The sequence below is a fragment of the Megalobrama amblycephala genome, linkage group LG14 (assembly GCF_018812025.1).
Source record: "Megalobrama amblycephala isolate DHTTF-2021 linkage group LG14, ASM1881202v1, whole genome shotgun sequence".
In the NCBI taxonomy this organism is placed as follows: domain Eukaryota; kingdom Metazoa; phylum Chordata; class Actinopteri; order Cypriniformes; family Xenocyprididae; genus Megalobrama; species Megalobrama amblycephala.
Window position 1 is genome coordinate 4,088,085 of NC_063057.1, and position 72,089 is coordinate 4,160,173.

Sequence of the window (72,089 nt, forward strand, 5' to 3'; positions counted from 1 at the left end):
GATATTTGCATACCTTGGCATCTGATGCAAATGTGCCCTTCTCTTTCTAATGTATCTTCATTCTGTCTTGGAATCCTCGCTTATATGGAATGTTTAGGAAAAGAATACTAGCATACTACTCTTACTGTTTTTTGTACTTTCTGCATGGAATACCTGGCTGAAACTGAAATGTTGCATACCACAATACAGAGACCTTCTGTTTCACGTTTGACAAATGAATCAGGAGAAAAAATCATTAGTGATCCTTTATGCACTATTTATTTGGATTGATTTTGACACAAACAGTAAATAAAAGTAGGCATAATAACTTTTTTGATAACTGGATGCAAAATTGAAACATAAGTCATGTCATGTTGCATCAGTGTAGCTCTTTAAAAAGTGATTGTTGCATACTAATTTTTTCCCCCCTAAAAATAGGGAATATACATATACAATGATGAGCCAAAACATTATGACCAGTCACAGGTAAAGCAAATATCACTGATCATCTCCTAACAAGGCCTTATATTAAGATCTGGGTAGATTAGATGATAAGCAAACAATCAGTTCTCATAATCATGTTGGATGGTAGGCATAAAGATCTGAGCGACTTTGACAAGGGCCAAACTGTTATGGCAAGACTACTGGGGCAGAGTATCTCTGAAATGGCAAGGCTTGTGTGTTGCTCCCAGTCAGCAGTGGTGAGAGATCAGTGGTTCGAAGAGGGACAAACCACAAACCGGCGACAGGATGTTGGGTGCCCAAGGCTTGATACACAAGGGAAACAAAGAGGCTATCCCATCTGGTCCAAGCCAACAGAAGGTCTACCATGGCATAAGTCAAAGAAAACACACAGTTCATCACACTCTGCTGCGTATGGGGTTGCATAGCCACAGACCAATCGTATAGAGTGCCTATGATGACTCCTGTCCACCATCGAAAGCACCTACAATGGGTACACAAGCATCTGGACTGGACTGGTCACCTGGTCCGATGAGTCCCACTTTCTTTGGCATCACATGGACGGCCGTGTACGTGTGTGCCGTTTACCTGGTGAAGTGATGGCACCAGGGTGCACTATTGGACAACTAGAAGCCGGTGGAGGGAGTTTGATGCTCTGGGTAAATTTGAAACGTGCCACCTACCTAAATATTGTTGCAGACCAGGTATACCCCTTCATGACAATGGTGTTCCCTGGTGGACGTGGCCTCTTTCAGCAGTATAATGCACCCTGCTACACTGCACACATTGTTCAGGAATGGTTTGAGGAACTTGATGAAGAGTTCAAGGTGTTGCCCTGGCCTCCAAATTCCCTAGATCTCAATCTAATTGAGCATCTGTGGGATGTCCTGGACTAGCAAGTTGGATCCATGGCGGCTCCACCTCACAACCTACAGGACTGGAAAGATCTGCTGCTAACGTACACTGTAAAAAATGACCGTGATTTTAACAGTAAAAGACTGTAAAAATGCTGCGGTGAAAAACTGTCAATTGGTTTACAGAAAGTTTCCGTACTATATACGGTGAATAACTGTAATAGATCTAACGGTACATTTAATGTAATTTTACGGTAAAATACCGTTAAATTCACAGTTTTTGGAAGTGAAAAATAACAATTCATTGTAAAATTTACAGTGAAAAACCATAAATTGACATTCCCACAATTCCCTGCGTGACACTTCACATTTGATATATTTTCGTTGAAATAACTCTGTTTCTTCTTAGTTTTTCTCATTTTTTTCTAATCAGTTATGTACATTAGGGTTTTATGTTACATCTAATGTTGTTAAATTAATGTTTATTGCATTTTTAAAATTTAATGCATGTTACCATGATGGTGTTTAGTGTGTGTGTGAATGACACTGTGTGCACCTTCTATATGTTAGTATTGTGCTTCTCAGCTTGTGGAAAAGCTGCTTGTGATGAACTTTGATTCATCATGTGACTCTCATCACCACTGTGTTTGGTGACTATCAGTGTATTATAAAGGTATAAAATAGATATTAGTACTTCATTAGGTTGGTAAATTAACATTATATCAGTTAATGAAATAAGTTATTTTACCGTAAATTTTACTGGGATTTTTTTTTACAGTATGTAACAATGATGTTAATATTACTGAAATCCAATGTTAAATATACATATTTAAAATGTAAAATTCACATGTAACTCCGTAAGTATGTTTACGGTTTGATGTCATTTTTACAGTATTGTTCTGGTAACCACAGCTGCCGGTATTTTTCCGTAGAAACAACGGGATTTTTTTTACAGTGTATTGGTGCCAGATACCACAGGACACTTTCCGGGGTCTTGTAGAGTTCATGCCTTGGTAGGTCGGTGCTGCTTTGGCAGCATGCAGAGGACCAACAGCATATTAGGCAGGTGGTCATGATATTTTGGCTCATCCACGAATGCACTATACCTCTCAGTAGTATGCTAGCTTTCAATTTGTTCACTGTGATTGCCTGAACGATGTGTTTTCTGAAAAAAAGAACTTTCAAGATTAGACAATCTCACTGTCTTCTGTTTGTGAACTCTGTCCATGTATTTCAACTCTAAAGCCTGAGGGTTGACCATCAGGGAAATGTGTTGTGCCAGGCCTGCCCACCCCTGCAGGCAGCGTTGGCTAATTAAGCATCAGATTATCAAGTCAACATGCGTAGGTAACACCAATCTAAGTGCAGGTTTGGTTTTGTGTCTGTTAATGCTGGCCAGCTCTTTTCAAAATGCAAAAACCTTGTGCACATTAGTTGCTTGCGGCTCTAATCGCAGGTGTTCCCTAATGAGGCTGTTTTATTCACCAGCCTGACCCCGAGCACAAAACCAGCTGCCATGCCAGAGTAATGCCCAGAAATAAGGGTAATTTATGTCTGCAAACTGGCCCGATAACACAAGCAAACAAGTCGCCATGCTATTAATTGATTGATGGTTCTACACAGCTGGAAAACATTAGGGAGACATTATCAAAAGTGGTGAAGAGATTTGACATTGATAATGGAAGATAGAGGCTGCATTCAAAATCGCATACTTCTCTACTATTTAGTAGGCGAAAAACAGTATGTGACAAAAACATTATGTCCGAATTCACAGTATTCATTAAAGAGTAGGCAAAAGGTAATCAGATCACCTACTTCTTCTGCGAGATTCTGAAGTGTGTACACGATGGTCACTTTACTGTCTCATGAGGCCACGGGAGAGGATTTGTGAATGGCAGTGAAGCGACGTAACTGACCCTGGTGGGTCACATGATAAGGGTTAATGTAGTATGTCCAGATTACATTCATACTCTCCATATTCATACTATATAGAACATACTTTTTTAGCGGTCATGGAGTAATTACTTATTCAAAATAAGTACCTACTCAAGAGATGCGATTTCGGACACAAGTTTGAAACTTTAGCCAGCCAAACAACAAATAATAATTAATAATTGAATCATTTAAAGTAATTAAAGGGTTAGTTCACCCAAAAATGAAAATTCTGTCATTAACCCTCATGTCGTTCCACACTTGTAAGACCTTCGTTCATCTTCGCAACACAAATTAAGATATATGTGATAAAATCCAATGGCTCAGTGAGGCTTCCATTGCCAGCAAGATAATTAAGACTTTCAAATGCCCAGAAAGCTACTAAAGACATATATAAAACAGTTCATGTGACTACAGAGGTTCAACCTTAATGTTATGAAGTGATGAGAATACTTTTTGTGCACCAAAAAAACCCAAAATAACGACTTTATTCAACAATATTTAGTGATGGCAATTTCAAAACACTGCTTCATGAAGCTTCGAAGCTTTACGAATCTTTTGTTTCAAATCAGTAGTTCGGAACTGCCAAAGTTACGTGATTTCAGTAAACGAGGCTTCGTTACGTCATGAGTGTTTTGAAATTTCAATGGTTCACCAATGGGGGGGGCGTGTCTTTGGCAGTTTGATACACGCTCCGAACCACTGATTCAAAACAAAAGATATGTAAAGCTTTGATGCTTCATGAAGCAGTGTTTTAATATCGCCCATCACTAAATATTGTTGAAAAAAGTCTTATTATCTTGGTGGCAATGGAGGCCTCACTGAGCCATCAGAAATAATAAAAAAAATCATAATTTGTGTTCCGAAGATGAACGAAGGTCGTACAGGTGTAGAACGACATGAGGGTGAGTTTTGAACCGTTTTGGATGTACTTGTAAGTATAGTGTTACATACATTGTGATGATTAATTTAGATTATTAGTCACTGGAATACTCGATTATGATTTGTCAGTTACAACATTGAGCTGTCAAATACTTTTGTGCATTGACCACTCAAATATTTCACTGGTTTCAATGGCAACATACTCCACTACTTTCATGTTTCTTATATTACGTTGCTGTCTTTACTGTAGATGGTAGTATCTTAAAGGGCACCTATTATGCAAAATTCACTTTTACATGGTGTTTGACCATAAATGTGTGTTGGCAGTGTGTGAGCAAAACCACCCTAGAATGAGAAAAATCCACCCAGTGGTTTTTTTACAATCTCAATAATTCATAAGCACTGTCTCAGAACGCCCTGTTCTAAGATTGCTCTCACTGTGACGTAGAATTGCGCTAAGCCCCACCCACGTGGTTTGATTGACAATCTGGTTTTGGCATAGACCCCGCCCTCGGTGATCTGTCAACCATCCTCCATTGTTTCAACGACAGCCGGTAATGTCTCCTAAGAAACATAAGTGTTCTGTTGTGGGATGTAATAATGAACATAGTAGTTTTCACTTACTTCCAACATCAGAGCCACTGAAAACGCAGTGGATGGATTTTATTTATGAAGGAAAGGCGCCACTCAAAATTCCAAAATACGTTTATGTTTGCGCGAATAATTTTTTGACTGACTGTTTTGAGAACGAGGGTCAATTCAAAGCAGGTCTTGCTTCAAAGTTAATCCTCAAGTGTGGATCGTTGCCTACTGTTCGCGATCCAACGTCACCTCCAGAAGAAGTAAGTGTATTTAATGTTTTTTGAGCAAATAGTCATTTCAGTCGATGTCAGCCAATTCAATAGCAAATGCGTCTAAAGTTGTTGTCATCGTCGTAGAATGTCTGTGTTATATAATTTAAACCTTGTTTGTATAGTGTGTATCCACACATATATATATATTTTTTAAAGATATTGTATTAAAAACTGTGTATGTTTACTTAGCAAACGTTATCACAGTGTGTGTGTGTGTGTTGCACATCCATAATTGCAAAGCGGACGCGATTAAAACTCTATAAGTACATAAATGTATCAAATAACCATTCAGAGACGTCCGGCTCCATTCTCAATTGTGTTTCTTCTGCCGGAGTCTCTTCATCATCTGGGTCTGATTCCGGTTCAAACATGTACGGCTGAATGCCATTCAAAACAGCGGGTCTCTCACTCTCAGCCATTCTGCTTCTACCGACTGTTTATTGCCATAGGTATGCAAGTTACGCCCTCATCCAAAGGCAGGGCGGGGATATGCAGCTCATTTATATTTAAGGTGGTACACACCAAAACAGCTCTTTTTAAAACAGGCCCCAAAAATGACATTTTCAAATGGTTATAATAAATTAACTGTGGGGTATTTTGTGCTGAAGCTTCACAAATACATTCTGAGGACACCCAAGACCAATATTACATCTTGTAAAAAGGGGCATAATAGGTGCCCTTTAAGAAAAATAATGGAATGATTTCTGCATTGTAATGGACTTTTTTCTTAGCAGAACATGATGCCGATGAATCAGTGTGTTGTTATTTTGAACTGGTTCATTGAAATTAATCAACCAAATGAACTGATTGACTAAAATGAATCATATTTACTACTACACTTTATGAGAGCACAGTGATCTCTCTACACTGCTGCTTGTTTACTACAGGATTATTTGTAAAACAGCTGAGCTACTTTCACGACACTTAAAAATGTAGTTCAGTAAGCACCACCTTCTAGTTATTCCCAGAACGGTGCAGATGGAGTGTGTAAGCGAGCATGTTTACTTGATCAGACTGTAACCGAACGCTCGATAGCTGCCGTTTCTCGTAACGCTGCCAGTGTTCAGCAGCGAGAGAAAGCAATCAGAGCAATTGAGCTAATAATGCTTTGTGACATGAGCATTGTTTGTCCATCTATACAAAATCACATCTGATTGGCTAGAGACCGTGGGCCTGGGCTTGTCTTGTCCTGTGATTTTTAGATTGTAAGAGGTGAATAAAGGACATTGAATTCAACGCCTCTCAGCTGTGCTCCTGATTGCGTTATTGATGCGTTTAAAGTAACCCGGTGCAAATAATGAATAGACTTTGATTGTGAGATGGTGCTGAAACATTGCAAAATTGGTGTATAAGCTAATAATGGAGTGCTAGAAAACTTGCTAAAGTTTCATCTGAAGGCTTGTTTGAGCAATAGTGGATCCACAGCACGTTTTTATTATCGTAGCATCATCCATACTAGATTTATATTCCATGTTTTTATTTTCTATCGATATAATTTCCTTTTTTTATTGATCATAGTGCATGCTGCACATACAGAGACGTGTGTCCGTGCTAAATTGAATCAGATAGCCTGCATGCGCGGCTCCTCTGTGAAGTGCTCTGGGGTTGAATGTTGACATCTTCACTTATGTGGGGTCTATACAAATAATCATGTTGCAAATCAACATTTGTTTGGCCTGAAAACTTTTTATTGCACATTGTTCTGCAGGGCTGCAGATTTAGAAGTGTTAAAAGGAGATGAACATCATGTGATTTTTAATGACTTGCGATGCAACATTGATTTTTATTAGAATTGTCTAATTAATTTTACAGATTTAGCCAATCATTATGAAGTACAGCGGGCTTGTAGCAATAAACACTTGAAGGCTAATTAACTGATTCAAGTGGGGTTTTTTTATTGCTAATTACACAAAAACAAATCTGTTGCTTCAAGGCCTGCAACTAATTTTTTCCTTTCTTTTCTTTTTTTTTTTTTTTTTTGGGGTGTATTTTAGTTTAATTAAAATGTATTTATTATTTATTATTATATGTCTTTTGGGACATTAAAGTGTCTTTAGAATGGATAATAAAATTAATAAAAAAAATAAATAAAAAAAAACCCCTCATCCACAAAGACTAACACATTTCATTGACTAATCTTCAGTGGTGAGCTCTGACCTTTGATTTTGTCAGATCAGTTTATCCATTGGTCAACGCTTGTTTTAGCAGATGTTGGATCAGTGTTTGCCAGGTCTTGGAATGTTTGAGAAATGACATACTGTATAGTGCCTTAAAGTGTAATGGGTGGTGAATAATGGAAACAAAAAACTGTTAATTAGATTCCAAACCTAATTAATTGAATCTGAATCAGATTATTCTATAATGTACTAAAACTGTTTGTTTGTTTCAAACAGAGATAACGATTCTCCCACAATTCTGAATGGATGACTAAACAAAATAGCATGTAATTTACTAGAGATTCTGACAAAATATTACTGCAGTCTTTTTAAAATGTTTAATTAACTTGAATGAATTCTTATTTATTTATTTTTTAAATGGATTGAATGAATGGATGAATCTGTTTTTGAATGAATCTTTTCAATGAATGATTCAATTACAATGTAATCAATGCAATTGTTATTTGAAGCACCACGTTACTCTATTTTGATCTCTACCATAGACATCAGTGTTTATATCCCAAATATAAACTTTTATCTCAGTACCTGTGTGATTATTTGAATATTTGTAACGCAGAAATAGCGATACGTGACTCCCTCACACATCTTCGTCATCTGTGTTCTTTAGTTCATTTTAACTGTTTTATCCATCTCTGACTGGAGGTGGCAGCTTAGTTGATCTTATAGGTGATGTGAAATGGAGCTCTGTCCATGCTGTCTTCTCAGTTAATGTTACCCATCAAACCTGTCGTGTGGGTTTTGTTCATGCTGGCTTTTGCTCAGAACAAATCAGCTGCCTTTAATGTTTTCAGTCTCAGTGGTAACATCGATTGTAAAAAGAGGACAGTTCGTTGTCTCTCCTCGAGCTTCTCTCATGACACTCATCTCACATGACGTTTCAAACCGTTTTTGATTTGTGGAATGAAGCCTCTTTTTATTTCTCCTCCGTGGCCTGTTTAAATGAAGAATTCACACCGTCTTCATTGCATGTGCGGTGAAGAGTGGAGACGCTACAGGAAGCTGGAGCTTTTTCAAATTTAGCCCAGCTCAGGAGAGGTTTTTCTCCATTTGATATCCTGGTGTGTTTTAATGAAGCCTGGCACACTTTTTTTCTTCTCCTGCTTTGACATTCCCTGTGCTCATGAATAGGCTCTCAGATCGAGGAAGTTGAAAATTGCCTGTAGCATCTCAGCAGATAATGCTTTCATTGAAAACACAGTCGTCCAAATGACAGTGTGGAGTCGAGCTGGATTTGGCTAATTGTGAGGTTGCTAGTGAGGCCTAGGAGAAGATAAAGGTCACGGCACTGTATGTAACAACATCTTTTCTTTTCTTTTTTTTACCATAATACTGTGATAACCACTAAAAACAAAGCCCTTTTTAAAGCCACAACATTTTTTTCCAGGTTGAAATAATCACTTGGACTTTTTTTGTTTGTTAGTTGTTTATATTCTTAATTTTTTTTGGTGGAATATTCCTTTAAAATCTCTAGACTAGAAATAGAAACATACTATGAAGCATTTGATGATTCAGAAAGGGCACCATATGGGTTCGTCTAGTTTTCTTTGCCGCTGTGGGTGCTCTTTTGGAAGTTATGCAGAGTATGCTAATTTATTTTCGCTTGTTATCAGTCAGGTCTTCCCTCAAAGCTATTTAGAGTTGTCTTTTGTAGTGGAGAGCGGCATGGAGCGAAGCTGCCGTTTCTGCTGTCATAAGCATGCGTTTACGTGGGAGCCTTCGGCACTGGCTCTGACCCACGACCGCAGCGCATCAGCCGATTGATTGGCTGGATTCACTGTCGTTATCAGATGTTTTTGAAGCCTATTCAGTGTCTCCTCAGGACCTTCCAATGATGCCCTTGTGTGTTGTGCCGAGAATGCAATCTGTGGCAAACAGCCCTACGCTCCCAGGGAGGATTAGCAAAGCCTATTTTCTCACGCAGCTTTCTGTTTTAACCGCAATCTTCAGAACAGAGAAGGCGGAAGATGTATATTTCCTTCATTGCATGAGATATTGTGTGTATTAGGCGGCCTGTTTATTTTCCCTCAAATGGATTCATCTAAAGATATATGACCATTGGTTGTTGCAGTAATATGATTGGGACCCCAAATCTGAATCTCAGTGCAATTTTCCCTATAAATCTATTTAGCCTCCGTTCCTGGCAGCGCAGATCTCTTTTAGCCCTGTGATCTGAGCGGCTTTCTTTTACCCTTCAACCTCCCGGGGGGGCAAAACAAGCATCTTTTCTCAAACACTTCCTGTGGGCTCCAAGGACACACGGTCAACCTTTACAATGGCAATGACAGCTTTATAGTCAGAGTTATCACCTTTATACCACCCTCCCCTTTCTAGTGTTCTTTGCATTAACACTGTAATTAACACACCTTCCCACACACCGCCATGTTCACGTTAGCACGTTTGATTTAAAGAGAAAGGTTTCAGAGGTCATGCATCTCGCTTGCGCTCGGAATCATCCTCCAAGGACTGTTCGTGGGATAGAGGTGAAGCTTTATGTTGAAAATCTTATTTGAAGCCTCGCCAAGCGCGCAAATCTTCGGATACCTGAGGCTGATTCCTCCCCACGGGATATGCGTATACCTGCGAGATATGATTTATTCAGAATTGCCAATTTTCCCACCTGCCCCGCAGTTATTACAGTTTGCAAAAGCAGATCTCTGACCTATTTTCTTAAACAGGATTTGATACATTTTATCATAACAGTGCTTTAAGAGCTTTAAAATCCTATCAGGAAGGAGAACTAGGCCTAACTGTTACATCTCAGCCGCGTATGGTCAGCCGACACGAGATCTTTCCATCCGTGAGCGGACTCTACCTCCACCTCGCTGCCTCTGTGGAGTCCGGAAATAGAAACTCGCTCTCCCAGCTTGTTCTCCGCGTGCTGATTTAGATTTTCAAGTCTGCGGGAGTTTGGTGGAGAACGCGGGAGTGTGAAAACGCTCTGGGATTCCACTTCTTCATTTTCATGCTATTTTGAGCGCGTATTTGTAATATTGTAATGCATGTAATATTCTCTGATCATTTGAGTAACCTCTCAACTCTGTAAGTGGGGGAATATCTCTCTCCTTGAGTGGAGGAGGTGTGGCCTCTATTGATTTCTCCTATGGACATCTGTAGGGATACTGGCTGATATGTACACCTCCCGGCCAAAAAAAAAAAATTGTGGTGGAGTGTGTAGATTTTTATTTCTTAAACAATCATTTCAGAAGATGTATCATAGCCATATTCCAGGATGATAAAGCCAAGATTCATCAGGGTCAAATTGTGAAAGAATGGTTAGGAGGGAGCATGAAGAATTATTTTCACACATGAATTGGCACCTCTGAGTCCAGATCTTAACCTCATTGAAAGTCTTTGGGATGTGCTGGAGTAGACTTTACAGAGTGCTCACCTCTTGCATTGTCAATACAAGATCTTGACCAAAAACTGATGCACCTCTTGATGGAAATAAATGTTGTGATGTTATTTCCATCAAGAAATGCATCCATTTTTGGTCAAGTATTGACAATGCAAGAGGTGAGTGAGCACTCTGTAAAGTCTCCTCCAGCACATCCTGAGGACTTTCAATGAAATTAAGGTCTGGACTCAGAGGTGCCAATTCATGTGTGAAAATAATAATTTTCACACACAAACTGGAAAACACAAACTGGAGATGCCAGTTTGTGTGTGAAAATGATTATTCATGCTCCCTCCCAAACATTTTTTTTTCACAATTTGAGCCTGATGAATCTTGACATTGTCATCCTGGAATATGGCCATGATACGACTTCCTACATGGTTAATTAAAAAATAAAAATCTACACACCTTTTAGGGTTAAACGAATCGTTGCCAAACATATAGCATGCTAGAAACATAATAATTACTCTAATAATGATCAATTCATTGACTCCTAAGTGCTTGCCTGGCAGTGTTTATTGCATATAGATTTCAGAATAGTTGGAAATATAAAGATGAACGGTTTCATTTAAAATGAATGATTAATGGTTGTCAAACAAGTTTCAGACACTATAGACCCAACCCAAACCCAACTCATTGGTTGAAGCAATGTTAAAATTGTGCCATTAATGGGGAGACATTATTCACTTTTAAGTTTCTGTTTTAATGTTTCTGTGCAGAATGTGACTGGTGTAGTCTGGCTTTGGAGTTTTAGTCTCATACTAAATGAAGGTTGGCAGTTTTACAAGTGCAGGGCAGAAGAAGGTCAAATGCTTTTACAAATGCACTGGAGCACAGGGTCCTGACTAGTTCAGTGGTAGCTGCTTTCTCTGGACTGGACTAGGCCTGGGGGGATTTGTTTCTGCAACTTTCATATGACAGTTGCCACGAAACATTGTGGATGCAGGTTACAAGGTCAATCCCCATGGACATGTGTGCTGAAGGGCAGATTGGTAGTAGTTTATGGAGTTTAAACATGCAATACTTTAGTTACTAGTCCAGATACATATACTGCTGTTCAGTTTGGCATCCATCCATCCATCCATCCCATAATGAAATACTATAGTATTTCAGGGCTTTTTCTTGGTCAAAAATGGTCTTCGGTGGTGGCGGATGAACACATCCACACATCAGGACCGATCATAAAACAAATGTGCTTAGAACAATTTTATTAAAAATCTGACTGATTTGTAAAGTGAACAACAAAGTAACATTTCAGAGACACAAATGGCAGATCTATTATTTTGCATTTACACTCTAAGACTTAATGCACAGGTCATTTGACATACAATGTCAGATTGTTTTGTTCCATCCATTGCGATGGTTAACTTATCACTGTCAATCGGATTCAGTCACACATTTATATGGTTGTCAATCCAGAAACTTTGCAATGTGTTAGCAGCATGAAAAATATATGTTATATACAGAAAGGAGAAAGCAAGTAAAGATCACTGCCATTATAATCACTGAAGCTATCAACTACAATTCAAGTTACACAAAGCTGCACTCTTGCGAAAACTTCCGTTATAATCAGTGAAGCTGTACAATGAATCTCTTATTGGTGTTGTGTTTATACTTTGTTGGTTATAATGAAAGGATTTGTGAGCATGCAGAACCAAAACTCCACCATTCTGAGAGGTGTTGAGTGGATTCTAAATAACTGAAACACATCTGATTGGCCATTTGTTCACGTGCTCAACAGATATGTCTGTGATTGGCTTCAAAGCTCAATGCTGCAAAAACATGTTGTAAAGAAACCTTTGATGCTCTTCACAGAGCGCTTACACAAACACTCACGGGAACATTTTAAAGCGCTTTAAAGGTGCCCTAGAATTAAAAATTGAATTTATCTTGGCATAGTCAAATAACAAGAGTTCAGTACATGGAAATGACATACAGTGAGTTTCAAACTCCATTGTTTCCTTCTTCTTATATAAATCTCATTAGTTTAAAAGACCTCTGAAGAACAGGCGAATCTCAATATAACACCGACTGTTACGTAACAGTCGGGATCATTAATATGTACGCCCCCAATATTTGCATATGCCAGCCCATGTTCAAGGCATTAGACAAGGGCAGCCAGTATTAACGTCTGGATCTGTGCACAGCTGAATCATCAGACAAGGTAAGCAAGGAAAACAGTGAAAAATGGCAGATGGAGTGATAACTGACATGATCCATGATATCATGATATTTTTAGTGATATTTGTAAAGTCTTTCTAAATGTTTCGTTAGCATGTTGCTAATGTACTGTTAAATGTGGTTAAAGTTACCATTGTTTCTTACTGTATTCACGGAGACAAGAGCCGTCGCTATTTTCATTATTAAACACTTGCAGTCTGTATAATGCATAAACACAACTTCACTCTTTATAAATCTCTCCAACAGTGTAGCATTAGCCGTTAGCCACAGATCACAGCCTCAAATTCATTCAGAATCAAATGTAAACAATATAACAGTATACAATACTGACATAATCCTACGCATGCATGCATGACAAACACTTTGTAAAGATCCATTTTGAGGGTTATATTAGCTGTGTAAACTTTGTTTATGCACTATTTAAGGCAAGCGCGAGTTCCGGGGGCGGGGAGCGTGCGATTTAAAGGGACCGCAACCTGAATCGCGCATTTCTAATTATGCCCCAAAATAGGCAGTTAAAAAAATTAATTAAAAAAAATCTATGGGGTATTTTGAGCTGAAACTTCACAGACACATTCAGGGGACACCTTAGACTTATATTACATCTTGTAAAAAAAACATTCGATGGCACCTTTAAAGAAGCTGACTATCAGCAAGTACTGGTACTGAAGAATGGCAGGTATCGTTATTCATCACATGAAATGATCAAATAAATTTTTAGCGGGACAAAAATTATTTTGGCGGCTGCCAAAAAAAATTGAATGCAGGAAAAACCGTGTAGTTATTATAAATGATTTATTCATGCATATAATTTTTTTTCTTTTAAATGCATGTACCTCTGTAATCTTTTATCAAAATAACTTCCCCTCCTTCTTGCAGCAACATCTCTTCTCTAATGACGTGTTTACTGGTGTGAGCGTACTGAAATAAGAATTCAACAATAGCAAATAACAATGAGCCAAGGATTCAATCAATTCCCGATGCACAAAATCAAGTCCCGCCCTATGTTTTTTTTTTTTTTTCTAGTTCGAGAAGAAATTCACTCGAATATGCATCACAATAGAGAAGAAAAGATCAAAACTTCAGTTTCATGCTAACTTGAAGTTTTATTTTAAGTTGATTTATCAATAACTGGCATATTTGCCTGTATTTTATGTTGTCATTTGACTTGAAAAGATAACATTCAGATGAGAGATGTCTGTTCTGTTCTGTACTGAACATTATCAGTTCTGAGAGGGTCTGCCACTTACTAGAGAGTAGGATAATACTTCATGTAACAAATGTTATATTATCATCATTAACGCTGTTTAATGGCCGGTAACGTCAGGATTGGGTGCAAAATAATCTCTTTAGATAATGCTCTTGCTATTGTTTTCAGCAAATGTGAAGTCAGCACATAATCACAGGGACTGACATTAAAGACAGAGGGGTTAAAACCCTCCTAAATAGCCTCCATCCATCCATGGCTCATCAAGCACACCATGAGGCGTAAAGGATGTCCACTACCTGCTACTCTTTGGCCAAAGCTCAAACTAAGCATATTTATTCCTTTCATTGGCAAAAGCATACACACCTCAGGGAAGCAGCAGGTATCGTTTATATGTTTACTTTTTATTTTCTGTCCTCCATTCCACCACATCCCCCCCACCCCCATCTCCATATCTCCCCCCCAAGAGGCCTGAGGCCCCTAAAGTGGACAGCGGCCCAGCCCGGCAAGGGTAATCACTCTGTCATCATAATTCAGCCACTGGATCACCAACTCCATTAAGTCAGCTTGCAGCTGTTGCTACCTGGGAATGGGTAATTGCTCTGCAGGAGTTCGCCCTGCCTTCATGCCTCATTAGGTGATTTTGCCAGCATTTCACTACCCCCTTGCCCCCCCACCTGAATGAGAGAAGACGCTCCGCTTCGCTCTCCTTAGCCCGGCAGCAGAATACAAACCAGTCGGCCCCATCCCAAGATCAATCTCACATCAAATATTCACACACACACATACACACATCCACCCTTGGGCTCTTCTTTCCTCTGACAACAGCGCTAGATTCATCAGAGAACAATGACCCACATGATGATAATTCAGGCTGGCGGGACACAAGGCTTTGCCTGTTCGTGTTACCTGTGTCGAGAGTTACACATGCTTTGCATTATTTATTCAGTGCAATTTGCTTTGTATGGGAGATGAATGAATTGAAATGTTCATGGATATGACTGGTTTAGACGCTGTGTATTTCGTCCTTCTGCCTTGGGATTGTTTATCATAGAAATGTTTTGAAACCTGGTTGAGCTCAGTTATCAGCTGTTGAAAGCCATAATAGTGCTAGGATTGGACCATGTAGCTTTTTTGATGGTTGTGTGTCTGTATACATATATTTTTATATACACACAGTAGTATTATTGATTTGATTGATTGATTGATTGATTGATTGATTTTTCTATTTTATCCAAATCGCTTGTCCTATTTAGGGTTGCGGTGAGGCTGGAGCCTACCCTTAGGCCAAAGATAAGAAAACACCCTGTATTTATTTATTTATATGTATTTGCACACTGTATTTTCTCGGTAAATATAATTTAAATGCACCATTACAAAAATGCAGTAATAAACAATAGGAATTTACCAAACATATAGGTTTTTTTCTTTTTTTTAAGTGACTTGAATAGATGAATCTGAGTTTTGAATCGATTTATTGAAACAGTTAAAACTGGTTGAGCTTACCAACTCCAGTGTCATTTTAGCTGTTAAATTTGATAAAATACGCTATTAAAACTTCTATTTTAACATTTAACGTTTCTCATGAGAGGAGGTATTGTGAAATTATCACATTAAAATTGTTTTGATCTTCCCAATGTTATATTACTGACAACATCATTGCAGAGTTATGCTGTAAGCTGTGCAAGAAATGTTTGAATGTTCAGCTTAGATCCCAGATGTCCAGTGATGTTACCAATCTCGCAAGGTTTTATTTTCCAATCTAGGAACAGGAAGATGTAAAATCGTCTGTCTTCCGAGTGTGATTTCCCCGAATGAATAGGAGAGCCCCTCTGATTTGTGAGACAACTGTGAAATTATTTTCTGAGGAATGAATCTCTCTTCTAGAAGAAAGGCTCTGACAAAAAGACAGAAAAAACATGGTAAAATCACACAGCAATCAGTGATCAAAACTGGACAGAATCAAATTACTACAGATCTCTTCTGTAGTTTCATCCACCTCTATGGCAGGACAGTGAAGAGAGGAAAAGAGAGGAAGTACTGGGAAAGAAAAGAAGCCAATGCCACTGAATAAAACCATCCCTGAGGAGTTGATTGTGGAGCATAAAATTGCATAATGTGGTCATTTCTGATACAAACATTGAGGACGGGCATTCAGGCACCTGATCTAGAGGCATGAGTTGAATGTGACCTGTAAGCATTCTTTAAGTATAATGAGACTCCTTAGGCTTTAATACATTCGCTACATTTCACAATTGGCACAGTTCGTTCAGATAAATGCGTTTGTAAATTAAACGAAAAATTAACTGGATCCTTCTCACTTATTGCATACTCACAAAGGGTAACCGACTTTGGGTATTATCCTCAAAATAGTTCATGAAAATGGACTATTACTAACTTGAGCCAAACTATTTTTCTAGGTGATTGGAAAACCAGAGCTGGTTCAGTGCCATGGTGAAATTATGGACATCACATGATGATAAACAATAAAAGAGGTAAAAATCTTTTCATTGAAGAATAATGTTATTTGGCATTGTGGTGATGCTGATGTTATTACTATAATAGCACACTCTAAAAACTAATTCAGGGGACCTTTAGTCATATATATATTGTTGTGAAATAAAAAATCAATTTCTGAAATGCTGTTAGACTTTTTACTTGTAATTGTTATTTTATTGAGCTTGGATGACACACAAATTATGCCTATTGATTCAATATACTATCATGACTTGTCATAGTTTAACATTTTCAGTTAATCAAAAATGTACTTAATTTTAAGTTCTGCTAATGTAAAATACAATCTGATGACGTGTAAACGTGTTTCATTGTTTTGAGTTGTATGAACACTTCTTTTAATTTAGACGAACTTAAGTTAAGTGAAACTGGGCTGGGATTTATATTTCCCATCATTCTTTGCCCATGGCAAGTGAAAAGGAGAGTAAATGCTAAAATTAAGTGTTATATAATGTTTTTTGCACAAGATTAATGGTAAGGGAGATTTAGCAGTAATTAGTGTTTTGTTATGCTAATTTAGAAGAGTTTCTGTTAATGTGGGTTTTTGGAGATTTACCATCATGGTGACAAGCGGTGCTTGGTAAATTCATGTTACTTAGAAATGCGTTTTATTGTGTCCAAAAAGCGTCTTCACCTTACTTAAAATATTATGTTGGTTCAACTTAAATAGTTGCATTCATGTTGACAATTATTAAGTTCATGTTACTTAGAAATGTGTTTTTATTGTGGCAAAAAAACATCTTCACCTTACTTAAAACATTATGTTGGATCAACTCAAAATATTGCTTTGAATTAATGTAATTCTCCCAATTGGCTTAAGTTAAAAATTCTAGTGGAAAATGTTAACATATTTTTTTTGTTGTTGAACAATGTTTTATTTTTTAGAGTGCAACCAATGTAGATATGCAGCATAGTCAGCAGTGTTAACAGTGGGAGGGGCAAAGATAGTTGGATAGTGACATGTCTATATATGGTAAATACCATATACTCCATGAATGTGTACTCCATGAATATTAATTAGCTTGCACTGACATTGATATGTAATCTTTTTAGGTGCTGCCTAATTAATATTCATAAGCCATAACAGTTCCATGCTGCCTTGGAATTTAGTTTTTTATACTTTATTTTTTAACGTGTCAAAAAAAAATTGTATACAGATAAGATTAAAAATGAAATGTAAATAAAATTGTAATTTTTTAACATCATTTACATTCATAAAGATTGAATTTGAAAGGGGGAAAAAAAAAAAAAAAGAAACTGATATAACCTCTAACCTCTGTTCACCTGAATGTTTATGCCTGTTTGTGGTTGTGTTCAGCTCAGTATTCAGACAGATGTGACCTCCCGTTACTCAAAGGAAGTGCTTTATTTTGAGGATGGCTATACAGCCCCACTCTGCTCTTAGTGCTGAGTCCTGTCACCTTTGATCTGAACGCCTCTCCATTATGCCATAGTCTTCACATGAGCCCAGCACTTCCCCACAGCTGAGGGTTATCAGCCCCTGTGTCCCACTCTAGAGTATCTGTGTCATCTCTCCCTCTCTGGCTCTTAGGAAGCTTTCATGCACATCAGTCATGTCTCACAGATAAAATGTAGGCGGCGATATATGGTTATATAAAAAATAAATAAATAAATAAAAACATTGAGTTGAGGTTAGGAACTCAAGCAAATGTATAAATTTGTTTTTCTAGCAAGATCTGGCAAAACGAATTAGTTATCCCTGTTATTTCTTGCACCGCACATACGAAGAGAGAAACATTTCTGATGCACTTTAAAATATGTCTTTATTTTGAAAATGCGGGTGTCACCACCTGCAATTTACAGGAGTTTATTTGGTTGTAGAATGTGGTTGTCACTCCCGTAAATGACTGAACTGTGTGTGTACAGAACTGGAGTCGACAAATGCGCGGGTTTTGTTTTAGTAGATTTTTTTCCACACAGCAACAAAATACTTTTTGTATTATTTTTTTGTCATACAGAAACAAGTAATACATCATTTGAAACTGTAAAAGGTGAATTGACTACTGAATTTAGCTGCAGTCAGTACAGTGTGTACATGGCCATAATGTGCATTGTTTCAAATGATAGATTAAAGGTGCCCTAGATTCAAAATTTGAATTTACCTTGGCATAGTTGAATAACAAGAGTTCAGTACATGGAAAAGACATACATTGAGTTTCAAACTCCATTGCTTTCTCTTTATGAAAATCTCATTTGTTTAAAAGACTTCCGGAAAACACGCGGATCTCAACATAACACCGACTGTTACGTAACAGTCAGGGTGTACGCCCCCAATATTTGCATATGCCAGCCCATGTTCCCAACATTATGAAAGGCATTAGACAAGGGCAGCCAATAACGTCTGGATCTGCACAGGTGAATCAACAGACTAGGTAAGCAAGAACAACAGCGAACATGGCAGATGGAGCAATATTAACTGACATGATCCATGATAGCATGATATTTTTAGTGATATTTGTAAATTGTCTATCTAAATGTATCGTTAGCATGTTGCTAATGTACTCTTAAATGAGGTTAAAGTTACCATCGTTTCTTACTGAATTCATGGAGACAAGAGAGCCATCGCTATTTTCATTATTAAACACTTGCCGTCTGTATAATTCATAAACACAACTTCATTCTTTATAAATCTCTCCAACAGTGTAGCATTAGCCGTTAGCCTCAAACTCATAGAGAATCAAATATAAACATCAAAATAAATACTTTACTCACATAATTCGAAGCATGCATACAGCATGCATAACGAACATCTTGAAAAGATCCATTTGAGGGTTATATTAGCTGTGTGAACTTTGTAAATGTGCTGTAATATAATCGAGAGCTCGTGTGGCAGGGAGCACGCGAATTAAAGGGGCGGCGCGCTGAAAAAATCAGTGCATAGTTAATGATGCCCCAAAATAGGCAGTTAAAAAAATTTATTTAAAAAAATCTATGGGGTATTTTGAGCTGGAACTTCACAGACACATTCAGGGGACACCTTAGATTTATATTACATCTTGTGAAAAAGCATTCTTGGGCACCTTTACGACGCTTAATAGGCTATAGAGCGGGGCCTAATATTTTCTTTTCTTTTTCACTATAGAAATGAAAGTTTGCTTAATTGTCATGGAAATGTGAAATATAATTTCTTTTTTTTTAAGGTGAACGATGACCCTGCCATTTCCTTGCGAAATTCATTCTAGGTAAACACGCTAGTGTAATAAGAGAGCGAGTGAGAGACAATGTGTACAGTCATGCCATGATAGCCATATGGAGAAATGTGCTTCTGTCATTCTGTATCACCCATAATTGACTGGGAGATGTGCTTATAACCCAGACAGAGCTCAGCAGTGGCTGCTGGCAGTGTATAATAATGCAGATTTGGCTCTTTCTTCCTCACTGTCTTTTCTGTCTCACATTAGTTTTGTTAAGAGGCTGAACTGCTTGACAGGGTTCAGCTTTCATGCATAGACATTGAACACACTGCTGAATTTTAACAGCCACATATTTTATCTCCATATGAATGCATTATTGACGACCAAAGGCTACATATCATGAGTATAATGTGGCAGTGTTTCAGAGAATATGGATCAATAGCAATTTCCTTGGTTCCTAATTTCTCTGCTTAGAATTGTGTGCGTGTTGTTATGCGTTTCAGACAGGCGAGGAGTATCCAAGAGGAAGTCTGATGCATCTGTGATTTGCCCAGATAATGGTTTGCATGTTTGAAGGACAGATCTGTGCAATTTCGGCAATGTGTTTACCAGCCCCATCAGTGGGTTAACCGACTTCTGACACCCGCTTGAAATGAAATTTCTACATGAATCTGTGCACACGTTTAAATAAAAGGGTCTGATACAAGCAAAATTGGCTTGATTTTTAGCTTGGCCGAATGAATAAAACCAATGTGCGCTGACCACGTGTTTCTGCATGCAGATGAACAGAGATGAAAAACGAAATGCGCTTCGCTCTGATGTGGAAGGCAGATCATCTTGCAGTGCCTGAGGGCCAAATCAGACCTGGATGATGTGCTTGTACTTCGACCAAGAGCAGCGTTACTTAGACATTCCTGTCAGATTGATTCTGAGATATGAAACTGGGCACGTGGCCTTGCTGATGTGTGGCGGCCATTTTGCTTTAGGGTGTTGAACGACGTGACTGGCTGTAGTACACATGGATTTTTTGCTTCGGTATAATGTGCAGTGAATACGATGAGTTTCTGTGCAGTGAAATAAATGGCTTATGATAGGTTTTGCCTTTGATCAGCTTCTTTAGCCATTCTGATTCCCTTCGTATTACCATATAGTCTTGCAAAAAAGAAATGATGAAAGTTGTATCTGGCTACTGCTCACAGGAGGCAAACCCCTCTCGGTCTGACGTAACTATGTGTTTGATATCTCCGAAGGCCAAACTTCACCATCCTTAATGCCTGTAAGTGACGATAAACGATAACAAGATGATTATAAGAGAGAGGACCATCAGAGACTCAAGGTCTTGGTTGTTGATGCGCATGGACGCACTGCCAGAGTGAGAAGACGGATGAAAGGTTTGTCCCCACGTGATGGCGAGTGCCTGGGGAAGATAAGCGTGAGACGTTCCCAGTCTGAAGGAACACGCTGGTTGCGAAGAGACACAGGACTGAGGAACATGCAGGTGTAGCCCCATTCATTAGCACTGCATGGAACATCGTGCACTCTTTTGAAGCCTGGTGGGAGCAAGGGATTGAAAAGAAACCGGGAAGATCAATACGGTTCGCTTCATTTAGACAGCTTGTTTGTTCAGAAGCAAAGCAGATTATGAACAAACACAAGTGAGCTCCATGCCCAATGCAAGGTACTCCAAAAAATATATATATTTGCATTCATAAATATGTGATTTTTTTATTTTTTTTTCCATCCAAAACTTGTACACTCGAAGTAGAAGAGTAGAAGAAAAAGAATTTCAGATAGGTTTCTTTCTCCTTTCAAAGGACACTTTCATTGCATTTCTCTTTGAATTATTAGGTCCTGCAGAGATATGTTTGTGTTTTCACTAAACCATTTCACTTACGCTTATGCGCTGCTTCCCGTCACACGTGCGCCCAAACAATGTCTCGACCCACGCCCATTGTTTCTTCAACACCTCTCTGTCGAATAAGATTGGGGCCTCGGCCAAGACGAGCTGCAACAAAGACGCAAATCTTTAATTTATGAATCGCAAATAATTCATGCATGCAAGCTGTGAAGAGTCCACCTTGAATTCTTGTGTTTTGTGTTTGCAGGGATGTAAATAATCTGCTACACCCAGGACTCTTTCAAGTGGAAGATGTGTTTACCATTGCCTTCACATGCGTCGTTTGTTCCTCATTGTTCTCAGCAGTTTTCCTTTGTAATCCGTGTACAGGCTTTTGACAGCTGATCTCTTTGGACGGCACAAACAAGCTGGAGTTTAGATGTTGCTTTTGTGTCTGAGCTCCTTCCAGGTGTGTTATTGTGCTATTGATCCTTGTAGAGTTTCACCACGCTCATGCTGTATCCCAAACCACATTGATTTGTAGGACTGCTCATGTATAAATAGGTTGAACCTTATTGGATTTGTTGGTGGTGAAATCACAAGTCTTGACTGCACTGAAAATGGAAGGGGTGTTTAAAGCTTCGAGCTAGTCTTTTGCTCTGTCGTTCAAAAGATCAATATTATATTCACGAAAGAAGACGGCTTTGTTTGGACGGAAGTTTAATTTGCTGATTTCTCAGTCTTTCCCATTCTTTTTGATCCAACGTGGTCGCAAAGTTTAGTAAACAACAGAGTGCTTTGTTCTGACGCTTCCATAGTGTCTTGTGTAATTTCTTTTCTGCCTGTGGTCTACTTTGAGATCTACCAAAACAAGTCACCTGCTCCAAGCACTCGGTTTTAATTAGGACCTCTAGTTTTGCTAGATCTCATTATGTAATGATTGGTTCATTATGTAAAGTCTTCATACACCACTGAAAACATAGTTATGTATATTACATTGCATTTCTGTCAAAAGATCCTCCTAAATATTACACACTGGACCTTTAAACCACATGTGTTGTTATTTGGTAGCTAGATATACTTGTTTGAGATCCAACTTGTTCAGCAAGATTATCTTCAAATGAACAGACACTGAACAGAAAACTGACTGTAGAAGAAGATATTTCACATATACTTGTGTTGCATCAGAAATTGCACACTGACATTTTGGAATGCAACAATGGATGAAATTAAGCTAGTGTAGCTAGAAGCATGTTAAACTCTGTGTACAGTGGCATTTTTCAGTGCCTGAAAGTCATCATATTGAGTTCTTAATATTTCCCGGTTTTCCACGACCTGCTCACAAAATGTTTTCTGTACAAATATTTAAAAAGCAACTACAGAAAGCTATTGTAAATATTAATATTCCTCAGTTTTCCCTTTTGATTTCACAGATGAAAGGTTTCTCCCAAACTTTGAAAAGCAGAGGAATAACTGATGTCATCTGTTTCCTGGAGACCATCAACTGAAGGTTCAGCATTTGCATAGTAAAGGATAAATTTAGAATTCTGTTAAACATGCCAATATATAGAGCCGTAAGCTTAATTGATACAGCAAAAATGTGCATAAAAGTCCTTATTGCTCCTTTAAAAGCTGTTCCCAACAAAACTCTATGGTGCAGAGTGTTCAGTTAGCGGCTCACGGCTTTATTTGGTCTCCTAAAGGGCCCCAGCGCTTCTGAGATGGCCTGACAGCCTTGTGTAGCCCACGCCAGAATCAATACAACAAAGGTCATTTGCTATTCCAGTCATAGGCAGCTCCATTCCCACCGAACTGTATTTGATGCATACCAAAGATGCGCACAATGACCTCGCTCCTCTGTCATTATGTGAGCAAGATGGAGCATCTATTCAGTGGAGAATAATGTCATTTAGTCATCTGTCGACTTAAACACCAGTTTAAGAAGGAAGGAATAGAGAGGTTGTTTATGTGTGTATAAGCTAACGCTGTCACTGTTTCCAGCACGTAGTCAATAAGTGAATTTTAAATTGAACGTTCTGTTTCTTTTATAGGACACGCTGTGTGACATGTGGCAAGCTGGTAAGATATGTTGTGTTTTCGCATGTTTTGTTAGCTAAGAAGTTGCTACATCACTGTTCCCTCCTAAACTTAGCTCTCTCTGTGGGGAGCAGGTGTGTACAAGCGTTGTTTCTCTAAGCTACTCTGACGACTTCTTCCGCATGAACAGCCGATTCGCTTAGACATGATACTGATGTCAGGCATCGAATGAAAAAGTAAAGCCGACTGGGAAGCAGCGGGAAGGCGAGGCTCTCACCATCTGTGCGAGTGACCTGCCAAACACAGGCTCATCATCATCATCACTCAAAGAGCCTACTGAAGGCACCTGACCACTCATTTGTCCATCTGCCAGTGTTGGACTGCCCTGGTTCTGGCACTGTCCAATTGGCCCACTGAGATGGGCATCATTTTAGTCAATCAATGGAGCAACAGCAAAATGGAGGATTGACGCTTGACTTGTTTAGGATGTGATATGCCATTGGTAGAGGTCAGAATTCATCTAAACTTGAGGCAGATATGGATATTTAGCATTAGCATAGCCTTTACCGTTGTTCTAAACAATACCTTTCAGTGTTTTCAGGGTTAGTGCAAAAAAATATGGCTATTCCCTTCAAGATGCATGCTCCGGTATCTAGATATTGAGTTATTTTTGCACTGAATTAAGTAATGGATCGCTAAATTACTTACATGGTCCATGCCGGGTTGTATAATTATCTAGCATGGCTATTGATTACAGGGCTAATTTAGCATGACATATTGCATGAAATATAGCTCAATTCAATTGATTACCCTCACTACCTTGTTCAACTCTATTTAGGTACAAAGCAGCAGCAGCAGCAACATGTTGTTTTGCTAAGGCTAGCCTCAACAAATAATTCCCTTAGGAGGGAAAAATAATGTAGTGCTTGTTCAAAATAAGATTTCGATTGATTAGCTGCCATTGCAGCAGGACAAGGTTGATATTCTTTCAAAATCCCCATGTTCAGTGTACTGGGAGGATTATCACAGCCTCACATAGGGTCTAAGGTTAGAACTGTAATAGGTTTATGCACAAGTTTGTTTGACTTCGGGGAAGCATCATTAAGTAAGCAAGTTCATGGATGCAGAGTGCTGCGGAAAGTCTGCGTTTTCATCATCCTCTGGATGTTCAATTTGTGTAATGTGTTATTATCTTGACTCTCACCTAAAAGAGTGGGTTTGACCCCACAGACCAGCACTGGGGAAATCATGGAGAGTGGATACAAAGGCATGGGTGTAGTCACCAGTATGCAGATTGATGCGGTGATTTACTGCTTTATCGTGATACAAATAAAAGGTATGATCTATGAGTGGGAATTCAAAAGGAATCAGGTTGCATGCCTACACACAATACTGTCAGAAAAGCACAGTCAATCATGCCGGTGTTTGCCACTTAGATTGTGATGAAGATGCTATTAGTGCCGCATGATGCAGAGAAAACAAGAAAAGGTATTTTATGCTGTCAACTGAAGTGTGCAAATGAAAATGTCTGCAATAGCTGAAGCTGATTGAATCTGATGGCCAGTCAAAGTCCCCACGCATACTGACTGATCAAACGCTATTGTTTCCATTCCATTCTTGATTCCTTTGCTGTCCCCCACTCACTTGGAAGTGAATTGTGAATTGAGGAATCCAAAATGCAAAATACAAATCCAAAATGTCTTGCAGGCCTGTTTAACACAGGCTAATTTTGTTTTCTGCTACACTGTAAAAAATGAATCATGGGTCTTGTAATTTTCATTAAAAAAAATAACGTGATAATTAAATATAATGGGTACATTTCATTATTGAAATTGTGGTTTTGTGTTTGATAGAATATATTAAGAAGATTTCACTAATAAAACCAAGAGATACGTTTTCCTCTTTTATTTAAGAAAATGTGTGCAATTTTTAGGCTTAATTTGAGTAAAATAAACTAATAAAATTAAGAAAAATTTCACCGATTTATTTTAAGAGAATTGGTTCAATTATGCGGTTAGAGACACCATTTGAAAGTGAACGGCAGTGATCAGAAGACATTTTTGGCGGAGGGGTCGAACGTCAATCACATAAGAGGTAAGCTTATAACTATGCTTCTCATTTATTTCTTAAAGCTCTTTCATAGACCAGTTATGTTCACTCTTGTTCAGTAGCATTGCTGAGGTCGCATATTTTAGTTGTGTCATGCCGATGCCTATAAGGCAAAATAGATGAGATGAGTTGTCTTAAATCAACGAAAACAAATTATATGACTTGCCAAACTGTGAACGATTGTCTTATCTCCAGTGTGTACAACACCACCACATGCTTGTGCTGTGGCTAGAATATTGATTGCTAAAATAAATCGTCGTCGATGTGCTAACGTTATATTCTCCATAGGCCATCGGTAAGCTTGATATTGGGAAGATTAATAGATGTAACTTTTTAAAACTTCAAATTACGTCTTTCGAAATATAATAATGTATGACAATTTAAAAATAATCTTCTAGAAAAGAGTAATAATAATTAAAAAAATATAATAATACAGATGGCACGATGTAATATTGCGTTCATACTCGAAGCCAGATGGCGCCCTCTCTTGCAGTATTCTGTACGCGATGTCCCAACTCGTTCATAGAAGTAGACTCTCCCGCAAATATCCTCGACCTCGTGTAGAAAGTCTCTGGCTAAAACGCTAAAACCATGACTAAAACATCCAGCAGTCGTGACCATGATCGTGAAGATATTATCTTTTTCTGCAAACCATCTCGGGTATGTTTATAAGAATATAGTGTATTTTTAATGTAATGTTAAATTATGTAGTATATCATACCAGATTACAGAATATGTATCGTAACTGTGGAGCAAATTTAATCTGTAGCATTGCGATTTATAAATTAATTAATTTGAAATATAACTTTGTCAGACATGTTTTGGCTGCATTGTGTTTCTAAACCTCAACAAGGTCAATTTAATTTGGTTATTAAAAATACATTTTATGAAAAATAATTTCTAAAACATTTATAAGACAGCCTTAACTTTTTTTTGTATTTATTTATGATTCTAATTACAAATTGAAGCAAACTGAAATGTTAAAATGAGACCACATTAGCCTTCTAGCCCAAAGGCTTAATAAACTAACTTATATCTATTTTAATTTGGTATGCTATAAGTTTGTGTTAAAGGGCGGTGCAGGTTAACAGATTATTGTAATCATGTTTGAGGTGAAAATATCTAATTGAACTGAAATTAATTATAACTTTTAAAAATGTTGCAATTAAAAAGGTTCATTATTGTACATTACACTGACATTTTACACTTGTTTAAAAAAGTGTAAGCTTTGCATAAATAAAATATTCTATAATAAAAAAAAAATTTTTCTTTACAGATCAACGTGAGGCTCCTTGTAGCGGTGTCTTTGTAAGCATTCATGTATTTTCAGTGCAAGTGGTGCCTTTTGAAATCATGGTGTGGCAGTGCAAGGTTTGCCAATTGACAGCATCTTCAAAAGGAGCTCTTTTGAGGCACTACAGACTACAGCATGAGCCATTTACCCATAGCCATATAATAATATAATATAATATAGACATAGAATGTCTATAGTGGACCATCAAAATTTAACCCTCCCCCTACAATAGTGTCACTAAATGTAATTTTAATTTATTTTTTTCTTCCTGAATACACCCTCTGACATTGCTGAAACTGTACTTATGTTATTGTGACAGTCTTTGTGGTCCACTGAAACACAATATTTTTATGTGTCAGTGATTACAAAGAAAATAAACTATAATGGTTTGCTTGTAGTTGTCTTTTTAAGCTGTTATAAGATTTTTTATTTTTTGAAAGTGTTTGTTTTACAACGTACACAAATTAACTTTATAATTATGGACAGACTTATAATGAGATGGACAAGATAAGAATACTTATTTAATGTTTATTTTACAGTGTGACAATGGAGATATCCTGCAGCACATAATGAAAATTGCCATCTGCAAGAGGGATTATCAGGAGGATTTCAGCATCATCTTGGAGGGGGTGCAAGTCATGGCTGGCTTGGAAAATCTGGCAAGAGCCTGTGCTGTTCTTCTTGGACTCACATATGCACTTAACCTCACCTACCCGAAAGTCCTTAGGCACACTTTTGAGGCCTTTCAGAAGCTCTTCTTGGAACTGGATGTTTGCAAGTTTTCACCAAAAATACTAACACTTAAAAACAAACTCATGACTTAGATTGAGACAATGCATTATTACCAAGTTCTGGTGAAAAGTAAACTGCATTGATTGATGAACGTTTAATATTGTTCTACATACAAGCTTTCAGAAAGTACAAATGTTTTACAAAGTCTTGCTACAAGTTATTCTCAAGTTTTAGTCCATAATGTGACTTTTCTAACAGAAAAATGTTGCATACAAATTTGTATGCACAAGTTGTTTTACAAAATGATCTTTCTCATGGAAAATGTTGGCATTTTTTAATTTTATTTTCATATCTTAAAACTGCTGACTTACATTTTATACAGATTTGTTTTATTTGTGCAAAAAAAATAAAGATTAAAAGCATGTTTGATAACAAAAAGTGCATTATGTATTCATTATTATCTTAACCTGAAAAAAACAGTAAATGTTATAATTAAGTAAATTTCATTCATACAAATGAGTAAATTCTGCTTGATTTATTTGTGAGACAACTTAAATTAAAAAAGCACATTCCACTAATAATATTAAATTCATCATGTGCCATAGGCTAAATAATTTAGGAATTTTTACTTAATTTATTTGGGTAAATTTCACTAAAAAAAAACAACCTTAAAATCTACTCAAATATAATACGTGTAATATTGTTACCATAATTTTTTTAAGCAGATAGCATGTAATATTTTTTACAGTGTAGCTACAGGAGATGTACTTAAAAAAAGGAGATGCACGTAAAAAGGAGACTTCTGGGGAATTCTTGACTGAGGAAGCCAATACAAGAGACAAGTGTGTATGTTGTTTTTCCAATGCGCTTTCAGGTACATGTTTTTACAAGCACTATGGTAGTATCATGGTATTCTTTGAAGTACCCTGTAAATAACATCCTGTACAAGCACTGTAATGTTATGGCACAGTGATGCTAATATATTGTAGTACAGGTATGGTACCTTGTAGAGCTGTCAAAAGTACCGACTTTGGTACCAATCGGCACTGAAATTTTAAAAATGTGACGCTTTGAGCACTGTTGAGCTGTTTTTAAAATTTTAAATTAAAAATTTAAAAGTTGGTACTTTTGACAACTCTAGTAACTTGAAATATACCATGGTACTAAAAGTCATGTATAAGTGTTAAGGTACTTCATGGCACTTTCAGAAATTCTATGGTGCTACCATGGTGCTATATCCAAAAACATGGTAGTAGTGTTTTTGTGAGCAATTGTATGGTTGTATGTTTTTTTTTTTTTGTTTTTTTTTTAAACCATAGTCATAACATGGTGTTCATGGAGTACTAATTAATGCAACAATACTTCTGATGCTGTTTTTTTTATTGAAAGCGATATATCAAAGTGCCATGATATTGCCGTCGGATCACTTCACCGCTATACAGTGGATAAGGATTTATCAAAGGCTCTTACAGGCTCAATTCTGTAAGAACACTCGTGGACAAAACTGATTTGTTTCAAATCTCACTTAAAACAATTTGATATTCTGTCATTGTCTATTTTGGTATGTTTTTGCTTGCTTTATGTGCTTTTGTGAACGTTGACAATTGTTGGCAGCATTCTGTTTTGACGACGGAGCTAATTTCCACTCATGGCCATCAATATTTCTGCATGGCTCACATAAAGGGCCACATAAATATGGTGCTGGCTTTGTTCTGCTGTGAAAGCACAGTGTCTAGTGACATCACTCCAGATCGCTGGGATTGATTTTGAAGTCCTTCAAAACCTCCTCCATTGGCTTGAGGCTTGCTGCTGCATTGTGGTATTCAAAGCGTGTGCGTCTTTGTGACTTGAACTCTGGTCGCAAGTCATAGATCTGCTAGTCATTGCATCAGCATCATAGAATATGTCTGAGTAGAAAAGTAGAAAAAGTAGGTCATGTACTTTTAAAATGGGGTGTTTTTTTAAGACGTAGAGCTGTAACTTAAACCCGTATGTGGCAAAGAGATTGTTTCAGAGAGTGCATCGATATGATGTATTTCTGTTGGCAGATGTTGCAATGTAATGTGGTTTGTGCTCATTTTGAAAAATTACCCTGTGGCGATATCTTTAGTTTTTGTAGCAATCAGTTCGAACAAAGCAGATCCAAAGCTCCTGACAGTCTCCTCAGAGCAGAAGGCTTTGGCTTTAGAGATGGCCATGTTTCTGATTGATTCCTCTCATTAGCTGCATGGATACACTCTCACATACTCTAGATGCCCCTGCGCATCTCACTTCCAACCTGTTAACCCATGCTGAAGGTTGTGTTGGAGACACTTCTTCTATCTCTGTGGCTAACTGTGAGATGGCATATATTAGCATGCTCCTGCAAAGGCTAGAAAGCAGTCAGCTCAGGTCTGATATTAATGATGGTGCTGGTTTAAGCACCAGGATCCATGTGTGATGAACCAGGCTTGCTCCGGATCTCACTAATGGCCTGAAAGACTTCAGAGAGAGCTGGACAGGTCTCGTTATCGCCAATGTTCTTCCAGAGGTGAAGTACCTAGTAGACAACAGGCCTCTCCCTCAATGTAATTGAGACTGGCAAATGACTGTGAATCTTGAATCTTGCAGGCATAAGTTTTTCCATCTAATAGGGCTGTTTTGAAAGATCAGATGATTATAAATGGGAGTTTTAAGAGAATTTGTTTGGCAGTTTTTTCCAGAATCAACCGTGCATTATTTCTGCACTGTAAAATATTATTTTCCATGATTTGTTATCATAACATTTTTTATTTTTTATTTTGTCAAATCAACTTAGATAAGTAATGTAGGTCAGATAACACAATATTTTGAGTTTCTGTTGATTAAACCAATCGCCTTCATTGTATTAACTCAAATTTTTAATTTCAATGAACTCAAAATTGTAAGGCAACCAGGTAACTAACTATTTTTTAAGTTAAACCAGTTTTTTTTTAGAGTAATGTAATGGAATGACTAATTGTTTTGTAATTGTAAATTAGCACATGGCGCAGACTGTCACCAGTTAGAGCTGCTAACTACCAGCATGCCTCATCGGAATTGCAAAATAATCTAAATAGATAATTAATGTTGAATGCAATTATCATCAACATGAAATTGAAGTACATTTTTGCAGTGATCTGCCGTAATTTGGAAGATTCATTTTATATGGGATGAATAGAAGCAGTTTGAAAGGCAGCGAGAGAGGAAAGAAGAGCAAGGCAGAAATCAACAGAAAGGATAATGAACATCAAATACTTTTTTTCTGCAGCGCTGGCAATTGTTATTGTAGTTCTCAAGGAAGCGTGTAATGAACTGAGGGAATATGGCATTTCTAATCTTCTGATGTGCCACAAGGAGCAGGACTATATGGAATGCACAAGGTGACTAGGTGTCAATGCACAAGCTTTAAAAATCCAGAGATGGAAATGAAAGGAAGGTCTGATATTGTCACACCTGAATGTATTAATGCTAAAAAAGCATTGTATGTTCAACATTTTCACACAGAAAATTGTCACTCAGAATGGCTACAAACTTTCTGTTCAGATCAGCAGGGATGTGTACTTCAGGGGGTATTAAAAAGGTTTCTGTTTTGCTCAAAACTTGCTTATTTCACAATAAGCTCTTGTTAAATACAACATTTGTTGGGCTGAAATGGGGGGAACAGCTTGTTTAGATTGTTTTAATAATTTTGTTTAGTGCTTTTGTACATTTCTGTTTTGGCTTTTTTACATTTCATTGGTTTTAGTTAAGTTTTTCACTTAAAGGAACAATATGTAAGACTTTTGGACTAAAATATCTAAAAGCCATTAGAAAAGTGTTATATATTTTGTTGACTTGTGTACCTACATTATCCCAAATGTTTTCACAAATGTTTAAATCCAGAGAAATAAGCAATTTTAATCAACTATCAACTTTAATCATACCTGCGTTACCCTCGGTTTCTGGTTTTATTCTGTAGAATCCATGGAAATACCAAAGATGCTTTAATATATTGTGTGTTTTTTATTAGACAGGTGAGATGTTTGGATGGATACATTCATCGACAGAAAACTAATAATGTTATATAGCTCAACACAGTAAGTCTTATTGTTTAAATCTTGATTTACAGCGAATACCATGTTTTACCATGCCTAATATCGATCTAGCTTACTGCAGTGTGCAACAAGTGTCTCATAGTAGCCGCCGAGCGAACGCGGAGTAACACTATAACAAATTTCAACATCTAATATGATAAAACAGTGCTGCTTTACCCCACACACCCTTGACCGGAAGAAGCAGAAGCGGTGATTGCTTCATAATAAAGGTTCTGCTGCTCTCGAGCTGTGTGTCGCATTCGTCTCTCATTAGCAGTCGCTCCAGTGGCCTCATTTCCACTCCCACAGCACTCGGCCCTGCTCTGCTTCATAATACAGTAACGTTGATAAACTCACCCATGATCGTGATTTCTGCCCGAGTCCTGATTCTTTTCCACCGGCTGTAAACGTGAAGACAACTCCTCCCATCATTCCGCAAAATCAAGGCATCATCAAGCCACACCTTTGTTTTGAATAAGCGACCTCTAGCTGCAAAAATGTACATAGTGTGCCTGCTTATTTTATTTCAGCTTAATTTAAATGAACAAAAATGATTTTTAAATGATAACAACACTGTTATGTGTAATGACAATAACACTCCAAACCAGCTGGAGAATAACAGATTCTATTTTCTCTTAAACTGGCTTAGTTTGAAAGTACAGTTCTGTTGTACTGGTTATTTTATAGTTTAAATTTCTTTACTACAGCATGCAAAAAAAATTTCCCATATCAATCAGTTTAATTGGAAAGCATTTTTTCCTGAGAAAAAGACCCCAGTAATCTCACATGGGTCTGTGCAACACGTTCTCACTCCCAACTCGTTTGGTCAGAACCCCTCAGCTAAAGGGGTGCCCTGTGCGTTAAAAAGCGAAGATGAGGTGTCCTGACTGAGCGTTAATATATGACAAGTTGGGAGTGAGAACCTGTTGGTCTATGCTGTGGGTCAGTCAGCTCCTGCTGGTAGATATACGAGTTTTTGTAGTGCCATCAGCCTAGCTTTGTCAGAACATTTTCAGTATGTAATTTTCCTGCAGCTTTAAAGCGATTAGTCGCATGGAATTTTTCAGCAGAAATGAAATTTATTTTATCCAGGTATTATTGACCTCCTTGGTGTGTTCTTTTAAGCTTTTGATTCACTGGTCAATACTTTGAAAATGATGCTGAGACACATGTAACAAACTGGCAACAAGTTCAGCGGCAGGCAATAATCGTAAAAGGCTCAGTATTGGCAAAATTGTTTTACACTGTTTGCCATTTTCATTGGTGTTGCCTGGCAACACTGCCTTAAAAGCTGCCCTCTGTATCATCAGTCTGAAAAATGGAACACTCTGGATATTTGCTGTATACACATTTTTAAATCACAAGGGCCCCCATCTAAATGCACCCTTAATGTGCAGTTACCATTATGTAATCCTAGACAGAATTGGGCTAAATTGGGCTGTCTCCATTTACTTGTGTTTACTCTGAGTGTTCGTTGTTTATGGCTCGTTGTAAAAGAAGCTGGCATAACTTGGAAGAGGGACATGGCCAGGGTCAGGAATGGACTAAAGTGACAAAAATACTCCAGATATTTAAGTAAGTATTTGTCATAAATGGATGGCACGCTGTCTTTGGTTTAAAATTTGCCCTCGTAAAAGTGAAAACTGACCCTGAAAATCAATTCCATGAAGGCAAATAGTGAAGAATGTAATTCTAATGCTACCTGTGACCCTGTTTCTGTAGGTCCTGTCCAGCTAGACATGTGAGGAATCTCTTGTATTGCCCATCTCTTTGTTTGCAGACAAAGGCGTGAATAGCTCATTAGCTCATCCATTGATTGGGCTTCTCAGCTGCATGGCTGAAATTCTTTTTTGCAAACACATGGGCTAAAAGGCAAAGCTATCGATCAATGATCAGGAAAGCAATGATCCATGCAGGAATCTGAGTGCCAATTGGCTAAAAGGCTCCCTAAGGAACCTGATGTTGTCCTCATTTTCACTCAGAGGTCTTTTCTTAGAAACAGAGGAGTATTAATGAGCTGTAACAGGTCTGACTGTGTATATTTTTTCTATTATAAATGTTATTGAGGTGAAGTTTGAAAGCATGTGAAAATGAATGAACAGATAAATAGCATTCGTAATTGTCGTGGTTGTGTTTGTTAGCATTTTACGGTGCTTTCAAAGAACTATTGTTTTTCATGATTGCTTATCTGTGAGTAAAACATTTGTTAACCTCATGACAAATGCATCTGGAGGCTGTGGTGCTCTGATGGGCAAGAAACATATTTGTCCTGACATTTTGTCTCTTCAGGAAATGCATTCAGTGTGGTCACCGATCAGAACTAAATACTGTCTGGTTAAATGCAAGATTTGTCTTTCAAGGAAAAAGAAATTGCATGAACCCAAACTGCATTTTATGTAAAATATACTATGTAAAATATATTTAATTTAATCTTATGTTGATTTTACAGTATAATTTTGTTGACATTTTCATTTTGCCCCTGCATTACAGGGAACAATTAGCACTACATCACGCATTATTTTATATTTATTTTAATGAGGGTTGTGGCACAGGCACATTTTACAGGCCAGATCACATCAGGGTGAGCTCACAGAGATTTTAAGTGCTATAATTATCCAAATCCCTGGGTGTCTGTGAAAGAATTAGAAATGATTGTTGTCATTTTGCTTTTTATTGCAGTGGCGGCCTGTAGCAGGAAAGGCCCAAGTGCAAATATGTAGTTTTTAATAGGGCAATAACTCAGATGTCCAGCTGGGTTTGGCTCATAAACAAACAGGACTATGGGACAATTTAATCTCTCCTTAGTGAGACTACCTAAACGAAAATGACTGATGTTAGGAATTTTCCTGCAATATTACATGATTTCAGGCACTGTGGAATTGAATTTCTTAGAGTGTAGGTAGCATGTTCAACAAAAAATGTGTTTAGTGAAATGGTGAAGATATCATTTTTAGGCCCCTTAAGCTTTTGCGGGGTCTATGAATTGCAATGGCAAAGTCTCTCTTACTCCTTTCATAATGAATGTTATTCATCTAGAAAAGGTTTAATATGAAGACAGATGAGTTCTAAAATCATATTAGATAGCTTTGGAGTTTCATCTGTGTGAGGTGCTATGAAATATATTTGAGGATTTCATTTAGTTTTGACCTCTTTAAAAATTAAAACGTGATATCTTGCTGACTTTTTTCATTCAGAATGTATTAGGTTTAATAATTATGTTTGTTATAGGCCATTGCTGCCACTGAACAATGTAATTTGGCTAAAGTCACAAGAAAGACAATCTTGTATAATAATATTGACTTGTGTGGCAATTATTGCAGTCTTATCTGATTTCCACAATCCATTTCAGATTAATAGTAGTTCTGCTAGTATGTAATTTCTCTTTTGATACAGTACAGGTACATGGTGACCTTGTCTGTAGCTTTAGAAGCACCTAAACCTGCAATGTGACTGAAAAGCGAGGGCAATGACTGGTGAACTCCAGCCTGTCTGAACAGTGCCGGCATAGAGTTTGAGTTATAATTTAGCTCCCCTTGTGTTTGAGTGATAGCCGGCCTCTAAAAGGCCTGTCTGCTGAAAGCCTTGCTGATGTACGAGCACGCCTGTCTGACAAATCTTCCGTGTCAGTCAGTGACTGACGAGCATTCATCATGTTTGTAATTTTTTGGGTTGTGAGTCTGTCCTGGATCTTAAATGGAGCAAATACAATGTGATTCTTTGCTGCTGATTTGGATGTCTTGAATCAGGCAGTCCCCTTCTTATACCACTGGAAGAACAGTTCACCTACAAATGATTGTCATTTGCTGGCCCTCATGTTGTTTCAATCACATTTGAATTACTTAGGTGAAACACATATGAAGTTCACGCCTGAACTGCTTTTTTCCACACAGTGATATTTGTAGAGTGTATTGCTCTCATTTGCACTGCAGCATGTTCACCAGTTTGTTTGCTTTCTAAGCTTGACCGCACCCATATCCATTCACGTACAATGTATAGATAGGAGCAGCTTGGAGATTCTGTGTTTCACAGAAAAAAAGTATGACAAAAAAAAGTTTTTTTCTGGATGAACTATTCTCTCAAGACACATTAGTTAATGATGGTCAGTTAAAAAATCATATAAATTATTTTAAATTCCACAGAAAGTAGATCAGTAAACATCCTGATTCCAACATGAGAAAAAAAAATGCTGACATTTATTTAGTTTTTACATTACCCTAAGCACACTGGTCTCATTGACTAATGTGCTTAGGGTAGAACAGACAGCACAGTCAATATAAAAATGGCTTTTTCACACTCAAAGCAAGGACGCAATGCTTTTAAACCATGTTTATGCTAAAAATACTGATATAGTATTTGCACAAATTTGCGTGAGGCTGGAATCATGGCTCTGTTCTCCAGGGATCTCTCAAGAAACCATAAGAAGTAACATTCAAAAGTGTTTTTTTTTTTTTTTTTTTTCTTTCTTTTTTTCTGGTGTAAGATTCAGGAGTAGGCACTTACCCTGTCATGATCAACCTTCTGCAATTTATGTCTGAGAGAGCGTCTGCATTCAACAACATCCAGTCCTGATAGTAATATAATCAAATTATAATAATATATATTTATGTATATAGATTCCTTAAAATGTACATTTGTGTTTTATTCAGCAAATGTGTGGTCTTGTTACTTAAGTTGTACCTTTCATACTGTAAGTAATTCACACTTGATTACTGCCTGGCTACTGCACAGAAGATACTTGTTACATTTCTGGATAGAATATATAACAATTTTAGCCATGAAAAGACAGATCTGCTTTTAAATAGAAAAACAACATATTTCATCAAAAGTTCACATCATAATCACTGTGATCGTCTATTCTACTAGATTTCCTTCTCAACAAACAGTCGGGTCTCTAACGCGCCTATGGTTGTCGTACAGCACAGACGGTATTGCTTGGGACCACAAAGACCGTTCCACTACTCTTTACACATGTAACAGTCAGGTATGAGAAACAACACCTTCTTGATGTCTTGATCTGTTTTCAGTGAATGGCCTACAAATATCACACTGCATATTTTAGCAGTAAGTCTCTCCCTCTACTTTTCGCTTGTTACCACTGTTCCATTGCCACTTGCCACATCTGACAGCTCATGATGAGGGGCTATAGAGCTAGTTATAGATTTTCAGACATCCCTTCCATTTGAATTTGATGTCTGTGTCAAGGCAAAACGATAAATGGCAAGTTGGAACAGTAAGTTCTCCGCTCTTGCCTTGTCAGTTTGCTTGTAGTTTTTGTGATCCTCTGCATGTGCAGCTTAAAAGGCATTGTCCAACACATTTATGACTGTAGCTTTCACCTCAACAGCAGCCGGCATCCCTTTCCCAGAAATCCAGAGCCTTGTGAAAGGAGACTGCTGGCTGCTCTCAGACATCAGAGCCATTTTGGAAGGGTATCGCTTCAGTTCTCCATAAATGCAGTGGTTCCTCATAAAGATATAAATCAGAAAGCAAGCCACTAAGATTACAATGAAAAGCAGACCAAAAGCAGCAATCAGTGCCACGTCCCACCTCTCGGAGTTCTTTACAGCTTGTTCTAATCCTTTAGTTAGGACATTGACACACTTTGTGTCGTGTTTATGATGGATGCTGTGAATGTCCACACACACTTTGTACTGTGTAGCAGGGTTGAGATGTGTAAGATTGTATACAGTCATATCAGAGGGTACCCTAGCTGTGAATGCCACAGTTGGATGGTTTGCACTGGGCATTGTATACCACTTAATGTTTGGTGCCAGACTACCATGAGAGGCCTTCCAGGATATCAACACAGAGTTGGTCTGTACAGATTGGATTTTGACGTTCAGTGAGTCATTGACAGGCTGTGGGAAGTATCCATTTACCTCCACTGAGACAGATTTTAGGTCTGCCCCAACAAGATTGTGTGCCACACAAGTGTACAATCCAGCCTCGTTCTCAGTGATATCATAAATATCAAGGGTGCCTTCAGGGTGCATGTAGAATCTCTCAAAAACAGCATTTGGGATGACTCTTCTCCCAGATGGAGTCACCCAGTATATGTCTGGCTCAGGTTCAGCAAAGGCACGGCAGTGCAGGGACACAGATCTCCCACTATCCACGCTGATTTGTGTGGGAAAGCTCTCTGAAGAGATGAGAGGCAGACAGATCTCCATCATCTCTCTGAAGTGAACCTGCCGCACATGCTGACCTTCATACTCTGGAGGTTCCACACAGAACAGGGAGTCAGGCTCCATGAATCGGATGTTTGTCTTGTTCATGTTCATCCACCGTACAACACAGTCACAGCGGATTGGGTTAGAGTGCATGCTAACCTCCCGAAGATTTGGGAGGGACTCTACTGTGATCCTGTGCAGGGCACTTAAAGCATTACCATTTAGCATTAGAGTTTCCAGCCTTGGCAGCCTATAGAAAGCATTGGGATGTATATACGAAAGTTTAGGGTTGTTGGTGGCTTCGATTTTAGTCAGTTCTGGGAGGTTGTTGAGGGCAAAACTATCAATGGACACCAACTCAGGCATGCTGTTAATGCCCAGCTCCTTAAGATGGAGCATGTCCACAAAGTCGCCCCTTTGAATTCGCCCAATGGGGTTCTTATTGAGATCCAAAAACTTCAGGCTCTTAAGATGCTTGAGAGCACCATGGGGTACCTTAGGGAATGTATTATCATAGAATGAGATACTTTCCAGATTGTCAAGGCCCAGAAGTGAATCATCTGGTATCTGTGACAAGTTCATTCTAGTTAGAACAAGACTGCGCAGGTTTCTTAGAGGCTTGAAGTTCATATCCTGAATAGAGAGGACAGGATTTTCCCCAATCATTAGAATTTCCAAATTCGGTAAGGGCTCAAACCATTCACTTCTTATACTCTGAAGCCGGTTGGAGTTGAGGTGCAGTCTCAGCAAGCTCTGAAGGCCACGAAAAGCCTCTGGAGAAATAAAGGAGATGAGGTTATGATTCAGGTAGAGCTCCTGAAGGTTGGTCAGTTGAGAAAGGCTGTTGTCTGGTAGGGCACATATCCAGTTTTCCTCCATGTGTAGAGATAAGAGTTGAGGGAGGTGGCCAATGTTGACATCACTTATTGATGACAGGTTGTTTTGTGAGAGATCAATCTCAGTGATGTTGGGAAGGTAATCCAAAGGGTGCTCAATCTTAGCAATGTTGTTGGTCTGAAGTAAAACTACTTGTGTATCAGATGGCAATCTCATGGGCAGGTTAAAAAGTCCCAGGTCATTACAGTCAACAGTGGGAGCCTCCATATAGACAGAGCTAGGGGAAAACCAAGGTCTAATTTCACAAACACAAAGTTTGGGACAACTGACTCTCTCTTCTGCAGCAAGAACAAAGGTAGTCACTGCAAGGCCCACTAGCAAATAATCCGCAAATGATATGTCCTTCATATTGGCACAGTTCCCACCAGTAAGTAGTTGGTCCTTAAAGATTTTGCGGCAAAAGCACTTCACTTCAAAAATAATCTACCATTTGTGGTGATCACTATTGAATCCAACAGAGGGCCTTCCCTAGGCCCTGACCGATGCGCTGTCAACAGATGCAATGTCCCGTAGCCAAGTTTCCCTTTATTCAGATTGAAGGTGGTGTATGATTTTTTTCTGGCTGGGCAGATAAAGGTAAAAAGGTCACCATTAAACCTCAGGTAATGGTGGCTTCAGCTAGGCAGAAGGAAGGACGTTCATTTCGTTTAATACTATGGATGGTTCCATCATCATCCTAATCCACTTCTACCTGAGGAAAATAAGATAGAGATGAAAAATATTAGCATATAATTACCGGAAAATGCAAGGGCATCACTAAGGCAAGACAGAGGCATGCTGACATTTACAAAAGCCACATTAAAGCACTCTGATGTCTGCTGACATTTTATTCAGCAGTACCTTGCACGCTAAGCCTTTGACATATGGATATGGGTGTCCTTCACCTCAGATATTATTTTGGGATTCTGAAACCGAAGTTCCCTAAAATGTGAGAATTACAAAGCTTAGTATGTTTGACTTGTTGTAGGCATTAATATTGCTGCTTATTTTTCAAAAGGGTACATTTCCTAGATGCAACTCACCATGATGAAATGTTATAGCTGTGTACACAAAACATTCTCATAAACACCTTAGTGAAAATAACGCAACTGGACTATAAGCAACATATACCATGGCCTTGAAAACTAGATATTTTATCTGCAAATGCCATGTTCATCTGTCTCAACAGTATTTTCTATTCCAATTATTTGTACTTTTTCCACTGTTAAAAGCAACTATCTTTGTTTTACTATGCAGAAGAGCCTTGAAAAAAATCCAACAGCAATTCTGTGAGAACTCTCTGCATCACCAGGGTTACCATGGAAGCCATTGCCAGAAAGAAAGTGAGATTACAAAAAGAGAGAAAGATATTGTTCCATCACATCATCTTTCCTCTTTTTAACTTCAGTGGCTAAAGAAAGTGAAGAAGTGAGGATTCCACAAAAGAATTCTGCAGTAAGCTTCGCAAACATGGAGAAACCCAGAGTTCATCTCTTAAGGCTCTGTAGAGGTGAGAGGTGTTGAGTAAATGAGGGGGCGAAATGTGATTTTCCAAGGCAACAAGATTCTTCATAAAGCCAAGAACATTCAGAAGAAGCTTCAATACAGGGACCTTCATGATGACTAATATTTGTGGCAAGAAAATCAGTTTGAAGTACTGGACATGGCATACAGGTCCTTCTCCGTTTCAGTGGTTTTCTGTCTGGTAATCATGATTACAATAGATTATCTGATCTGTTAATGTCTCTCCATCTCTGAACTATACTTGTGTAGTAAACAGAGACACTAGGAGCTACACTGACACATCCCATAGACACAGTCAAATTGTTAATTGAAAATTGTAAAGTCTAGCAGGTAATGAGTCCTACTAAATTTGGCTGTTTATTACACCTCATAGGTGTGCGGCTGCTCTCACAGTGGTTGGGAAATGGAAGCTTGACAATACCTGTGTCAGCCATAAATACTGGAAAATGCATCTAGTTTTCCTGACTGACATGAATGGCCTATTTTCCTGAGGTGTTAAATGGAGCACTGCTCCTACAGTACCTGCATGTTCTCTCTAGTAGTGCTGGTTCACTACTAGTGCAGTGCGTAGGCATGCTTGTATGTTGACAGCATAGCGTTAATGTGCAAAAATATGAAAATGCAGTTAGTTTTTCTTCTGATCTTTCTAGTCTCTTCTTCTGAATTGTGATAGTTCTGGATCCATGATTTCTCCAGATATTTTACAAGATATTACTACTGATTTAAATTAGTTTTTAATTTACTTGAAGTATAGAACAATTTAAGAGTGCAATTTAAAAGTGATTTTCTGTTGTGCAGGAATGTTTTTATTATCTTGCCCTTTTAGACAAGGTTATGTTTTTGATGCAGGGCCAGAGTTTCATTGTTCAGTGATTTCACATAGTGAAAATTACCATTTACCAATGCGCAATAAAGGAGTAGTTCAATGGGGCATGAATAATTTGGCATTGCTATGAGTGTATTACATCAAGGTTTATATAGTTCCAAAGCATTATCTGCAACTGTTGGGTTTGTCCACATTATTTCAGAACACAATTATTTAGATTTTTCAGCTGCAGCTAAAACTGTTTGGCATATTGCATGCCATACATGTTGTGAAGTGAGAAGAAATCAAAGAATATTTTAGTCATTTTAAGACTAGAAAATCAATATACTATCCTCCAGAAATAACCCTGTTAAAGCTCAAGATTCTGCAATGGTAAATAATGTCCTGTTTTGCATGTAATGGCTTTCTCATGATTGTGTTTCAGAGGCTGTTTCTGTTCAGAGTATCCACAAAAAAGCACTCCCAGGAGAGGAGACACACTAATACAACTAAACCTGTATTAACCTCCACTGACTCTGTAACAACAATAAAGGTATGGTACACCCATTATAAACTCCAGTCAAAGACAAATGAAGGAAATTAGGCTTAACCCAGTTAAGTGTAGGTGAGAACGTACAAACGTAAGGACTTGGAACAACACCGTGGCTCATAGAGCTTAAGTGGCAATACCTTGCATAGTGTGGCACACTTTCAGAGACAGAGAGAAATGCAACTAATACCAGAGAAAATGGAATTTCAAGATGGATGCCTCTAATCACCGTCCTGATATACTACAGTCAGTCAACGAAATTGGAGGGAGAGGAGTCGGAGAATCGTTGCCTGTCGTTATTTGCCAGACCTGATATCACAGAGCTAGCATCATGTTGATTGGGCCTGTGAAATATAGGGGCATGTTTGAATAAATGTGTCTGGTGGGCAGAAGGCCTGCTGACCCTGGGAAGTAACTCAGGCTGAACGGTGGCAGCCCAGCTCCAATGTTTGCTTTGGGCCGAGTTGTTTGAGATGGGCTGTAAATCTTGGGCTGGGGACTGATTACTAAGTTTGAGGTCCTCTTAAAGCTCAAGATAGCGCCTCTGGGTATTGGAAAATAGCTGTAGCAATTCAGTGCAAACTGGTTTTGAGATAATAATGTTGTTGGTTGTTTTCTTCTTCTTCTTCTCCTTTTTTTTTTACTTTAATTTGTGGTAATACTCCCACAACCCATTTTTTTTATTATTCTTAAGAAGTTATATTGACACTAAATTGGAGTTTTATACACATTTCTAGAAAGTGCATTAATGTATTTTGATTTTATGATGTTTATTAGTTGTCACAAACTACTTATACTGATAAATTTATACAAACTACTTATACTACAAAATACTTATTTTTGGGTTAGAACATACAGTATCTGCCAAGAACATAAAAGTAACATATAATTTATTACCAGCAATCTTACATGGGTGATTGAAATATATAAAATGCCAGTTGTAGCTATAGAATTTAATTTCAGTTAAACTTCTGTTATACAGATCACATGTACAGAATGTAGGGCAGAGGTGGAATTGCTTCCTGTAGAAACAGCCCTTTGTGTTATAGGGAGGGTTCAGAGGGAAGAGTTCAAATGGACTCAAGGATTTTTCTCGCTCATTCACTCAAATGTCTATAGAAAGACATCCATGCTCTCTCTCCTCTTTGTATTTCACTGCAGCTTTCGTTCTGTTTCTTCCTCTCTTCATATGCTTAGTGTAAGCTGTTCTATCAGGCCTGGAGAAGACGCAAAGGGCCTAGCTGCCAGCCAGTTTGCATAGACCTCTCAGTGGGTGGGATAGTCTGTTTTGCTGTTCCTCCCCCTGCCCTTTACTTCATTGATTTGCTATTATAAAGTAAGGGATGAGTCCATTAAATAGGCTTTGCTATGCAATGTGTGTGCATAATGTTTCCAGTGCAATGCACAAGGAACATTTCCCTTTGCACCTGCTCCTACGTATTCACAAAATCAGCGCCGAGTCAACGGTTAATGCAGAATCAATGTTCCAAATTAACCGATGGACCCCACAGGTTTCAGCTTTACTACCACCGCCATTTGTTTCCCTCAAATAATACAAGCGTACATAGACAATTTCTAAAATGTATAACTGTTTGATGTTGATTTGCTCCTTTAAGAAAATCAAATTCAAGCTGACATAAATTAACTAGAACATTCTTAAAATAAATGTCAGTGCTTACAAAAAAAAAAAAAAAAGAACAGTGGTAAAGTTGTAGATAAGCACAGGTTTTAGGCTTTGGTTCTGTGTAAATGAAATGCTACATCAGAACCACTTTGCTGTTGTCATGACAGTCAGCAGGCGTCTTATTTTCTGTTGGCTGTGCATGAGATCTCATACCCAACAAAACATTGTATTTGCAGTTTAAGAGTGACTTTAAACTGTTAAATAGATCTAAACCAAAAAGACCAATTACAATTCACAATGCAAATAAATGCAAAGAGGAATGCATTTCCCCCCAATTTTTATATTATATTTCTTAAAAATTGTGGAGAAGAGTGAAAAAGTCGAGGAATGATATTAAATGTAAATAAAGGCATGCTGAAAAGGTTTAAATGCTTATAAACCAGTTTGCCAACTATTACTACTTTTCCGATCAAGGATCAATATATCTCTTCATCTCTCATTCCTAATATTGACCCCTTTCTAAGCTAGTCTTCATTGGAAGGCATTACAGCTTGTATTGAATCTAGGTTCAACCAATTCTCTGGGTGCAAATGTGTTTTGTAGTTAAAAACATAAAAACACATTGACATGAATTAGAATGCAGAATGTTTGTATGCCGCTATAATCATTTTTACATCAGACATACATTATTTATTATTTAATTTTACATCTCTAATTATGCATTCTCTTTTAGTTTTAATAGTTTTCTGGCATTTTCCACTAAGTTCTAAAAATGCTGTAAGAACATTTTGACTCGTCCGTCCCTAACAGTTTATCCATGGTGTTATGTGCTTTACGATTTGTTACTGGTGCAAGTGTCCATACACATCATTGTCATTTATTTGAAATGACAAAATGGACTTCACTGTGCTTAATGAGGAAAAACCATATGTTAATTTGTATTTTAAAAGCTTTTCTGGGTAAATTACCGCAGTATATATCTAGTTTGTTGACATATACTGTACTGATACTAGTATCTATAATACTATCAACAGACAAATGTTTACTTAAGATGCCAAATTTTATACAGAAATAGGTAGATCTGCTTTTTCTAATTATGCTCGGTGTGTATGGAATGAGCAGGACTCCCTGGTAGAAGAGATACTGTATCTCAAAGGGACCTTAAATTAATAAATAAATAAATAAATAAATGTGTATACAACCATATTACTCATATAAAGGCATGTAATGTTGCTCTTTGCTCTAACATACATAACCTAGCCTGAGGGAAGGATACTGTGCACAACGCACAGGATAACTGCATCAAAAAACTACGCTATATATGAAGAACCTAATTATGAATCCCAATAAAATTCCCCAGGGTAAAAATACAGTATTTCTCTTTAATTGGGCCTGATTGATTGAAAGCTTGTTCCCAACAGCAAGTGTCAGTCGATCTATCGGTGTAGCAGAGCATGGTTTAGTGTGTTCTAAACATCTCTAGCTAGAGTGTTTTTACATAATGAGATCCCAGTTCTTCCAGTATGCGCTGTATACCGCACCGGATGCCTCTACTACAGGTATCAGTCTAAGAACAGATGGAGAGCACAGCAGTGCTCCTCAGATGGTTCTGCACTGTTTACTCCTGAAAGCACAGATAGCATATGCTGCTATCATATTCTCTTATTAAAGTCTATATTTTGAAAAAGTACTAGTCGGGGCTTTTGAAACAATGAAAGAATGTGGAGTGTGGTGACCTTTTCAATAGATAGAGATTTGGGAGCAGTCATTCTAGGTAGTCTAGGTATCTTTTTTGCTTTATATTAGGGCTAACAACGTTAATGCGTTAACATGTGATTCCAAATCCTTAATGTGTTAAAATAATTTAATGAAAATAATGCAAATAAATTACAGAAGCACACAAAATTGCGACATTACTGTAATATACGAAACACAGCTAGATGACCTTGGGAGTCGGGAGTTTATCACACTGAGCATCTACAATGGCCCAAGCAACCTGGTAGGCCGGAATGATTTGATTACTGCGGTTTTAAAAACTCATGGTAAATACTGTCCACCATTAAGCAAAGTTAGCAACAATCTCACACAGGCACGCAAGCAAAATTGTTTGTTCATTTTAAATCCGGCTGTTGTTGTTAATGTTATTATTCATTAGTTAACATTAGTTAACATGAACTAATAATGAACTGCAGAAGTGCAGATTGTTAATGTTAATTTCAACATTTACTAATACATTATTAAAATCAAGAGTTGTATTTTTTAACTTTAATTAAATGATTAGTTCAATTCAGAATTAAAAATTTCCTGATAATTTACTCATCCCCATGTCATCCAAGATGTGTTTTTGAGGAAAACATGCCAGGATTTTTCTCCATAGTGGGCTTCAACAGTTACTGTACCAACGGGTTGAAGATCTAAATTGCAGTTTCAGTGCAGCTTCAAAGGGCTCTACACAATCCCAGCCAAGGAATAAGGGACTTATCTAGCAAAACAATCAGTCATTTTAAAAAAAAAATAAAAAAATAAAAAATAAAATTATATACCAACATACTAACCACAAATTCTCATCTTGCACTGCTCCATGCATTACGTAATCACGTTGGAAAGGTCACACGTGACTCATTTTCTCCTTGAACTTCTAAATTGTCAGACATCTTTGTTTTACCTTTTTTTGTAAAGGGTGTTTGACTTAGTCTTTGCACGTTTGCTTTGTAGATACTGTATCGGTACTTTCACCTACGTCACACGTGACCTTTCCAACGTAATTACGTAATGTGTGGCGCATCACAGAGCTAGTGCAAGATGAGCATTTGTGGTTAAAAAGTATATAATCCTTATTCCTCAGCTGGGATCATGTAGAGCCTTTTGAAGCTGCATTTAAACTGCATATTTGGACCTTCAACCTCTTGGTAATTGTTGAAGTCCACTATATGGAGAAAAATCCCTGCATGTTTTCCTCAAAAACCTTAATTTCCTTTCGACTGAAGAAAGACATACACATCTTGGATGAAATGGGGGTGACTAAATTATCAGGAAATTTTAATTCTGAAGTGAACTAATTCTTTAATGTGCTATGAAGTAACATTAACAAACTATGAACAGATGTATTTTTATTAACGTTAACAAATACAGTAACAAATGTATTGCTCATGGTTAGTTCATGTCAGTTAATACATTAACAAATGAACCTTATTGTAAAGTGTTACCTATTATTTTAATGTTTATGCAAACAAAAAGTGCAGTGCTCCTAATTTTATTTGCTGTTTGTTGGTTTTTGATAATGTTGATGCAATAATTTCAGTTTGTGAATGTATATCAGTACTTTTTGAAGATTTCCATACCACTTCATCTCTAGAACAGAAATATCTAGCAACTCCTGCTTCAACTGTGCCATGAAAGACTATTTTCACTCACAGGACACAAGAAGAGGGTTGCTCTGGCACATTATCTTAGCAAATTTGTATGCCTTAGCAGCTGGTTAAATGTTGACTATAAAGTAAGCTAATACGCTGTGCTGTGTCTTAGTTTTGGCAATCAAAAGAAATTACTAAAATTGTTCAATCTGATGGTTTACATTGCTGGATATAGCAAATGATGACAAGATAAATGGTGTATGCTTTATTTCATGATAAGTGTGCGAAAAGGGGTGCGATATATATAGAACCCATAATAATGGTGTGGCTAGCACTATGATCTGCCAGAACATAAAAGCATATTTTACTCTTGCATTTGTTTGATGAAGTGTTAAGCTAGTGAAATGCTACACTTGCTATGTTCCAACACTCACATTGTGATGTTTTATTGTGAAGCCCATGTATGTTGCATTGACAACGCAGGATTGCATTTCAAACTGCACATCTACCGTTGCTTTGTGTTTCAAACTGTTTGGTATGATGATCAAAGAAAGCATCTTTCCAGCACTTTGTCATATAAAGAGGGACTAAAATCAGTTAAACACTTAAGTATGCACACAAGACCGTGTCTAAGAGATCCTTAATATCAAGGGTTTTACTTAGTGTCTGTTAATTTGTTCAGCCATCTAATGGCCCCTGTGATTACATCTTTGATTAAGAATTGCTTGCTTAGGTCCAAGTTTGGAGAGTTTGTCATGAAAGAGACTCCCGAAGACAAAAACTGGTTGGAGTGTTTGGTATGACATTAAGCCGCACAATATTTTTCCTCAACATTTTTGCTTTGTAATGCGTCAGTGAACCCCCAGGCCCGGTAATGATTGTCCCAGGCCCTGTTGTTAGGGTGGTCCCGCTAAGGTCCTCTGTGGTAAATCCTACTCATTAGCCCAAACCTTCCATATTTTATTTTTTTTACAGGCCCCATGACTTTTGCCCCTGAAACCAGTGGATCTAATCGGTATTTACTAGTAATTAGGGTCATATATGGATATCTACATATACGGATGCATGCAATTTTACATTAATCTCTTTCAAATTTTATTTTAAACTTAACATATTATTTTTATTTCATGCACTACCCCTATTTTCTGTTTCCATGATGCATGCACACAAGCACATCAAGTGCTATTTGCAATCTCTGACTTGTGTTTCAGAAAGTACGATGTCAGTCTGCAACGATTCCTCACCGCCTCCGTCTACAAAGAGATGTGGGAGGACAAACTCCCTGGTTGTGTGATTAACAGCTGGGGTAAAATAAAAATGTCATCATCTGCATTGGAGGTGTTGTGCTGTGGACGGTATAAATTAGACTGAAGCAATGAATGCAGATCAGACGAATGGATCAGAATCACAATGCCTCCATTCAAGGCGATATACATTCATTTAACGATACTTACTGTACAGTGGATGCTCAAGGCGTCTGCATTTGAAATGCATGTGCTATGGGGGTGCTGTAGAACATCTTGGACGGCAACAGGGTGATTTAAGGGAGATTGAGAACAGCCAGATGCAAGACTGCCTGTGGCTATCCGTCCAGGACGTGCCTTGTGTCCGAAAAAATACGCATGCCAAGCTGGAGCACAGATTTCCTGTTGCTGATGCACACATGTGTTGGTTCTCCGACCGCGACATCAGCAACAGGAATTCTGTGCAGTGCTCCAGGTTGACATGCCTATTTATTCAACTACCTACGTGCTTGTTATCCATTTCCCTCCATTTCTGCTCCTTCACGGTCGTTTTGCAGTGGAAGAATCACTCTGACGCATATTCTCGCAACTTAAATGTGGCTGGACATACAGTAAACCGACTAAAATGTATATTTATGAACAAAATGGAATATTTGTAGAAATCAATCTCATCTAACTTACCTTTTCAACGTAAGTCATTCCGGTCGATAAAGCGACATGTATTCCGTTCATCTATAGCGCAGTGCTCCAGAGAGCGGGAAGCGCGCGCCACGCAAATGAAAATACGCGCGCGTGTTCTTCTTTTAACGCAGGTGGAGAGATAACAGCGGTCCTAACGTTAAGATTTTGCCGTGCGAATGAGGCAAAATCCAGCAGGTGAGAGCATTCTGGAAGCTTTTTAGAGTCCCTCGCACTGACAACCTCCTCCTTCTTTTGCGTTCAGAGGCGCATCTGCAGCCGCTCGTTCGGTTGTCACATTGACATGCCGCTGTCTGCCCAGCGGTCATTAATATCAGAACAGCCCCCGAGTCTCCAGAGAACAACCAATAGCGGCGGGGCGGAGAGAAACTCTCGCAACTGATTGGCTAAACGGCTACGTCTGTCAGACAAGAATCGTTAGAGAAATAAGGAGAGACAGAAGAAAATGGATATATGCTGGTATTAATTTCTGATTGCGTAGTATTTTAGGTTGACTTTTGGGGACATTACGTATAAAAGTAACAGGGAATATGAGAAATCATATGATGTATGAAGTTTCTACAATAATGAATTCAAGTTTAGGCACTACAACAAAATATAATGTTAGTTAGTCACACAATACAATAACAGTTGCTTACAATTAGACTTAAATTTCTGAGGGTTGGTGTATTTTATAAAGTTAATTTCTGTATTGGCACAGATTTTGGAACATGCAAGTGTCATTCTACAGTTGTTGTCACAATCGAAACTGCCATTTAAACTTCCTAAAATAGACTTTTTATAATAATTCAAATCAATCATTCATAAAAAAAGAAATACATACAAAATTATCAGACCATTGTTTTTATAATTTTAATTTTAAATTTAAAACAAAGACGTAGGCTAACAACTTGCTAAATCACAATGTTGCTGACATAGAGTGTAACAGCACTCATAGATGTATGATATTGCTTAAAGGGATAGTACACCCAAAAATGAAAATTATCCCATGATTTACTCATCCTCAAGCCATAGGTGTATATGACTTCTTCTTTCAGTCAAACACAATCAGAGTTGTATTAAAAAAATCCTCGTTTTTTTAAGTTTTATAATGCGAGTGAATGGCGCTCACGATTTTGAAGCCCAAAAAAGTGTATCCATCCATCATAAAAGTAATCCATATGGCTCCAGATGGTTAATAAAGGCCTTCTGAGGGATGGGTTTTTGTAAGAAAAATATCCATATTTAAAACTTTATAGAATGTTAGCTATCTTAAAGCATCAAGTTACAGTGGAAGAGTAACCTCTGACACGACAAATGACATATTGACAAACGCGAAAGCGCACAGGATAAAACAAAATAAAACACCGGTCACAAATTAGAAGTCTAAAATGATTATTTTTAAAGAGAAATATCGGAGGATTTCAATGTAAGAGAAGAGGAGCTTGAATTTGTTGCCCAGCCCTATTTGTTTGAAACGCGGGAGTCGTCTAAGCTTACTCTACTCCTACATCCATTGCGTCAGAGGTTACTCTTTCGCCATAACTGGCCGATGTGTACGGCCATTTGCCGGAAGCTATAATTATTATAAAGTTTTAAATACGGAAATATGGAACTAGTCCTTTATTGTCTGTTGTGTTTTTATACATATATATTATATCTTCGCAGATGAGGTGTATCGGCTTGATTTTAGCACCAGACCTGCCCAACAGCTAGTATTTTTGGAATAAAATAATCAAGAAGCAGAAGGCACACTTTCCATGCATCCAATCCTTTGTTTCAGGGACTTTGACAGAAGTACGTCATCTTTGCTGTGAGCTGACCCTGTTTTCAGGGATGAATTGACTGTGAAGGTGCTTTCCTGAAGCGGACTTGCCTTGCTTTACAGCCCAAGTCCAGGTCCTTCACAGCTCACCCTCGGGACTGCACACACCTTGAGAAAACAGGGATATAACTCATAATAAAACTCCCAATAGGGTCGGACATTGGTCCATTTTTTTTACATCTGGCATCAAGAGACTGCTCTGCTAAAGAAAAATGTGCATGTATGAAAGCATAAATCTGGGTTTTGGTTGATGTCAGCAAGTACAGTATTTTTCATCAGTCCATGCCCCTGATTATGAAGAATTTAGAGGAATATTCAGAAGCTGCGAGGTAGTTTTTCGTGGTATTTCACAGCATCTGTTTTCTGACAGACAAGGCCTTAAAGGGCAGTGCAGTTTATTGACTGGAGTTCCACAGTTATAAATATTTTAACAAGAAACACAGAGAAGATGCTCTTACAGCCTCTGACAAAGACATAGAACCTGTGAAGTTTTCTGAAGAGCTAATCTAACAAAAGTTATTTTAAAGCTATGCTTATTCACTCAAAAAAGAAAAAAAGAACTTTCATTGTTGTTAGTTTCACTCAAACCATCCTTGTTCACATTACTTAAAAAACTCATGTAACTACATGAACTTAATTTAACCCTTAAATGCATACCTCGGGTCTTTAGTGACCCGGGATGCCATTCACTACCCTCCTCGTCGTTCATTTTTTAAAGTTATACATAAACCTTCTTGGTATTCCTCAATAAATTCATTATAAAGAATATAACAAGACAAAAATCATAAAATTATAAAAGAATGCCTATTTTTGTATTCATTTTTTGTAAAAATTGTATAGGGTTGCGAACGACCCGAGGTGTGTATATATATTTTTCTGCACAACAATAATTGAATCTTAGATGACAGAATAAGTGCAATTTATTCCACAAGGTGGCAATGTCTGATACACAATGCTGAAGTGACGACTCATTTAGACAGAAAACAAAATAATAAGAGAAACATTAAATGGCTCAGCGATTTACTGCAGAGCAAGTACTGAACGGAATCAAATATGACTTTAACTGTTACTGGATGGATCTGGTGAAGCTGTTAGCGATCGAAATATTGATTTTGAAGATGTTGAAAATTATATAGTTCTGAGAATATGTTTGAGATCGCGAATGGGCTCATATTCGTGACCTCAAACATAAAACTAGCCCATTATTTGCTGAATTTACTGGGAAATGAGCTCTGACGAGGACAGTGATGATGGCATAAAACATCTGCTCAAACGGAGCCCTTTCAAGCTCCAAAAGGTAACAAAATACGATTTATTTTATTCTTCTGTAATTGTTACTCTAATATCAGAGGAGTTTTATATTATCACGACAGGTAGAGATCCTTCCGTGTTAGAAATAGATCCGGGTCGATAAAGACCCGAATATGTAAGAATGATTGGCGAAACAATCATGCATTTAAGGGTTAACTGAGTTGTTTCTACTAAATATTTTAATAAGTGTCTGTTCAGTCAACTTAACATTGCTGAGTGAAACGCACAAATTAATGTTGACATAACTAACTGGGCAGTGGAGCCGTAGTTCCCAGCATGCTTTGCAAGGGACTGCATTAGGAGAGTAAATTTAGGGATTAGGGATGTTATTTTATGTTTTTCAGTAAAGGGAAAAAAATGTTGTTAGTTTATGTTAGTGTTCAGTTATGTTGGACATTTAGAGGATTAAATTTGATCAATTCAATTTGTCAGTTTGTTCAATACGTTTTTTTTTTTTTTTTTTGAGTGCATTTTATAGAGCGAATAGTTAATTTAATAAGGTAAATTAAGTCAAATGTGTTCACCTTATGTAATAAACAAAATTATTAAGTAAACTGCACATATAAATATTATGTAACTGTGACAAATTCAAATGATTTGTATTTACTCAAAGAAATTTTGTCAACTTTACTTGAATTTATTTTGTTCATACAACTAAATTGTTATTTGTACAACTCAACATAGTTGCGTGGAACCACTTGACACTGCTTTTTTAAGTAAATCCAACAATTCATTTTTTGAGTGTTTATTCTGAAACCACCATTATTCCATTATGGCAAATATAGATGTGCTTGCACAGTTGTAAGTATTAGTAAATGGTTCTGATTTTAATTTTTGATTAATATAATAATATGTAATATTCTATGGAAGTCCTAAAAGAACATGCATTATTTATTTTTTCATTTACTGGGCCTCACCTTCATGAACTCGACATGTCATAAGTTGTTTTCTTGAGATCTCATGTTGTTTTCTCTTGTTTGCTTTTTTACCCCCTTGGTCTAGAAATGACAAAGCCATATATCTATAGTGCTTCATCAGGGATGAGCGAATTCATTTTTACTTTGATCAGGGACTCACCCAAGCTGAAACAGCTCTATGTTTGTCAGTGATAGACTGTTTCCAAATCAGTGTCCGAAGCGGGCTACAACTTTCACAGACACTATAGTGACTCTGAACATGTGGTCAGCTTCATTGCCAGCCAACTCGTGTTACTGAATGTTGTTTGACAGATGGAGATGAAATGACTTGTGACTGAACAGAGACGGTTTTTCTTGCGAGAAAAATAAGGTGAGATAACAAGAAAGTACTGTAATGATGCATGGCCTCTTAGGGTTATGTATTATTCTGATTATTAATATGAATAGATTAGATAGAAACTATTTGCTGATTTATGAAATAACACATTTTTAAAACCAATGATATATCCTAGATACGACATAAGTCACTGACCTAAATAATCCCATTTCTCAATATTCACTGCATCAGCACATTGCTTTTCAGTCTGCTGAATTTTCAGATAAGCTGGACAAGTGACTCGTCGTAACGTAACGTGACAGTGGCATGCCTGCAGAGACGCATGAGTTTCCTGTGAATACGCCTCTCAAACGGTATAGTTTTTGCAGTATGGGGCTGTCTGTGCCTGCATTGCAGCTAACAGGCTGCCCAGGTGGGGGTTTGTGTAGTTAAGGCTAATGTAGAGACATTCTGCCACCAGCCAACCACACAAATCTCCTAACTCTCCTCATTAGGCCTCCACACGCCCATGATGCTCAAGTTACTTTGCCAAGATAAAAAATAGTTATGAATATTTTTACAAGAAACTTGTATGCTCTTACAGCCTCTGACAAAAACATAGAACCTGTAAAGTTTTCTGAAGAGTCTTTAACAAAAGTCGTTTCAAATTTGCATACATTTTGATTCTGAAAACACCATTATTCCCTTATGGCCAATATAGATGCGCTTGCACAGTTAAGTATTATTAAATGCTTCTGATTTTAATTTCTGTTTAATATATTACTATGCTCAATATATTAAAATTTATTCAATGCTTATCAGAAATAAACTGCCCAGAGTCAGGGTAATGAACTAAGAACTTCTCTTCTGCCAAGAAATATTCGGAACATGCATATTTTATTTTTTTAAACTTGGCCACAACTTTATGATCTCAACATGCCATAAGGTCTTTTTCTTTCTTTCTTTCTTTCTTTCTTTCTTTCTTTCTTTCTTTCTTTCTTTCTTTCTTTCTTTCTTTCTTTCTTTCTTTCTTTCTTTTATTTTGAGCCAGGTGCATTGCAAAATTTATTTCACCTATTAAAGGCTGCATAATTTGTAAGTAAAAGAGTGAGAAAGGGGAGATTTATTAGCCAGTGATTAGAAGCTTGTGTCAGCACACTGGCTAGGCCTGCAGTTTAGTTTATGTATCTCCAACCGGACGTTCAATGCTCTTTAAATGTCCTTGTTAAAAGTGCAAATGTCCTGAGAGGCAGTCATCATACACATCCAGCTCTTCTCTGTTTAAATTCAATATTATTAGTATTCTTACAAGCACCTGTGCTACACCATCTTTTCGAGCTTTGCTCTGAATGCTACAAAAGTTGACTGGATAAAAGGATAGATTTCTTTTTTGTTCTCTACAAAAAAGGAGAGCGAGACTGCGGTTTTAGTTGTGGGATGTTCAAGGGCCTCTCTGAGGAGTTCTGTTGTCTCCACTGGTTGTTCCGGCAGAGTTCCCAGTAAAAGTGTAGGGGTTAACCTCTCTAGTCTTAGCCGATCATGAGGCCAGGCTCCAGGAGAGGGCAGCGGTATATACCGCAGTTTCCATTCCTGTGAAATATGACTTTAATGTTAGGAAGAGGGTGATATTCATAAGAAACCGATAGAAAAGAGAATAGAGAAGATGGGCTTCTTGTTGGAGGTGCGTCTTGGTAGAGTGAAATGGCTGTGTGACAACTGATCGAGTGTATTGAGCTGGAGTTTCAGATCTCATTGCATAGACTACAAAAGCTCAATAACAGATTCATAACAGGCTTCGGCTGTCAATTGTTGAAAACCTTTTTTAATACTTGTGTGCAATAGATGCAGAATGATTTTGAAATTGAATCTTGGGATTTCTATGGCGGCATTTTAATGCCATTAATGACCGAGCGCACAATTGATGCTTGCGCGCGCAGTAAATCACTTCCGCGAGAGGATAACAGATCTGCACGCGAGGAAACGGGAGCCCGCAAGCTCATTTTAAACCCGCGCGCGCGCATGACATCTCCTCTGCGCGCAGATCAAGCCCTCGCGTGCTCGGACAAGATTCGCAGCACGCGCGTCATCATTCCCCACACTCGCGCTCAATCTTCTATTTCGCTCGCGCGAACACTTTTGATTTTTGTCAGTCGTGGGGCGGGACTTTACTTATTTCAGTGTAACCTCAAATGTCATTGGTCAATTCAGTTTTTCCAGAAGTCTGTTTTGATTGGACGTCTGTTGTAAAACGATTAGACATGGCTTCATCAATGGACCAGATGCAAGTGAGTTAAACTTTATTTATTAACTGATTGATTGCATTATTATTATAATATGGCCTACCATATACATTAACTTGATTTATTATTATTTTTATGGAGCTGGAGCTGCTGGGGAAATAAGAGAACACATATTATATTTGCTGTAGTTCACCGCTACATTACCACTATACTTCCACTAAACAGTATCTGTTTACCCAGCCAAAATTATATCAGTTCTGAGAACTACAGAAATGTCAAAAGTGTCAATTAAATAGTTGTAACTATGATTCTAAATCCAGAATTGCTTCATGTGGCTTTGGATGAAAGATACATCACTTGTTCATATCAGCAAGAGTTGTTGTGTAAGCTTTTTGTTATCATTCTTTGTCAGTTTAATATATTATCAGGTTAATATATTTTCCATTAAATACAGTATAAAATGGTTTCAGCATTTCACTCTGTTGAAAGGTTGCAGTTAAAGTTAAGATACAGTACACAGTATGAATGATCATACCCCCCGAAACCCAATTTAGAAATCTTTATATCTAAGACATATTTCGTTTTTTTGTTGTTGTTTTTGTAGACTATCATGGGTAAACAGATACTGTTTAGTGGAAGTATAATGATAATGTAGCGGTGAACTACTATGTGTTCTCATTTTTCCCCAGCAGCTACAGCTCCATAAAAATAATAAATCAAGTTAATATAGTATCTAATAAGGACATATTATAATAATAATAATAATGCAATCAATCAGTCAATAAATAAAGTTTAACTCACTTGCATAATACTAGTAAATACTATAGTGTTTTGGACCATACTATAGTAAAGTGTAGTATACTGTATACATTATACTATTTACAACACTTTGTTAATGAATGCTTCAATACAGTGTATTAACTATGATGAACTGATAAACTGTAATAAATACTGTATAGGCTACTTTAGTTTTTACTACAGTAAACTCGAGTGTATATTGTAGTAATATACCCTATAGTTGTAGAAAACTATAGTATTTGGGTAATTTGTTTATATTACCCTCAACAACTATAGAATTACCACAGCAAATAAAAGTACTATACTATACTATGGTTCAAAAACACTATAGTATTTACTATAAATTACTATAGTATTTTTTTCATCTGGTCCAAGCCATGTCTAATCATTTTACAACAGACGTCCAATCAAAACAGACTTCTGGAAAAACTGAATTGACCAATGACATTTGAGGTTACACTGAAATAAGTAAAGTCCCGCCCCACGACTGACAAAAATCAAAAGTGTTCGCGCGAGCGAAATAGAAGATTGAGCGCGAGTGTGGGGAATGATGATGCGCGTGCTGCGAATCTTGTCCGAGCACGCGAGGGCTTGATCTGCGCGCAGAGGAGATGTCATGCGCGCGCGCGGGTTTAAAATGAGCTTGCGGGCTCCCGTTTCCTCGCGTGCAGATCTGTTATCCTCTCGCGGAAGTGATTTACTGCGCGCGCAAGCATCAATTGTGCGCTCGGTCATTAATGGCATTAAAATGCCGCCATAGATTTCCACACAGGCCCATAGCTTGAAATTCTGGGCCCTTTACCTCTTTTTCAGCTATTTGTAAGGAAGAGATACAGCCTGATGGGATGGTGCATGTTGAATTGTACTTTGATAAATTGCCCTGTTCAGCTTATGCACGGACGACCCGAGTTCAAATCCAATATTGAATTTTACGATATTGAATATTACTCGGTATTTCTCTTATCGCAGTTCTCTTTTGTCAGTTTCTTTATCTAAATGTTTTTCGCATATCTGCTCTTTGATTAGTTCTTTTATTTCTGCTCTTTACTGTTAGCTCTGTCCTCTGAGTTCTTATATTTCATCTCATGTTGTACATTATCTAGCTGAAGTAACTGTACTCATTATCCTGTAGTAAATCAAAGCATAAATGTAAGCTTTATTTAGCTGAATAGTTATTTTATTTGACATTACATTGAGAAATCAAAAGAAATGTTATGTTACCATATTCATCCATTCATTCATTCATTCATTCATTCATTCATTTATAAGTGGTTAGCATTTCATTCTTGAGTGTTTTTGAACAAATTGGTTAAGTGATTGATTCAGTGACTCACTCATAAAGAAAGTCATTTGCCTATTCCTATTAAATATTTTTCTTCTTTTGATTTTTGTTTTTAAACGTGCTGATCTTTATCTCATAAATTTGACTAGACATATGCAGTATATTGTTTGTAAGCCTGTTTATTATTTATAATTCAATGCAGTTTGAACAATAGAAACTATTATATGTTTTTACCCTCTTCATCTTCAGCACGTATGTCTGTTTGTTCAATAGATGCATGAAAATGGGAATGCATTGTGTATGACACTCAGGCCAGATGTTGAAACTCTGCAGATCAATGCTCTCTCCATTCCCTTTGATGTGCTGGAAACAGCAACTATTATTCTTTCAATGGGAGAAAAATGGCTGTAAAGACCATTTCTGAAGTGCACAGACATTGCAATGACCTTCAGATTTGGTTATTACACTTCAGCACTGATTGTGCTTCAAAAATGCCACTCAGACTGTCCATTTATGACAAAAAAAACAAAACATTCAAGCTTACAGAAAAAGAAAGAAAGAAAACAAAAAACTAGAAAATGTGTGGGAAGATCCCAAAGTTTTTGCATTAATGCTTTTGTGAAATGAAAATCTTTATGATTTTGGGACTATAAGAACAAACGAATACGGAGATGTGGCAGCATTGTGCCGGCATCTGAAATCTCCCTTGTTACTCTTTTGTTTCATTATATTCCTTTGTGCCACCACAGTGAATGACTGGTGCTGATTATGCAAATGAGCCAGAGGAAAGAAGCATGGGTAATTATCACAGTTGTGGATAGGCTTTGGAGGGGGGAGGGGGGGGGGGACTCTCCCTCTGCCATATAGACAGTGTAAGAAAAAAAAAATGCTCACAGCTTTGCAACAGTAACAGCTTTAGAGCTACTGGAAAGATGTATGTGGTCTCTTTATATACTGTATTGATGGATTTCTGTTCCATCCATTCAATCATTGAAAGGGGTCATGACATGATAAATCAAATTTGCATTAATCTTTTGACATATAAGAGGTCTTTTTAGCATTAAAACATCCTTTATAGCTTAAAACTTCCTCCCCATTATAAACAGAGCATTATTGCAATATCTGTGACATCACATGGGCAAATACATTTGCATATGACTGCCTCAAGAACAAGACATAGGCATTCAGTCGCTTAATGGCTGACATTTGCCAACACTGGATGTAAGCGTTGCACCGTGTCAAAATCAAATAGAACCCATTATAATCACTGATGCTGTCTACACTGGATACAATAAACAGATGCATGTTTAGTTTCTGACATACTCTAACATGCTTGAGTCTGCCAACAACAGGACAAATGGAAGAGTGAAAGAACATTTGCTTTGACACATCAAGTTTAAACAGCTCTTTTGAGTCTCTATACAGACATCAGAAGGATCCCAGCATCGAAAACAAGTGTCGAAAACAAGTGGATGGTTTATTTTAGTGGTGTCCTGGATCGTGTTGGAGAATTATATATGTTTGTTTCATAAACAAAGCTTTTTGTTTCATAAATGAGGCAACTGTATTGAATCTGCTGGATCAGCTGCATCACAAACCAGAAGTAAACAATGTTTTATCTGTAAATGGTGGTTTTATATGGAAAATGTTTTCAAAACACTTACTCACGTGCAATAGCGAGTGGGCATTAATACAGTTTCTGTTGCAATGACGTTAAACATAGCCAGTCATAACAGTGGCTGTTTACTGACAAGCCTTAAAGGGATAGTTCACCCAAAAATTAAAATTATCCTATGATTTACTTATACCCTCAAGACATCCTAGGTGTATATGACTTTCTTCTTTCAGATGAACACAATCTGAGTTAGATTAAACAATATTCTCGCTCTTTCCAGCTATATATTTGTAGTGAAGGACGTGTGAGATTTTAAAGGTGCCGTAGAACGTTCTTTCACAAGATGTAATATAAGTCTAAGGTGTCCCCTGAATGTGTCTGTGAAGTTTCAGCTCAAAATACCCCATAGATTTTTTTTAAATTAATTTTTTTTAACTGCCTATTTTGGGGCATCATTAACTATGCACCGATTCAGCGCGCGGCCCCTTTAAATCTCTCGCTCCCTGCCCCCCCGAGCTCTCGACTATAAGTGCAGTTATACAGTGCATAAACAAAGTTCACACAGCTAATATAACCCTCAAATGGATCTTTACAAGATGTTCGTCATGCATGCTGCATGCATGGATCGGATCATGTGAGTATAGTATTTATTTGGATGTTTACATGTGATTCTGAATGAGTTTGATAGTATGCTCCGTGGCTAAAGCTAACATTACACACTGTTGGAGAGATTTATAAAGAATGAAGTTGTTTATGAATTATACAGACCGCAAGTGTTTAAAAATGAAAATAGCGACGGCTGGTAACTTTAACCACATTTAACAGTACATTAGCAACATGCTAACGAAACATTTAGAAAGACAATTTACAAAAATCACTAAAAATATCATGATATCATGGATCATGTCAGTCATTATCGCTCCATCTGCCATTTTTCGCTATTGTTCTTGCTTGCTTACCTAGTCTGATGATTCAGCTGTGCACAGATCCAGACGTTAATACTGGCTGCCCTTGTCTAATGCCTTGAACATGGGCTGGCATATGCAAATATTGGGGGCGTACATATTAATGAGCCCGACTGTTACGTAACAGTCTGTGTTATGTTGAGATTCGCCTGTTTTCCAGAGGTCTTTTAAACAAATGAGATTTACATAAGAAGGAGGAAGCAATGGAGTTTGAAACTCAATGTATGTCTTTTCCATGTACTGAACTCTTGTTATTCAACTATGCCAAGGTAAATTCAATTTTTGATTCTAGGGCACCTTTAAAGACCAAAAAAAGCACATCCATCATAAAAGTAATCCATACAGCTCCAGGGGGTTAATAAAGGCTTTCTGATGTGAAGCGATGGGTTTTTGTAAGAAAAAAATATCCATATTTAAAACTTTATTAACTATGATAACTAGCTGTCGGCAGACGGTCGTATGTATCAATTTACGCGTAAGAGTAACCCCTGATCTCATGGAAGTAACTCAGATTGTTTGAAGCTGTACTGGCATCGCTGGAAATATCCGCTTAGTGAACTGACTCACCTTCAATGGATGGAAAAGAATGCAGGTATCTTAAAATTATTAAAAATCATTAACAACACATGCTCATCTATTTCACAAAGCAAGTTTATTGTCTCTGGTGAAACTTCAATATCTAGTCTGGATGTGGACAAAAATAGCTATCATTATCTGTGTCAGTGGAGCTTATAGAGAAAAACCTTCTTTCCAGCATGCTGTGTTACAATTGTTAGAACAAACCAACCTGAAAATGTGGAAAAAGACCTGTGACTGGGTTAACAGAGGGTCAGTACAGGTCTCCCTTTCTATTTGGAGAATATATTGTCTCAGTCTGTAAGTCAGTTTGTCTCCTGGTCCTATGTGCGCAAACTACCGTAATATGGGTCAATAGGAAGAGTAGCTGGTGCTAAATTGCAACCTCTTGAAATTGGCTTCTGCCCTCTGTATTTAGCCTTGACTCTTGTGCTGGAGTGCTAACGCTGCACACCTAACCGAACATCTGCTGCCGGAAATTGAACAGTTTTTTTGCAGAGTAAAGTTTGGTTTAAAAATATCCCCCATTGTTCGAGGAAAACAATAGCTGCAGATTTGCGCCGGGTGACAAGAGACGACGGTGCAGGCCTTCCGAAAAGCACACGTGCGGGTCTCTGTGGAGAACATGCTCACATAAATCATGTCTTGAAAAGCAGCTCCCTCAGGAAAATAAAAGTGCATTTGTCGGGGCAGTCAGCAGAGTTCATAGCTCACGGGCAGACGGCCAGAGTCTCGTGCTGCAGCTCTTGCGTCTGATCGCATATCAAATGGGATTATGACATTGTGCGTTCCTCAGCCCTGCATTTTTAATTGAATTACATGCTCCTCTTAATGCAATAATCTCCCAAAGATCCTCAGCATAATGTTCAAATCAATGATAATAAAATTAGGCTGTTTCTTTTTGCTAGTCTCGAGATCTCAGATGTTGGATTACGACAGAGACACCGATGCTTGCATAATGCCATGTGTGAGATGACGCCCACACTTTAAGCGGGAGTGAAAACATGTTTGAGAGATTGATCTGAATCATTGGCGACTCATAGGACTGTTAAAACGGTGAACCTCCAGCGTCTGTCCATGTGACACGGTGGTGGCTGGTTTTCAGAGAGGGGTCCTCGCCGTAGGGAACCTTTTACACGCTGACAGGCAAATAAAAGGCTGGCCGGGGCTCTTTGCCCATTAACGTCATCCCTGAGAGCAGATTGTGTTGCCACGCAATTATACCGCAGTGATTCTCAAACAGCGGGTTTAGTTATCATTAATCCATCAGCTCAGAGATGAAGCCTGACTGAACAGGCGCATTTACACAAGCCATAGTTTTGGGAATCGACTTTCTTTTGGCTACACAAGCCATTTTTTAATGTGTGAAATTTTCATTTATTCATGCTGATTTTGCATTGTTGTGTACACACGTTGTTTTTCGCTTTTTATTGTGTGAAGAGGGGAGGATGTGTGAGATAAAATTGGCACTGAATACCAAATGTGTTAGAAAAGGATGTTGCAGAGGGTTATAAAGCTGCAATAAGTTTTCTCAGTGCAGTATTTACACAGTAGGGGAGACTGGGGCAAGTTGAAACATGGACTTATTTCAGTTGTTTTGTTATTTAAATTAAACTGAGAACTCATAATTGTGACAATTTACCCTGTGTAGTATAGCATTTTCTCCACTGGGGCAAAAGTCAATGTGGTTTGAGTAAACTGGATTACCTTCTGGACAATATCACTGGAATTATTTTGTAGCCAAGACTGTAAGGTCTACAAAAAAGTAACTTTCAAAAATAAACCTACCTGGAGTGAAAAGTGTGACAACTACCCCCACTCTCCCCTATATATTAAACGCCTCTAGATGTTACCATTTCACTATTAAATTAAATAACAGCACATATAAACTGTTATTTTCATTCCAATGAATCATATGCCCTCTTTGAGTTGAGTTTGACAAACAAATTGAGGGAGTAAATTGTTTTCAGGTTTACATTTACGAGTAATCATCAGACAATCATCACTACATCAATCAATTTCAAAGCTGATTGGCATCATTTTTGGTCATATAGTGAATATAATTTGTAAATAACCAGAATAATATGGAATCTATTTTCAGTCATCAATTTAGACTCCAGTGAGCTGAATCACTGTCTGCCACCTCCATGAGAAGCTGTCCACTGTAATTGAAACGTATCAGTGACTGGTTGGAGATGATCTTCACAGGTACTAAATTCAGCCAAAACAGCAGTCGTAATGTGAAACCCACAGAAACCAGTCTAATTCTCACAGCTGACATTGACGTTAACATGACATCAACTACTGTAGGTAACAATGTACATAGCACACACAAATATTGAATGTAATACCATATCCACTGTCTAGGAAAGCAACTCACTCACTTTTATAACAGCAGAAAAGTTGAAACAGCATTGCAACCCATTTGACTTTTCAGAGTGAGAAAGCTATAGGATATTGAATGAGGGGAAAAACTGGAACTTGATTATTATGCAAGTTATTTCAAGTATATTTCATTTTTTTCTCATTTAAAAAAAAAAAAGAAAAGTGCATTGTTCACAGGAAGACCAGGAATCTTTATTAAAGGGATAGTTCACCAAAAAATGAAAACTCCGTAACTAATTACTCACCCTCATCTCATTCCAAACCCGTAAGACTTTCCTTCATCTTCGGAACACAAATGAAGATATTTTTAATAAATTCTGAGCCAGTTCTGTCCCTCCATTGACAGCTACGCAACTACCACTTTGACACTTCAAAATGTTCATAAAGAGATCGTAAAACTAATCCATATGGATTAAATGGTTTAGTTTAAGTTTTCTGAAGAGACTTGATTGCTTTATGTGATGAACAAACCTCTTTCTGAAGCTCAAATGTGCTGCGTAACAAACGAGAATGAACCTCATTTGTTCTCGCTTGTCATGCAAACATGCTTGAGTTTCATTTACCACAACTGATGTGTGAGTTGATGAATGTTTATATGTGAATAACAGCCTAAATTCAATCTGTTAATCATATAAAGCAATCAAAAATTTGGACTAAACCACTCAATTCATATGGATTTGTTTTACGATCTCTTTTTGAAGCGTCAAAGTGCTAGTTGCGTAGCTGTCTATGGAGGGACAGAAATCGCACATATTTAAAAAAAAAAAAATCTTTGTTTGTGTTCTGAAGATGAACAAAAGTCTTACGGGTTTGGAACGACAATTAAAGACAGAATTTTCATTTCTGGGTGAACTATCCCTTTAAGGATGTAGGGTCAATTTTAATTGCATGTTGTCTTTAAACAGTCACAAACAAAAAAAAGAGGCTGCTCTGCAACTAAAGATAAATACAAAACATGGCAAGTTTTGCCATTTAATTAAATTGGCCCTTAACAAGTTCCTTAACTTCTGTTAAAAATGTTTTTCAGTCTAGGGAGAACAATGTGTGAATCTGTGGGAAACAGTGACTCTTTTCATCCGGCCTGACTGTACAAATGGACCTCATTGTCTATGGAGAAATTCGATTTTCTGCCATGCGCCAGCTCTACATAAACTCCTCTCTGGGGTCTGATGCCACCATGCTCAGGCTTATCAACAGCACTCAGGGTGTGAGATTGAGTTCTGGCGCATATTAAACCATGGGGAGAGCAGGGACGAGAATCAGAAATACAGCATAATCCCTCTAGAGATCCTCTTCTCGCTCACCACCCATCTGCCTTCATCTCGTACCGACTCGATCCTCAGTCAAAAAAAAAAAAAAAAAAAAAACTCATCCCGATGAGCACTGCCTTTTGAGTGTGTAATTTGCTTCTTTATCTTCTGTTCAGAGCTGGCCCCTAAAATGAAGTCATTATCATGGTTCCTAGCAAAGCCCAAGAATGGTAGGAGAAGACGTCCTTCATGGATCCCTAAAGAGGCTGGATAAAGGAGCTTCAATATCAGCTCTTCAGAGCGAGATAGCTAAAACCCTACATGAGCTGAATCCACCTCTCTGCTGCGCTCCTGCTAAGCTGTTGCGAGGTATATTGGAGAAAAATTGCTACTTTTACATGCTTATTGTGCTGTTATCAAAGAGGAGATTGTGTTCGAAATGGCATATTTGGCAATTTTCTAGTCTTACTATTTTTGCAGTATATTCGGCTGTTGCTAAATTATTTTTAGGGTTCCCTCACCTCCAAAATCTATATAAGACAAAGCATACTGCCATTAAAACTGCATCCCACAATGTACTGTGTTCAACCTGGCCCTTCATTTCCTGTGTGACAGATGAACCTGGAACTTTTTTTTTTTTGACTGATCAGTTGATCAGATTAAGACATTATAACATATTTTATTTCTGTATATTTCTACAGTAAATAGCATGTGTATCATGCCGTATTCAATAATACAGCCCTTACCAAAAGTAAGTTTATTCAAGTGTGCTATTAGTATACTTCTTTTAAACTAAAAATAAGAAAGTATACTTTCAGTCTACTTTTATGTACTTCTCAGAAATACATTTAAAATAGTTCTTAAGTATACCTGATACTGACAGAAAAGTCTAAATATATTTGGCCTATACTTGTACTCAATCTTTTGATCAAGATATACTTAAAAGTATAATTAAAGGGTTAGTTCACACAAAAATGAAATTTCTGTCATTAAGTACTCACCCTCATGTCTATGTTCTGACGTAGTACACTGCAAAACCGAACAGTGAAATTAATTAAATGAAATAAGTTTGTTTCACTAAAATAATAATGAAAGTTCATTGTACTTAATAGAAAAAAGTTGTGTGAACTCAAAATATCATTGTAGTAAGCTGAACTTAATATGATTGAGTTGAGTTGCAGCAGATTTATAATAGGTCTCACAGGTGTGGAATGACATGAGGGTGAGTAATTAATGACATAAATTTAATTTTTGTGTGAACTAACCCTTTAAGTATTCTAAGTATACTTGGCCTCTAGTTGTGTTTGCTCTTTTGATTGAGTAGCCTATTAAATACTTTTTTCACATAGTTTTACATACTGTCTTATAAACTTATATTGTTTGAAAATATTGATTTATAAAGAAAACAGCATATATGCATATATCAGCAAAATGTGCACAGTATACTTCCTATGCCATTCCATATACTACCACCATCACAGATAAAACACAACAGTAATGAATAGAGTGAATTCAGGTAAAGTGGGACAATTTTTTGATAATTTGCTGTAAAATATGATGCTAAATAACATACAATATAATTTTCAGTATATAGCCTATAAATGTCTACTTCATTATAGAGATATAAATGAAGAAATATTAAATACAAAAAAACATTTTTTTCCACTTCACCTGCATTTATAGTCAAATGTATATAGATCATTGCTATCTGTGTCCAGAATTACCTCACCATGGCAGAGCTGTCTTGTAAGTGATAAATATGTCCACATACAATAAATATGTCCACATACTCCACATGTTATAGCCTGTTTCCTTCCTACGGAGAAGAAACACATTGTGGTTACATAGTTCAGCAACAGCAGAGTAAGATGCTCTACAGAGAGACAGCATGAAGTACTGCCTCATTTACCACGACCCAAGAAAATCACATGATATGTATCAGCTGTGATAGAGAACCAGAGTGTGCGATGTTGGAGATATGCACATGTGGCGTCATCTGTGAGTTTATTTTTTAATAAGCCAATGATGATGCAGTGGAATCCCATGAGGCTTTACCTCATTTCACAGTTATAAACATCAATGTAAATAAGACTTTTTCAGAGGAAGTTTGGCATGGGTGAGTCAGAACAGACAGCCGTGAGGGTGGAGATGGAGATTGAGTGTTGCACTGGAGGGAGAGAAGAAAAGAGAGCTAGCCCAGCACGCAGTGACATACAGAGCGTAGAGCATTAAGTGTCATGCTGATGAGACGCCGTTGGGTTGCTTGTGGATTTGAGGTCGGCAGCAGGGCCTTCGCATTTGCCCATGTTCCCTTGGCGATGTGCATAGCTGGAGATGTATGATTGCCAGGCTTGGGCAAAATTCAGAATTTAACTATTGGCTCTCTTTGAATTCATGAGCTAGAATTCATTGAAATTAACCAATAAATGTATATACACGTTGGCAACACTTTACAGTAAGGTTCTACCCAAAAATGAAAATTCTGTCATGATTTACTTTTGAGCACCTAGCACTGCACAAAATTTTGCACTCTTCAAAGGAATGTTTTTAATTTATTTGCTTCACCTAATAAATAGGCATATTCCACAATGAGTCGTAATCTGGGCTTGGTTTCAATAAAAGCTTTTTCTTTTCTTTTTTTTTCTTTTTTTGCTAACAAGGAAGTTCTCAGTTAAAGGAAGTTATATTCTTATAGTATGACGACCTGTTATATGTCAAAAGCTCAAGGAAAATTTGATTTCTCAATTCATGACACTATAATCGTTGTTTACTTTGTAAACAAAAGTGTCTTACAAAATTGAAATCGATATATTGTGTTGTGTGAATTAGTAAGCAGGATGCTTTTCACATCATTTTGAAGCAAAAACTCTACGTTTTAACATCCAATATATTCAGAAGTCTTGTGGACACATATTCAGTATGTTTTTTGTTTGTTTGCTTTTTCAATAACCACACATAAATGTTATTCTCTCAAAAATACAAACATGTACATACATGTTGCTTAATTATTATGGTAGCCAAATTCATGTTGAATACAGTGTAATGACTTTTGCCATTAATATGTTTATAAGCAACTGAAAAAAGCACAAATGTCAGGGCATGTCAAAACTTCTCCAGGGCTCCAAAAAACCTTCAGACCCCAGAGGGTTAATGTTAGATAATGAAAATGCAACGGTTCACTAAATAATATTAAAAGATACAACTTTTGATTTTAGTAATGTTATTGAAATTATAATTTACTAAGATTAATTACGATTAAGTTCTTTAGAAGTATTTTCATTATCAGTTCATGTTAACTAATGTAGTTAACTAATTTTAACAAATGGAGCCTTATTAAGTGTTACCAATATATTTTATAAAAATACCAAATGTTAATTTAAAGCACATTTTGCATTGAATTCAAATTTGAATTGCAGTTCTGCATCCTCTTTGCTACTTTGATTAAAATGAATGAAATTGGAATTTAAAAGTCAATTTTAATTCAGTCCTGAATACTAAAACAGTTTCATCCGAGGGGGGCCAGAGGAAATAACCTATCCTGGGATCCCAGGAAATGTATCGGGCCCCCTGGATGCACAACCTTTGTATTTGCTAGGGTTCAGTATCTCACAGGAAATTGGCAACCTTAAAAGATTCTGATAAAGAATGAAATGTGATCAAAATGCACTTACATTGACCTAAAATTTAAAAAGCCTTTGCCAAATGACATGATTATCAAGAGAAGTAATCATTTCGCATTATAGGGCAATTACCTGAGCTATTCTCATTTTGAGAGTATGGCACAAGACATCACCTCTGATGTTCCTCTGATGTGTACCGCAGCTGCGCCACTAATATGGCGTGCAAATTTTCAAATGAACTCGAGTACAGTGGGCATCTGGCCCAGATTCACACTGGGATACTTATCCTGTCAGGAATGGGGAAAGAAAATCATTGTTTTCAGATGTGATGATAATTCAATCTGTTTCTCTTCTCCTTTGTTCCCAATCGCAGGCATCCGCGAATCGAGCTGTTGTCCAATCTGTGCCACACAAAGTCTTTGTCATCCCAGAGGCACAGTACGGCCCACAAAAACATGTTTTCTTCTAAATGTCATTGCTTTTTAACAGCTAAATAACAGTGCTATTGCAATAACATGTTAGTGCTGTTCCGCTATTGGATATTTTTACAAAATATGTTGCATTCCAATAGCTAATGGTTTTGTTTATGGCGGTACATTGCAAGTCTCTTTTATAGATACAGCACTGTATAGAGAAAGAATAGACCCCCGGATACAGCAGGAAGTAGTCATAGCAGTAATTATGTTAGGACTGAACATGAATTAAATTTCTGCATTGCTCACATCCAGAACACACTGACTATTAACAGTCAATGAAAACTCACATATGCATAAACAGAACAACCAGTTCCTCTAATAGAAAGCCACTCGGGAGATGTTACACTTTCATTTCTGCAATATTGCTTTCTTCTGTGTTGTTTTTGTGCATTGTTTTACTGAAGCCTGAAATATTCAGTTCATTTGTCTCACTGGCCCTCTAAATGAAGATTAATGTCATGCTGGGCACCTAATGAGTACCATAACGCCGTTCCCATACTGCTGCAGCGACAAAACGTTAAAATGCACAATTATTGGCTTCGATTTCAGCAATTAAGCCCTGAACTTAACATTTAAACAGATAAATTAGTAATTATAAAGGGATGGAGCTCAGTTATATTGCCATAATCAACATTAACGTATGCGTTTGTGAGAATATGTCAAATATTGAAGATGTCAAGCTTGAGTTTTGTCTTGTTTTACATTGCTTCCTTGGGATATTGACATTTTATAAAGATTAACCATTGCACTTTAAATGTAAATGTCACTTTAATTTCTTGACTAAAACAGGCACTTGAATGTATAAATTTTAGCCCAAATTTAAAATTCTTACATTATAACTTGGGGACTTTTAGCGCTCAGTCTCACAAAGCACAGTTTCTCAAAATGCACTTCTATATATAAAGTGAAGTTTCCAGTTTTGCAATGAAGGGAACACCTGAAGTACAAGTTTTGCATTTGTCTGGGTTTTGTGCCAAATTGCAGATCTGGTAACAAGTGCCAGTGGTTGGCAAATGGTTTGTTTTGGGGTGACTTTGTTGCTTAATATTATTCTTGGAGATGCAGTACATTTTCATGTTCCCATCTATATATATTTATATATATACATTTTTTTTTTAGTAACACTTTAAAATAAGGTTCAGTATGGTACCATTAGTTTAACTGTTCAGTGTTAAGGGTAACACATTACAAGTCACTTGAGTTACATAATCAGATTACTTTTAAAGTAACGCATTACTTTTAAATTTACAACAAAATATCTGAGTTACTTTTTCAAATAAGTAACTGAAGTTACTTTGTTTTCCCTCCTTTGTTATTGACCTCCACTATAAAGGTGTGAATTTGTATTTTCTTCAGCCTGAGCCTTATTCATTTCATTTTTAGTGTTAATGGGCTTTTACATTTCCCCTTTTTTTTTTTTTTTTTTTTTTTTTTTTTTTTCAAAAATAGTGCCGTAAAATCAATTAATCGCATCTAACACACAATGCGAATTCTGGAAATGTTGGGATGTTTTTTTAAATTTGAATAAAATGAAAACTAAAAGACATTCAAATCACGTGAGCCAATATTTTATTCACAATAGAAAATAGATAACATAACAAATGTTTAAACTGAGAAATTTTACAATTTAATGAGCTCATTTCAAATTTGATGTCTGCTACAGGTCTCAAAATAGTTGGGACGGGGGCATGTTTACCATGGTGTAGCATCTCCTCTTCTTTTCAAAACAGTTTGAAGACGTCTGGGCATCAAGGTTATGAGTTTCTGGAGTTTTGGTGTTGAAATTTGGTCCCATTCTTGCCTGATATAGGTTTCCAGCTGCAGAAGAGTTCATGGTCGTCTTTGACATATTTTTCTCTATAGGTGAAAGATCTGGACTGCAGGCAGGCCAATTCAACACCCGGACCTTCTACGACAAAACCATGCTGTTGTAATAGCTGCAGTATGTGGTTTTGCATTGTCCTGCTGAAATACACAAGGTCTTCCCTGAAATAGACGTCATCTGGAGGGAAGCATGTTGCTCTAAAACCTTTATATACCTTTCAGCATTCACAGTGTCTTCCAAAACATGCAAGCTGCCCATACCGTATGCACTTATGCACCCCATACCATCAGAGATGCTGGCTTTTGAGCTGAATGCTGATAACACGCTGGAAGGTCTCCCTCCTCTTTAGCCCGGAGTACACGGCGTCCGTGATTTCCAACAAGAAAGTCAAATTTGGACTCGTCTGACCATAGAATAATTTTCCACTTTGAAATGAGCCTTGGCCCACAGGACATGACAGTGCTTCTGGACCATGCTCACATATGGCTTCCTTTTTGTAAGATAGAGCTTTAGTTGGCATCTGCAGATGGCACGGCGGATTGTGTTTACCGACAATGGTTTCTGGAAGTATTCCTGGGCCCATTTAGTAATGTCACTGACACCATCATGCCGATGAGTGATGCAGTGTCGTCTGAGGGCCCGAAGACCACGGGCATCCAATAAAGGTCTTCGGCCTTGTCCCTTATGCACAGAGATTTCTCCAGTTTCTCTGAATCTTTTGATGATGTTATGCACTGTAGATGATAAGATTTGCAAAGCCTTTGCAACTGGACATTGAGGAACATTGTTTTTAAAGTATTCCACAGCTCTGCCCATCTTTACTTCACTCTGCCTCTCTAAGACATCCCTTTTACAGCTAATCATGTTACAGACCTGATATCAATTAACTTAATTAGTTGCTAGATGTTCTCCCAGCTGAATCTTTCCAAAATTTCTTGCTTTTTCAGCAATTTGTTGCCCCCGTGCCAACTTTTTTTTACCTGTAGCAGGCATCAAATTTGAAATGAGCTAATTTAGTGGATAAAAATATAAAATTTCTCAGTTTAAACATTTGTTATTTTATCTGTGTTCTGTTGTGAATAAAATATAGGCTCATGTGATTTGAAAGTCTTTTAGTTTTCGTTTTATTCAAATTTTTAAAAAAGTCCCAACAATTCGGGTTGTAAAAGTTTGTATTTACATAATATAAGCGTGTGTATATATTATTATATTTATATTCTGTATATTATATGTGTGTGTGTATATACACAAACAGGCATAATATATAAAAATATAATAATATATATAAACACATTATGCAAACAAACTTTTATGTTAGATGCGATTAATCGATTTGTCAGCACTAATTAAAAACAAACAAGCAAGGCCAGTCCAGGTGAGAAAATGTAACTCAAAAGTAATGTAATGCATTACTTTTCATAAAAAAGTTACTAAGTATAATGCAAGTATTTACTTTTTAGGGAGTAATGCAATACTGTAATGCATTTCTTTTAAAAATAACTTTCCCCAACACTATAACTGTTAATGCATAATTTGTAATTCTGTAATGTAAATCGAAAATATTTGTGTTCCTTCATGTTGATTTATAATATATTAATGTTAAAATGTACATCTTGAATTGTTAAAACAATTTAAACCTTTCCGTAAAGTGTTACCAAGTTGCATTTTGTCACAATATTAAGTGAACATACTCTGTAAAAAATAATTTGTTGGTTTAACTTAAAATAGAAGTTACCTGGTTGCCTTAAAATTTTTAGTTCATTGAAATTAAAAATTTGAGTTAATACAATGAAGGCGATTGATTTAATCAACAGAATCTCAAAATATTGTTACCTGAACCACATTAATTATCTAAGTTGATTTGACAAAAGAAAAAATGTTGTGATAAATCATGAAAATATTTTTTTACAGTGTAGGAATGATTAATGAAAAATAAATAAATAAATAAAACAATACACTACACTACTTTTTTCCGAGAATGACAAGTTAAATCCCCAAAGTCTTCATGACCACACTGCAAAGTCTTTGATAACATCTGAATTAAAAGCAAGATGAAATGTACTTCAGTGAGCCATAGTGCAGTTGAAGGCTGTCACTCAGATTTGTTGTTGCCAGAATAATAATAGTTCCCCTGTGATTTCAAGCAAATACGGCTATTTGGATGCCCTGTCAGCAAACTCTGTCTCCACCT

The 72,089-nt window shown here is 37.4% G+C and overlaps 1 protein-coding gene and 1 long non-coding RNA gene across 3 annotated transcripts; one reads left to right on the plus strand and one right to left on the minus strand.

Moving 5' to 3' along the window:
• The first annotated feature begins 25,214 nt into the window (after positions 1-25,214).
• Positions 25,215-28,229, plus strand: LOC125246418. The gene is made up of 3 exons (XR_007179860.1): positions 25,215-26,234; positions 26,851-26,882; positions 27,408-28,229. It is a non-coding gene; the product is annotated as an uncharacterized LOC125246418 (long non-coding RNA).
• A 7,615-nt stretch (positions 28,230-35,844) lies between these two features.
• Positions 35,845-48,814, minus strand: LOC125245763 (leucine-rich repeat neuronal protein 3). 2 transcript variants are annotated; one of them, XM_048156492.1, is made up of 2 exons: positions 48,501-48,814; positions 35,845-39,427 (listed from the first exon to the last, which is right to left on the minus strand). In XM_048156492.1, the coding sequence occupies exon 2, from the start codon at positions 39,086-39,088 to the stop codon at positions 36,968-36,970; it is 2,121 nt and encodes a 706-aa protein (XP_048012449.1). In that variant the 5' UTR covers positions 39,089-39,427; positions 48,501-48,814; the 3' UTR covers positions 35,845-36,967. The 2 variants fall into 2 exon arrangements, with proteins under 2 accessions (XP_048012449.1, XP_048012448.1); XM_048156491.1 differs by having other exon boundaries at positions 35,845-39,431.
• Positions 48,815-72,089: the final 23,275 nt, after the last annotated feature.

Bases quoted from the DNA above. Each gene is read 5' to 3' on its own strand.
- LOC125245763 (XM_048156492.1), bottom strand. From the start codon at position 39,088: ATGAAGGACATATCATTTGCGGATTATTTGCTAGTGGGCCTTGCAGTG.